A 55,124-nucleotide genomic window follows, 5' to 3' on the forward strand; every position below is an offset into this window, starting at 1 on the left:
GTGTGTGTGTGTGTGTGTGTGTGTGTGTGTGTGGGGCTGTTGGACTGTTTGGATGACGAAGTGTAGACAGTGATGCAGCGAACTCAGGGAGAAGGAGATGAAGCTGACATCATCCGCCTTGAGGCGCTCAGCTCCGCCCACCAGCTGGACCAGCTCAGAGAGTCTGAGCCGCATGCAGGTAACACCACACACACTCAACTTCACAGGTAACATGATGCCACACACGCATACTGTACACACACATCTTCTGAGCTATGGTGTTGACTAACAGCTGTGTGCTGTGTTCCCCCAGGGAGAGAGAGAAGCTGAAGACGGAGAACGACCGTCTGAAGCTGGAGTCAGGGCTGCAGCCGAGCCCAGACCTCCATCTCCTCCTCCCTCCTCACCACACCCCCCCCCCTGGCCCTGGACTTACAGCCCCAACCTCACCAAGTCCACCAGCCTGGGTAAGACAAGGTGTGTGTGTGTGTGTGTTTGTGTGTGTGTGTGTGTGTGTGTGTGTGTGTGTGGTGTGTGTGTGTGTGTTGGACTGTTTGGATGACGAAGTGTAGACAGTGTTGCAGCGAACTCAGGGAGAAGGAGATGAAGCTGACATCATCCGCCTTGAGGCGCTCAGCTCCGCCCACCAGCTGGACCAGCTCAGAGAGTCTGAGCCGCATGCAGGTAACACCACACACACTCTCAACTACACAGGTAACATGATGCCACACACGCATACTGTACACACACGCATCTTCTGAGCTATGGTGTTGACTAACAGCTGTGTGCTGTGTTCCCCCAGGGAGAGAGAGAAGCTGAAGACGGAGAACGACCGTCTGAAGCTGGAGTCAGGGCTGCAGCCGAGCCCAGACCTCCATCTCCTCCTCCCCTCCTCACCACACACCCCCCCCTGGCCCTGGACTTACAGCCCCAACCTCACCAAGTCCACCAGCCCGGGTAAGACAAGACGTGTGTGTGTGTGTGTGTGTGTGTGTGTGTGTGTGTGTGTGTGTGTGTGTGTGTGTGTGTGTGTGCGCGCACAATTAATCGAAATCCCGATTATGACCTCCGCGATTAACTTATTGCAAAAGGCCGCAATTAATGTGATTAATAATTTTGCTTTGAATTGAGTGTGCTAGGACTACACGGACGAATCACAGGCGCTTATGCTGTCTAACCAATCACGTGCTCCCGCTGAGTGCGCTGTGCGCAGAAATTTCAGTACCTGCAGCCGTGAGTAGTGAAAAAATTAGCGAAAACAAGGTCAGTGAGTTAGTAGCAAGAAAGGAATCAACGTCCGTGATTTGGGAGCATTTTGGTTATTATATATTCGTATTATATATTAAATATTAATCACAATTATTAATCGCAATTAGCATTTTAAGCAAATCGCAATTATCTTTTGTCATAATCGTGCAGCCCTAGTGTGTGTGTGTGTGTGCGCGCATGCACAAGGACAGCTAATGAGGAGAGGTGAGACAGACCTTGAGGTCTAACATCTGTCACTCAGCCTCCTTCTGTAACTCGAGAATGTCCTGCAGCTCAGAGTTTAGAGGAGAGAGGACTACTGCCTGAACTAACCGCCTGCTCTGTGAAGCCTCTACCTGTCAGGAGTGCTGCTTCGTTGTTGATGTAGGTGGGATTGTGGATGGAGTAGTGGGCTGTGTTCGATGTGTTGGGGGTGATTACCATTTCCTTGGTTTTTGCCTTGTTAGTAGCAGGTGGTTGTTCAGGTACCATTGTGTGAAGTGGGAGATGGAATCCTGATAGCCTTCAGCCGAGTAATTGAGACAGTGCAGTAGTCAGTATAGTGCGAAAATTGCAGGGGGCTTGGGAGGGAGTCAGAGGGGAGCCTTGTTGATAAGGCTGATGGCCGAGTGAAAAAAGCTGTTCCTGTGTCGAACAGTTTTTGTCTTTGATGACCGCAGCCTCAGAGTGGACCGGTGTGAAGAGGCCATAGCCCGGATGGGAGGGGTCGGCCATGATCTTCCTGGCCCGTTTCAGCACCCTGGAGACGTGCAGGGCCTGGAGGGAGGGCAGTCCTTGACTGTAGTGGCAGGAAACCAGGTGGTGATGGGGAAGGTGTGGATGGACTGTGATGCAGGTGTAGAATTTTACCATCATGGTCCATGGCAGGTTGAATTTCTTCAGCTGCTATAGGAACTAACACCGATGCTTGCTATCTTAATCAGGGTGCTAATGTTCAGTTCCCACTTGTGAGGTCCTGGAAAGTGACAGTGCCCAGGAAGCAGAACCAGAACCAAAAAAGGACAGAAAGGCTGAAGTATGCTTCAAATGAAACATACTATCCACACCATGGACAACAGAAGTCCAAGTGGGCTAGAGACACACACCTGGCTATGACCCAAGGGGGCGGAGCCTCGCCACCATGCCACGGACCCCACTACTCAGCCCCTGAGTGGGCTAGAGACACACGGTCTTCAATGGTGGATGCATGGAGATTGCCCAGAGGTCATTGCACTGCCCCTGACCTGCTCTGAGCTGAGGGGGCGGAGTCTCACCATCACGGCACTATCCACGCCACGGACCTCACAACACAGACTCTGAGGTGGCTGGAGACACACGGTCTTCACTGGTGAAGGCAGGTGGGTAGCCCGGTGAGGCCTATACTGTCCATGACGGGCTCTGACCCAAGGGGGCGGAGTCTCGCCACCACCACAGTTTGACAGTATTACTCTATTGCTCATCTTTCAAGCTAAAGGCTCAGTTCAAGGCTTAAACTACTCAGGTTGAAAAGTTTAAAAGTATTTAAGTTCTTAGCTTCTTTAGGTTAAGGCTAAGCTTCCAGGTTTTCCAGCCTACAAGCTTTTTTAGCAATATATTCCATCATTTATTCCATGTTTCAGCTTTGACAGTATTACAGTTTATCTTCCAGCTTTTGTAGCAATGTATTTAAGCTTTTAGCTTATTTAGGCAATAAAGTTCAGATTCCAACTCTCCCAGTTTCATATTTCAGCTAAGCTTCCAGGTTCTTCCGCTTCCAATCTTTTTAGCTATACATTCCACCATCATTACAGTGTAAGTTTATCTTCCAGCTTTTGTAGCAATGTTTTTAAGTTCTTAGCTGCTTTATGTAATGCACTTCAGCTTCCAATTTTGCCAGTTTCACAGTTCAGCTAAGCTTCAAGGTTTTTCAGCTTCCAGGCTTTTCAGCTTCCAGGATTTTCAACCATTCAGGTGTGATGCATTTGACATTTCAGATTTCTCACATTCATGCATTTTCAGCAATGCTTTTGCTATTCCGTTCAGCTGCTCAGCATTCACACGCATTTTCTGCAGGAAATGCAATTTTCTAGTATTAGAATTGACACCTCTCTTTTTTCCTTCCGTACATACTTTGGCTCTCCTTAACTCCCTCATACTTTGAGCTACAGAAACCATTCAAATATCAAAATGTTTGTCTTTTTATGAACACGATGGGACTTCTTTCAGATTTTTTATATCGTTCATACTTTTTAAAATATTCAGCTTTTTCAATATTTTTTTTACAATGGAAGTCTATGGGCAGACCTTGAAATTCTCTTCAGCTTTGAAACCTATCTCCTCCTTCATTTTTTGTGCTAGAAACCTCCTTCAAAGTTTAAAATGTTCAGGACCTTTAGCACATTTAACGCATTCAACAGATTTTTAAAATTCACTATAGTTTTTATGTAATATAAGTTTGTTTTGGACCTTTTTTAACATTGAAGCGGATGTGTGGAATGTTCAGTTTCTAGAGTGTGGTAGCCTGTTTTTTGAAAATATCTACACGTTTTGTAAACTGCTGTCGCTCCTACAGTTTTAACAGCTCTTACACATATTATACATTAAAATGTTCACACAACTGTGCTGATTCGTACAATGTAAGTCTCTAAGCCGTGTGACTTATTGTTTTGGCTCTATGACGATTTGTTCGGCAACTGCGCTCTCCATTGAAACGTATGGGCCCACCCTCTAACTTTTGAGCTGCTAATTTTGCATTTTTACACTTTTTCTAACTCGTCGCCATGCCTACAGTTTTTAAGCTACACGGACAATTATATATACAAATGTTCAGCCAGTTCTCAGGATTCCTCCGATGTCAATAGCTAAGCTGTAGCCTTTATACTTTTTGAGAGAGAGCTGTCTAAAGCCGGCATGCCTTTCCATTGAAGTGAATGAGAGGATGCTCTGTGTCAGTTGAGATTTGAATTTGGGGACACGCGCAGGCTCTCTGTACAGGCACCCTTTTATGACTACTGTGGTAGCATTCATATTCCTTCCTTCCATCCTTCCTTTCTTCCATCCATCCATCCTTCCTTCTTTCCTTCCTTCCTTCCTCATATTCAAATAAATATTTAGAATGACACTCTTTTTCAGGCTGCAAACTCATATTAATATCTTTTCTCCTCTTTCAGCTATTGAACTCAATAAAACTATGAGTTATGATGAGTGGTCTAATCTATTTTTGAGTGTAGTACTAGCAGTACTTATAACAAACACCTATTGCTTTTCACTGCTACTTCTTCTAACCTCGACTTCCATACAACACCTCTACAGCTACTGCTCCGCCCCGGAGTGGGCTATAGACACATGGTCTCCAATGAGGGGTGCATGGGGATGGCCTGGCAATCACTGACCTGCCCCCCACAACCTCTGATCTGAGGGGGTGGAGTCTCGCCACCACGCCACCATTCACTCCACCGTCCCCACATCTCAGACCCTGAGTTGGCTTAAGACGCAGTTTTCACGGTTGGGTGCATGTGTGTGGCCCGGGGAGCAGTAGACTGTCCTCGACCGGCTCTGACCCGATGGGGCGGAGTCTCGTCACCACGCCACTATCCACGCCACTGTCCACACATCTCAGCCCCTGAGTGAGCTACAGACACACGGTCTTCACTGTAGGGTGCATGGAGATTGCCCGGATGTCAGTGCACTGCCCCCGACCTGCTCTGTCCGGAGGGGGCGGAGTCTCGCCATCACGCCACAATCCACGCCACGGACCTCACAACACAGCCTCTGAGGTGGCTAGAGACACACGGTCTTCACTGCTGAACGCAGGTGGGAAGCCCGGCACGGCCTATACTGTCCAAGACCGGCTATGACCCAAGGGGGCGGAGTCTCGCCACCACGCCACTATCCACACCACCGTCCCCACAACTAAGACCCTGAGTGAGCTACAGACACACGGTCTTCACTGGTGGGTGCATGGAGATGGCCCCGGATGTCAGGACACTGCCCCCGACCTACTCTGACTGGAGGGGGCGGAGTCTCACCATCATGCCACTATCCACGCCACGGACCACACAACACAGCCTCTGAGGTGACTAGAGACACGATCTTCACTGGTGAAGGCAGGTGGGTAACCCGGTGCGGCCTACACTGTCCACAACCAGCTCTGACCCGAGGGGGCGGAGTCTCGTCACCACGCCACTGAACATGCTATGGACACCATAACTCAATCCTTGAGTGGGCCGGAGACACACGGTCTTCATTGGTGAAGGCAGGTGGGTAGCCCGGTGTGACCTACACTGTTCACTACTGGCTCTGACCCAAGGGGGCGGAGTCTTGCCACCACGCCTCAGACCCCACAACTAAGCCCCTGAGTGAGCTAGAGACACACGGTCTTCACCAGTGGATGCAAGGACACTGCCCAGAGGTCATTGCACTGCCCCCGACCAGCTCTGACCCAAGGGGGCGGAGTCTTTTCACCACGCCACTTTCCACGCCATGGACCACAGAACTCAGCCCATATGGTCTAGAGACACACGCTCTTCACCGTCTGGTACATAGAGATTGCCCAGTGGTCACTGTACTGTCCCGACAGGCTTCCAAGCTTTTAAGCCATATATTCCATCATTCATTCCATCTTTCAGCTTTGACAGTATTACTCTATTGCTCATCTTTCAAGCTAAAGATTCAGTTCAAGGTTTAAACTACTCAGGTTGAAAAGTTGAAAAGTATTTAAGTTCTTAGCTTCTTTAGGTAATGCAGTTCCAATTCTGCCAGTTTCACATTTCAGCTAAGCTTCCAGGTGTTCCAGCTTACAAGCTTTTTTAGCAATACATTCCATCATTTATTCCATGTTTCAGTTTTGACAGTATTACAGTTCATCTTCCAGCTTTTGTAGCAATGTATTTAAATGTTGAGCTTCTTTAGGCAATGCAGTTCAGATTCCAACTCTGCCAGTTTTATATTTCAGCTAAGTTTCCAGGTTTTTCAGCTTCCAATCCTTTTAGCTATACATTCCATCATTACAGTGTAACAGTTTATCTTCCAGCTTTTGTAGCAATGTATTTAAGTTCTTAGCTTCTTGATGTAATGCACTTCAGCTTCCAATTCTGCCAGTTTCACAGTTCAGCTAAGCTTCAGGGTTTTTCAGCTTCCAGGCTTTTCAGCTTCCATGATTTTCAACCATTCAGGTGTGATGCATTTGACATTTCAGATTTTTTCACATTCATGCATTTTCAGCAATGCTTTTGCTATTCCGTTCAGCTGCTCAGCATTCACACGCATTTTCTGCAGGAAATGCAATTTTCTAGTTAGTGTGAATGCTTTAGAGCATTCACACTATTGTTATCCAGTTCTTTATTATTATTATTCTTCCGTACGTATTTTGGCTGTCTGCAGCTCCTTCATACTTTGAGCTACAGAAACCATTCAACTATCAAAATGTTCAGCTTGTTAAGGACACGATGGGACCTCTTTCAGATTTTTAATACCTTTTATACTTTTTAAAATATTCAGCTTTTTCAACTTTTTTTTTGAATGGAAGTCAATGGGGGAGTTTTGAAACCTTCTTCAGCCTTCAACTCCTTCATACTTTGAGCTACAGAAACCATTCAACTATCAAAATGTTCAGCTCTTTAAGGTCTTTGTGGGATATCTTTCAGATTTTTAATATCTTTTATACTTTTTAAAATATTCAGCTTTTTCAATATTTTTTTTACAATGGAAGTCTATGGCTGGACCTTGAAATTCTCTTCAGCTTTGAAACCTATCTCCTCCTTCATTTTTTGTGCTAGAAACCTCCTTCAAAGTTTAAAATGTTCAGGACCTTTAGCACATTTAACGCATTCAACAGATTTTTAAAATTCCTTATAGTTTTTATGAAATTAAAGTTTGTTTTGGACCTTTTTTAACATTGAAGCGGATGTGTGGAATGTTCAGTTTCTAGAGTGTGGTAGCCTGTTTTTTGAAAATATCTACACGTTTTGTAAACTGCTGTCGCTCCTACAGTTTTAACAGCTCTTACACATATTATACATTAAAATGTTCACACAACTGTGCTGATTTGTACAATGTAAGTCTCTAAGCCGTGTGACTTATAGTTTTGGCTCTATGACGATTTGTTCGGCAACTGCGCTCTTCATTGAAACGTATGGGCCCACACTCTGACTTTTGAGCTGCTCATTTTGCATTTTTACACGTTTTCTAACTCGTCGCCATGCCTACAGTTTTTAAGCGACACGGACAATTATACATACAAATGTTCAGCAAGTTCTCAGGATTCCTACGATGTCAATAGCTAAGCTGTAGCCTTTATACTTTTTAAGAGAGAGCTGTCTGAAGCCGGCATGCCTTTCCATTGAAGTGAATGAGAGGATGCTCAGTGTCAGTTGAGATTTGAATTTGGGGACACGCGCAGGCTCTCTGTACAGGCACCCTTTTATGACTACTGTGGTAGCATTCATATTCCTTCCATCCTTCCTTCCTTCCTTCCATCCTTCCTTTCTTCCATCCATCCTTCCTTCCTTCCTTCCTTCCTTCCTTCCTTCCTTCCTTCCTTCCTTCCTTCCTTCCTTCCTTCCTTCCTTCCTTTCTTCCATCCATCCTTCCTTATTTCCTTCCTTCCTTCTTTCCTTCCTTCTTTCCTTCCTTCTTTCCTTCCTGCCTTCCTTCCTTCCTTCCTTCCTTCCTTCCTTATATTCAAAGAAATATTTAGAATGACACTCTTTTTCAGGCTGCAAACTCATATTAATATATTTTCTCCTCTTTCAGCTATTGAACTCAATAAAACTATGAGTTATGATGAGTGGTCTAATCTATTTTTGAGTGTAGTACTAGCAGTACTTATAACAAACACCTATTGCTTTTCACTGCTACTTCTTCTAACCTCGACTTCCATACAACACCTCTACAGCTACTGCTCCGCCCCGGAGTGGGCTATATACACATGGTCTCCAATGAGGGGTGCATGGGGATGGCCTGGCAATCACTGACCTGCCCCCCACAACCTCTGATCTGAGGGGGTGGAGTCTCGCCACCACGCCACTATTCACGCCACCGTCCCCACATCTCAGACCCTGAGTTGGCTTAAGACGCAGTTTTCACGGTTGGGTGCATGTGTGTGGCCCGGGGAGCAGTAGACTGTCCTCGACCGGCTCTGACCCGATGGGGCGGAGTCTCGTCACCACGCCACTATCCACGCCACTGTCCACACATCTCAGCCACTGAGTGAGCTACAGACACACGGTCTTCACTGTAGGGTGCATGGAGATTGCCCGGATGTCAGTGCACTGCCCCCGACCTGCTCTGTCCGGAGGGGGCGGAGTCTCGCCATCACGCCACAATCCACACCACCGTCCCCACATCTCAGACCCTGAGTTGGCTAAAGATGCAGTTCACACGGTTGGGTGCATGTGGGTGGCCCGGGGAGCAGTACACTGTCCTCGACCGGCTCTGACCCTAGGGGGCGGAGTTTCGCCACCACGCCTCTATCAACGCCACAGACACCACAACTAAGACCCTGAGTGAGCTACAGACACACAGTCTTCACTGGTGGGTGCATGGAGATGGCCCGGATGTCAGGGCACTGCCCCCGACCTACTCTGACTGGAGGGGGCGGAGTCTCACCATCATGCCACTATCCACGCCACGGACCACACAACACAGCCTCTGAGGTGGCTAGAGACACACGATCTTCACTGGTGAAGGCAGGTGGGTAACCCGGTGCGGCCTACACTGTCCACGACCAGCTCTGACCCGAGGGGGCGGAGTCTCGTCACCACGCCACTGAACATGCTATGGACACCATAACTCAATCCTTGAGTGGGCCGGAGACACACGGTCTTCATTGGTGAAGGCAGGTGGGTAGCCCGATGTGACCTACACTGTTCACTACTGGCTCTGACCCAAGGGGGCGGAGTCTTGCCACCACGCCTCAGACCCCACAGCTAAGCTCCTGAGTGAGCTAGAGACACACGGTCTTCACCAGTGGATGCAAGGACACTGCCCAGAGGTCATTGCACTGCCCCCGACCAGCTCTGACCCAAGGGGGCGGAGTCTTTTCACCACGCCACTATCCACGCCATGGACCACAGAACTCAGCCCATATGGTCTAGAGACACACGCTCTTCACCGTCTGGTACATAGAGATTGCCCAGTGGTCACTGTACTGTCCCGACAGGCTTCCAAGCTTTTAAGCCATACATTCCATCATTCATTCCATCTTTCAGCTTTGACAGTATTACTCTATTGCTCATCTTTCAAGCTAAAGATTCAGTTCAAGGTTTAAACTACTCAGGTTGAAAAGTTGAAAAGTATTTAAGTTCTTAGCTTCTTTAGGTAATGCAGTTCCAATTCTGCCAGTTTCACATTTCAGCTAAGCTTCCAGGTGTTCCAGCTTACAAGCTTTTTTAGCAATACATTCCATCATTTATTCCATGTTTCAGTTTTGACAGTATTACAGTTCATCTTCCAGCTTTTGCAGCAATGTATTCAAATGTTGAGCTTCTTTAGGCAATACAGTTCAGATTCCAACTCTGCCATTTTTATATTTCAGCTCAGTTTCCAGGTTTTTCAGCTTCCAATCCTTTTAGCTATACATTCCATCATTACAGTGTATCTTCCAGCTTTTGTAGCAATGTATTTAAGTTCTTAGCTTCTTGATGTAATGCACTTCAGCTTCCAATTCTGCCAGTTTCACAGTTCAGCTAAGCTTCAGGGTTTTTCAGCTTCCAGGCTTTTCAGCTTCCAGGATTTTCAACCAATCAGGTGTGATGCATTTGACATTTCAGATTTTTTCACATTCATGCATTTTCAGCAATGCTTTTGCTATTCCGTTCAGCTGCTCAGCATTCACACGCATTTTCTGCAGGAAATGCAATTTTCTAGTTAGTGTGAATGCTTTAGAGCATTCACACTATTGTTATCCAGTTCTTTATTATTATTCTTCCGTACGTATTTTGGCTGTCTGCAGCTCCTTCATACTTTGAGCTACAGAAACCATTCAACTTTCAAAATGTTCAGCTTGTTAAGGACACGATGGGACCTCTTTCAGATTTTTAATACCTTTTATACTTTTTAAAATATTCAGCTTTTTCAACTTTTTTTTTGAATGGAAGTCAATGGGGGAGTTTTGAAAACTTCTTCAGCCTTCAACTCCTTCATACTTTGAGCTACAGAAACCATTCAACTATCAAAATGTTCAGCTTGTTAAGGTCTTTATTGCATATATTTCAGATTTTTAATATCTTTTATACTTTTCAAAATATTCAGCTTTTCTCAAAAAAAAATTACAATGGAAGTCTATGGCAGACCCTGAAACCCCTTGTCAGCTTTGAAACCTATCTCCTCCTTCATTTTTTGTGCTAGCAACCTCCTTCAAAGTTTAAAATGTTCAGGACCTTTAGCACATTTAACGCATTCAACAGATTTTTAAAATTCCTTATAGTTTTTATGTAATTTAAGTTTGTTTTGGACCCTTTTTAACATTGAAGTGGATGTGTGGAATGTTCAGTTTCTAGAGTGTAGCAGCTCATATTTTGAAAACATCTACACGTTTTGTAAACTGCTATTGCTCCTACAGTTTTAACAGCTCATACACATATTCTACATTAAAACGTTCACACAACTGTGCTGATTCGTACAATCTAAGTCTCTAAGCCGTGTGACTTATAGTTTTCGCTCTATGACGTTTCGTTCGGCAACTGCGCTCTTCATTGGAACGTATTGGCCCACACTCTGACTTTTGAGCTGCTCATTTTGCATTTTTACACTTTTTCTAACTCGTCGCCATGCCTACAGTTTTTAACCTACACGGACAATTATACATAGAAATGTTCAGCAAGTTCTCAGGATTCCCACGGTGTCAATAGCTAAGCTGCAGCCTTTATACTTTTTGAGAGAGAGCTGTCTGAAGCCGGCATGCCTTTCCATTGAAGTGAATGAGAGGAAGCTCAGTGTCAGTTAAGATTTGAATTTGGGGACACGCGCAGGCTCTCTGTACAGGCACCCTTTTATGACTACTGTGGTAGCATTCATATTCATTCCTTCCATCCTTCCTTCCTTCCTTCCTTCCTTCCTTCCTTCCTTCCTTCCTTCCTTCCTTTCTTCCATCCATCCATCCTTCCTTCTTTCCTTCCTTCCTTCCTTCCTTCCATCCTTCCTTTCTTCCATCCATCCAACTTCCTTATTTCCTTCCTTCTTTCCTTCCTTCCTTCCTTATATCCAAAGAAATATTTAGAATGACACTCTTTTTCAGGCTGCAAACTTATAATATATTTTCTCCTCTTTCAGCTATTGAACTCAATAAAACTATGAGTTATGATGAGTGGTCTAATCTATTTTTGAGTGTAGTACTAGCAGTACTTATAACAAACACCTACTGCTTTTCACTGCTACTTCTTCTAACCTCGACTTCCATACAACACCTCTACAGCTACTGCTCCACCCCAGAGTGGGCTATAGACACATGGTCTCCAATGAGGGGTGCATGGGGATGGCCTGGCAATCACTGACCTGCCCCCCACAACCTCTGACCTGAGGGGGTGGAGTCTCGCCACCACGCCACTATCCACGCCACCGTCCCCACATCTCAGACCCTGAGTTGGCTTAAGATGCAGTTTTCACAGTTGGGTGCATGTATGTGGCCCGGGGAGCAGTAGACTGTCCAAGACCGGCTATGACCCAAGGGGGGGGAGTCTCGCCACCACACCACAGACCCCACCTCTAAGCCACTGAGTGAGCTACAGACACACAGTCTTCACTGTTGGGTGCATGATGATTGCCCGGATGTCAGTGCACTGCCCCCAACCTGCTCTGACCGGAGGGGGCGGAGTCTCGCTATCACGCCACTATCCACGCCACCGACCTCACAACACAGCCTCTGAGGTGGCTAGAGACACACGGTCTTAACTGGTGAAGGCAGGTGGGTAGCCCGGTGAGGCCTATACTGTCCATAACCGGCTCTGACCCAAGGGGGCGGAGTCTCGGCACCACGACTCTATCCACGCCACAGACACCACAACTAAGACCCTGAGTGAGCTACAGACACACGGTCATCACTGGTGGGTGCATGGAGATGGCCCGGATGTCAGTGCACTGCCCCCGACCTGCCCTGACAGGAGGGGGCGGAGTCTCACCATCACGCCACTATCCACGCCACGGACCTCACAACACAGCCTCTGAGGGGGCTAGAGACACACAGTCTTCACTGGTGAAGGCAGGTGGGTAGCCCGGCACGGCCTACAGTGTCCACGACTGGCTCTGACTCGAAGGGGCGGAGTCTCGCCACCACGCCACGGACACCACAACCCAGCCTGAGTGGGCTAGAGACACATGATCTTCACGGGTGGGTGCATGGAGATTGCCAAGAAGTCACTGCACTGTCCCGGCTGGGTTGTTACCCAAGGAGGCGGAGTCTCACCACCACGCCATTATCCACACCACTGTCGCCACATCTCAGCCCATGAGTGAGCTTCAGACACATGGTCTTCACTGGTGGGTGCATGGAAATTGCCCGGATGTCAGTGTACTGCCCCCGACCTGCTCTGACTGGAGGGGGCGGAGTCTCGCAATCACACCACGCCACGATCCTCACTGCACAACCTCTGAGGTGGCTAGAGACACATGGTCTCCACTGGTGAAGGCAGGTGGGTAGCCTGGCATGGCCTACACTGTCCATGACCAGCTCTGACCCAAGGGGGCAGAGTCTTGACACCAAGCCACTGATCACGCCACAGACACCACAACTCAGACCATGAGTGGGTTAGAGACACATGGTCTTCACGGGTGGGTGCTTGCCAAGAGGTCAGTGTACTGTCCCCGACAGGTTGTGACCCAAGGAGGCGGAGTCTCGCCACCACGCCACTATCTACACCACAGACCCCACAACTCAGCCCGAGTGAGCTAGAGACACACGGTCTTCACCAAGGAGATTGCCCGGAGGTCAATGCACTGGCCCTGACCAACGGTGACCAAGGGGGCGGAGCCTTTCCACCATGCCACTATTCACGCCATAGACCACAGAACTCAGCCCACGTGGACTAGAGACACATGGTCTTCACCGTTGGGTGCATAGAGATTGCCCAGAGGTCACTGTACTGTCCCTGACAGGCTTCCAACCTTTTAAGCTATCCGTTCCATCATTTATTCCATCTTTCAGCTTTGACAGTATTACTCTATTGTTCATCTTTCAAGCTAAAGGCTCATTTCAATGCTTAAACTACTCAGGTTGAACAGTTTAAAAGTATTTAAGTTTTTAGCTTCTTTAGGCAATGCAGTTCAGCTTCCAATTCTCCCAGTTTCATATTTCAGCTAAGCTTCCAGGTTTTTCAGCTTGCAATCTTTTTAGCAATACATTCCATCATTACAGTGTAACAGTTTATCTTCCAGCTTTTGTAGCAATGTATTTAAGTTCTTAGCTTCTTTATGTAATGCACTTCAGCTTCCAATTCTGCCAGTTTCACAGTTCAGCTAAGCTCCAAGGTTTTTCAGCTTCCAGGCTTTTCAGCTTCCAGGATTTTCAACCATTCAGGTGTGATGCATTTGACATTTCAGATTTTTCACATTCATGCATTTTCAGCAATGCTTTTGCTATTCCGTTCAGCTGCTCAGCATTCACACGCATTTTCTGCAGGAAATGCAATTTTCTAGTTAGTGTGAATGCTTTAGAGCATTCACACTATTGTTATCCAGTTCTTTATTATTATTCTTCCGTACGTATTTTGGCTCGCTGTAGCTCCTTCATACTTTGAGCTACAGAAACCATTCAACTATCAAAATGTTCAGCTTGTTAAGGACACGATGGGACCTCTTTCAGATTTTTAATACCTTTTATACTTTTTAAAATATTCAGCTTTTTCAACATTTATTTTGAATGGAAGTCAATGGGGGAGTTTTGAAACCTTCTTCAGCCTTCAACTCCTTCATACTTTGAGCTACAGAAACCATTCAACTATCAAAATGTTCAGCTCTTTAAGGTCTTTGTGGGATATCTTCAGATTTTTAATATCTTTTATACTTTTTAAAATATTCAGCTTTTTCAATATTTTTTTTACAATGGAAGTCTATGGCTGGACCTTGAAATTCTCTGAAACTTTGAAACCTATCTTCTCCTTCATTTTTTGTGCTAGAAACCTCCTTCAAAGTTTAAAATGTTCAGGACCTTTAGCACATTTAACGCATTCAACAGATTTTTAAAATTCCTTATAGTTTTTATGTAATTTAAGTTTGTTTTGGACCTTTTTTAACATTGAAGCGCATGTGTGGAATGTTCAGTTTCTAGAGTGTGGTAGCCTGTTTTTTGAAAATATCTACACGTTTTGTAAACTGCTGTCGCTCCTACAGTTTTAACAGCTCTTACACATATTATACATTAAAATGTTCACACAACTGTGCTGATTCGTACAATGTAAGTCTCTAAGCCGTGTGACTTATAGTTTTGGCTCTATGACGATTTGTTCGGCAACTGCGCTCTCCATTGAAACGTATGGGCCAACCCTCTAACTTTTGAGCTGCTAGTTTTGCATTTTTACACTTTTTCTAACTCGTCGCCATGCCTACAGTTTTTAAGCTACACGGACAATTATACATAGAAATGTTCACCAAGTTCTCAGGATTCCCACGGTGTCAATAGCTAAGCTGCAGCCTTTATACTTTTTGAGAGAGAGCTGTCTGAAGCCGGCATGCTTTTGCATTGAAGTCAATGAATAGCTGTGTCAGTTGGGATTTGGGGACACGGTGGACAGGCAAACTGATGCTGCACATTCCGGCATGTAGGTGGCGGTATGCGTCTTATGTTGTTTTGCGATCCGCCAAAAAACTGAGAGGAGAAGAAATAAGTCATCAAGTCGTGGGCTGGCCGAGTCGCTTGTGGCTATTGTTGCTGGAGTTTCTGGCGACATCTCTCACACATGACAGCAGCACGCCGCTTTTGTTTACATCCAGTTCGAAGTTGAAACCATGGATATAACGCTCTACATTCTGCCTTGCGATAGGGTATGCTAACGTTACCTATCCCCTGTTGAAGAAGGACTGTGTGTGTGTGAGGGAACACAGCAACGTCAGCTAGTGATCTATCTAGATCTCTAGCTACAGCCAAAAGTTCAATCGAATATCTAGTAGCTGGCTAGCTTGAGCCAGGGTCAGTCCTCAGAAGCTAGCAAAGGCAGCTTAGCGATTATGCCCGTTCTCGATAGTTAGCTAGCTAGTTATTAGCTGCTGAAACTGCCTTGCGAACTTAAATGCTAGCTGGCTAAGTTAGCCAACGGTAGCTAGCTAGCAACTAAGTGAACGTTGCACAAGAGGCAGGCTAACTGAATAATGAACGTATCATGCAAGCTAACTAGCTAGCTGTTTAATGTCGGAGGGACAATACTGAATGTGTCACTTTGATCAGATGCCTGCTGATGGAGGATAAATAAATGGCCCATTATAGCTACTCCTATGTCCCACTGACTGTGGAGCCTCTGTGTTTGACTTAATCTGCAACTGTTGTGCTTTACAGATGCAGAACAAGAGAGGGACACACTTCAGCTACAAGAAGACAGGAACGGTCAAAGCCAAGGAGGAGTCGAAAGAGGAAGATGAAGAGGATGATGACGATGAGGAGTGTGAGTTGTTCAGAAAGTGACCCATTATCTTTAATAAGAAATGTTTACTTGCACATATCTCCCACTCCTCAGCTCGCCAAGCCGGCATGCCTTTACATTGAAGTGAATTTAGAGCAGCTTAAGTTGGAATTTAGGGACACAAGCATGCTCTCGTAAAGGTCAACAGCTCCACAGCTACTGCTCAGCCCGGGGTGGGCTATAGACACACGGTCTCCAATGAGGGGTGCATGGGGATGGCCTGGCAATCACTGACCTGCCCCCCACAACCTCTGACCTGAGGGGGCGGAGTCTCGCCACCACGCCACTATCCACGCCACCGTCCCAACATCTCAGACCCTGAGTTGTCTAAAGACAGTTTTCACAGTTGGGTGCATGTGGGATCTCGAACGGATCGGGTTGAATGATACTCGAAACGCATATTAATGCCAGGTGTAAATGTAATCAGGCTAAATCATTATCTAGATACAATCTCGATACAAGACGCATTTTAATGCAAGGTGTAAACGGGGTCTAAGTCTACACATGTAGCCTAGATGTGATATGGTCTGCTCTCGTCTATATGTTGGTATTTTAGCACCTTGGTTAGAAAGCTTCCTTTAAGCTGTAATTGAAGGTACGGCCGACCTCCAGAATGAACTCTAAGATTTTCACTGACAGCAACGATATCAGGGGTGTTGGCTGTGATGTTTTGAAAACACTGCCTCGTCACTACACAGACTGAACATACTCGTCTTCATTCTACAGTAGAATGCTTATAAAGCATAGTGGACGATGTGAACTTAGATGAACACATACACACTGGAGACCAGGTAGCTTGCAAGGACCAAGTGAGGATTACTACACACTCGTACTGAATAAGACTGTATTTACCACACCATATTGGGCATGCTTGCATCTACCAGTGAACAAGTCAAAGCACCCACTGGGTCTTAGGCCAGCGTAAAATTAAATAAAGATAACGTTTATAATGATGACCTTTCATGTCCCATGTTTGTGGTTTAGTAGCTGCTCTCCTTCCAGTACGCTTTAGGGGAGAAGCTGTTGGATTATACAGATCACACAATGACAGCGTCCGCCACCGTCATGAATGCCACTCTGGCGCATGTAACCATCAGAACACTGTCAAAATGCAGGTCAGTACTGTTTGTCTTGCTCTTTTTTCACATGCTTCACTCTCCCTTGAGGGTTCAGTTGTCTCAACACAGCTATTTTCAGCTCTATTATTTCTGTCTTGTTCCCTTCTCCAATCACTTACACACTTAGGAGTGAGGTGAGAGCGCACACTCTTCTCTACAACCTTCCAATACCTCTTTCAGTTGTTAGCTTTAACACAGATCTCTTATGCCACTTCTTTTGCTCTCCCTCTCTCGCCTTCTCATCAGAGATTGACCTGAAACGGAGTTGCATAGACGTTGACTTGGAGTCTATGGACATTGACCATGGAGAGGTAAGGACTATAAATGTGCAGATATGCCATCCTCCTCCCTTACATTAAATAGCATTGTTAAATGAATGCTGCTTGTTGTGTATCAACAAGGCTGTATACTGATGTTGAATGTCTTCCTTGATGTCATCTTCCGTACGTTTTTAGCAGTCAACTCCTTCATACTTTGAGCTACTTAAAACCATTTAAGTATCAGCATGTTCACCTTTAAGCCCATCTCAGACCCATTGTATAATATATGTACTAGTAGTGCACGGCCACAGTAAGTGAATTGCATGTTCTATGCTTTACAAATGCCCACACATGTTATGTGACGGATGTCATGTACACGTTCTTTCAGATTTTTAATATCTTTTATACTATAAAAAATATATATTCCATTTCAGGCTCGCTGGTCCTGGACTGTAAGGAGTGCCGTCCCCTGGTCCTGGAGGCCGGGAGGTTCCAGGTCATGGGGATGTTGGTGGACTCATCTAGGACCAGAACACAAGAGGTCACTTGCAACAATATCGCTTCTTGATTCAGTTCTGTGTGTTGGGGGAATGGCTTTAAGATCAGAGAAAAACAGTATTTAGCTCTTGTGAAGCCTTTTAACTCAAACTAGTGTATCAAAGCAAATCTTTAAGGTGTGTGTGTTCTGGTAGTAGTAGTTGCGTAAATCTACTGTATCTCTGTGCAAGGCACTGTGCAGGGCTGAGATGATTGTGTTGCCCTGCTATAATGAGGATAAACATCATGAAACTCAACCCGAACACCGGGTGCCAACATACCACCTACCATCAGCCAATAGACTTTGCCATCTATGGCCTTTAGAATGAAGTACATGTATCAATATGAGGTAATTAAAGACCTACACCTGTTCTTTCAAACAGGTCTTAAAGTTATGGGCATAGCCATGCAATTCTATACAACAGAGTGAAGATATAGTACAAAATACTATACTATTCTATCCAACTAGTCTTGTGTATGGCATCTGTGCATTCGTGAAGAGTATGTTATCAGTCACCAGATGTCTGTCTTCTGAGGAAACAATGTGGTCAATGACTTTGATTAACCCTCAATGCTGGTGGCAGTAATGTTTTTTGTCTGACACAAAGCCCAGTTGATGTCCTCTGCACTGGGCCTGATGTAATCAGACAAACAAACCTCAGACTCATATTCAATATTGATCCAGTGAAGGATGTAATTATAAAGCAGTAGTAAACAGGACAGATGTGAGACATAACAGGCACTGTATGTGTTCAATCAGTGGCAGTAAGTAGATCCACGACTGTAGGTAACATGATTGAGAAATTGTGATGTTTGTTTAATTACCTTACTGCATTGCACTTTTTAAACATAGGCTATCAAAATGAACAGTTTGGTATTCAGCAGTAGTTACCTTGAGGTTCAGCATGTCAAAGACCTCCCCTAACACTCCTGGTTCTTGTTTGAAGGGTTCTGATGACAGGGAGAGGAATCACCATTTATCAATCATCAATAGCGCGCGTATCTATATGGCCGCCGAGATTGTGAGGCGGTCGATGGGACACCGTAAGAATAGTGGACAAGTGTTACTGTGCTTACATGTTTGCTATTTATTCAACTTTAGTTGAGCAAACCCCTGTCTAAGCTATAGATGGAGACCATTCGTATGTGTATCGTCTGTGGGACTGATGTGCTATGCCCGGGAAATATGAAATGTCTCGAGCATTTAATGTCTCGAGCGAGCTCTAGCTCTGAGCTAGTTAGTCAGTCAATGTTTCTCAACTCGCTGTTAAAGCGAATCATATGGTACTTGTGAAATACATAACATTTAATTTACTTAGGTTTTGTAATCAAATTACAATTATAATATGATAAATTATAGCTAGCTAACAAAGATGAGTACTGACGAGTACTGTACCAATCATTCGTATGTCTATAGGACTGATGTGCTTTGCCCGGGAAATATGAAATCTCTCGAGCCTTTTATGTCTCCTTAAACGTTAGCTATATTCATCAAAAATACGACTATTTTTTGCTAGAAATAACCTTAACATGGATTTTAACCATGTACTTAATGCTGTAACTCTAATGTGGATAATGTAACACTAATCTAGCTAACGTTGTCTCACTCAACATCAGTTTGTTGGCGAGCTTTAGCTATGTTGGCGTCTGTGAGCTAGCTAGTCAGTCAATGTTAAGAAAATTAATTGTTAAAGTGATTCATATGGCACTTGTGAAATACATAACTTTATAATTTACTCAAGTTTTGTTGGTCAAATTCCAATTATTATAAATTATAGCTAGCTAACAAAGAGTGGTAACTCTCTGCTATAACCCAAGTTACTTACTTTCTCCAGGAGGTTCTTCAGACTGACTCAATCCCTTAAAACATTATTTTATTAATGTCTGTCCAAGGTGATTGGATGGTTTCCCTGTGTTCACATTTTCATTGGTAGGTGATTGGACGATTCAATTCAGTCTGTTGCTAGTCAGCTCACACAATAACTCAGCTCATCAAATGACTCATCAAATGACTCTTTTGATTCGGATTTGGCTCATGACTCTCTTTCTGAATCCTTGTGTAATGCAAGTCCATTACATCTCACTTGGTAGGTTCATATAGGCTCACATTGAAGAGGGGGAATGTGTGTAGAGGGGAGAGGGCCAGAGAGGAAATCTTGTCTGTCTGTGTCAGTCTGTCATCGATATACAGGCTACAGCAGGGGGCTGACTGGGTGTGGAAGATGCTTTGCTGAATTAAGGGAAAGTCGCAAAACCCAGCGTGTAATAACTCTTGACTTGAGTGTCACCTTTAACCTTTTGTGTGCCCACTGTAGCACCGGCAAGCTCACCAGGACCCTATGGTCGTCGGCCATCAACCACACGTTTAAACGGGTTTTGGCGGCAGGGCCGACCTCCCCACGAGACCTACTCATGCTGTAGAAATGCTGCCTTAGACCTGGGTCAGTCATTCACCTGGAGTGCTGGCTTCGCCACTACCAACCCAACCAGGTATGCCATGTCTCTATTAGAACTACAGTTAGTTACTCAGCCCTGCCACAAATTGCTAAATGTTTCCGTGTGTCATGTCTGTGCTGGGACCCCCATGCTGGCACCTTTAGTACCTTGCATCATATTCAGTATTATAAGTAGTCCAGTGTTGTGATTTGTGTGGTATGTCCAATCGCACATTGTGGATGGCTCCCAGCTTCACGCTGACCCTGCCATGGTGATGGAGGGAATTCTGGGGTTCCTGGGGGTCACTCCCAGCTTCAACTACACCCATGCTCTCACGTGAGTTCACACACCGCCAACCTCTCACAGCATAAACATTACACACACACACACTCTCTCTCACCAGTATGTTGCTCTGACTTGTCACATTGGTGTGTAATGTCTGACTGTCAAATTATTTTTATTTCCAGAATGCCAATAGGGGTGATCTCCCTGTGGAGTTACGCCATCGCCCTGGGTGACATGGTTCACTTGGTGTATCTTAAGGGGGGCAGTGGACCATATACTTGCACTGCAGTGCTGAGCACCATGTTCACCAAACGTGGGGTAAATTCTTATGGTAAATGAGTGGTAGGCTGGGCTATCTCACTGGACGGACGGGTGGTGGTTAGTTCACGTCCCAAGTTATAGTTGTGGCGCTTCTAACGCTGATCCACAGACATGCATGCACAAACGCTTGACTGTCTTCCTGTAGGAGCACACGGCCATAGAGGGTCAGGCTCTGAATGTGGTTAGTGATGGATGAGGAAGGGCCAAGTCTAACCATCCTTACGCAGGACGACAACGTGTTTTCAGTGGCCAGAGGCGGTGACTACAATGTGTTTTCGGTGGCCAGAGACGGTGACGCCATCAATATCGACTCAGAAGGCAAGAACACCAGCATGTCGCCACCTGACGCCCACCTCAGCTTCAGTTAACATGATCTTACCAGCATTATAGTGTATAGTCTAACCCATTTCAAAGCCACAGTGTATTGATCGTTTTGCTCAGCATTAAGGTCACTCTTGTAGGCACTGGTTCACAAATGACAAGTGTTTGTGATCATACTTGACTTGTAGTACTCACACTAATTATTGTCATCCGACAGGCCACCAGAATCCGTATTCAAATGATTAATATTATTCAAAGAAAAACGGAATCAATATTTTACTCTTAACAGAGCTGGTTAATATTTGTTAACTATTGTAGTTGGCGCTACTCCCTCTTCATTTGTATTCCTTGCTTTTCAGAGTGGAAAAGCATACCTGTTGCGGAACTACGCGGTGAAGCTAGGCGAACAGCCCGTCAATGATAGAGACACCCTGGTGTTCATTCCAGTGTTTGAGGTGGAGGTGAGTGATGGTCAAGGTCAGCTTTATTTATAAAGCACGTTTAAAATCAACAGAAGTTGCACCAAAGTGCTGTACAATATATAAAATAAACAAAAAACAAAGGCAAGATGATGAGGCTAAAATCACGTGCGGTAACAATGCTGTCTCAAACGGCAGTCAAGATATCATTCTTGGTACTGATGGCATCTTTTAGTTCAGTAGTAGTTGAATAGCTTGTATGAAGATGAATACCCGGCTAATACACCTTTGCACACTCTACCCAGTGTGTGTTAATGTCTGCTGGTCCTAATCACAATCAATGTGACTCAGTAAAGTGATTTTACCACACCGTAGCTTCTCTCCCAGCACCACTGATTCCTGTGTTGGAGTTTATTAACTAGTAGCTGTGATGCTCTGCTCTTCTGCATGCTTACACTCCAACTCACTTGACGGACTGCCCCTCATCGTGATGTTGAGTCCTAAAGACTGGTGTTTTGTGTATTCATGTTTGATAAGTGTATCCACCCAGAGTATGTTCTAACTTGTCTGCACAGGCTGTCGGACTGTTTGGATGGTGAAGCAGACACGGTGATGCAGCGAGCTTGGGGAGACTGAGATGAAGCAGACAACATCCGCCTTGAGGCGCTCAGCTCTGCCCACCAGCTGGACCAGCTCAGAGTCCATGAACCGCACAGAGGTAACACCACACACACACAGGCACACACAGGTAACACGATCACACGCACACATACACACGTCTTCTGAGCTATGGTGTTGACTAACAGCTGTGTTCCCCCTGGGACAGATGGAGAGGCTGAAGGCAGAACGACCGTCTGAAGCTGGAGAGTCAGGGCTGCAGCCAGTCCCAGTCCCGGGCCGCTATCTCTTCCTCACCTCTGCACCACACACACCTCTGGCCCTGGGCTGAGTTTCCCAGAGGCACTAAGCGGTAAGAAGAACGCCGTAGCTTACGATGAACGTAGCGCTTGGATGCCTCTGGGGAAACTCAGCCCTGGACTGTCCCAGCACAGCGTTAACCTCACCTGTATCTATCTATCTATCTATCTATCTATCTATCTATCTATCTATCTATCTATCTATCTATCTATCTATCTATCTATCTATCTATCTATCTATCTATCTATCTATCTATCTATCTATCTATCTATCTATCTATCTATCTACAGAGATCAGCTGAACGTACCTTTGGGGGGAACATACCTTGAGGACATCTACATCAACCATTTAAGATACAAGACCAAGGCCAACAGGATCTTGAAAGACCCCAGCCACCCAGGCAATGGACTATCTAGAACATCTAGTGTATATAGAATATCTAGTAGGTATGTAACATAACCACATGCCCCCCCCCCCCCCCCCCCAGGATTATTTATTATAGCAATAGCATGTACACAACTCACCCATCAAGCAACAGCGCTGACACGTGCGTTATGAGCTATGTGACAAAACCAAATTAGAATCAATGATTTGGTTACGAGTGTCTGAGAGTGCTTGTTGGGCTGTGCCATGCCGTTTGTTGATTCAGAGCGTAGCAAATACCTATGTGATGATAATGCCTCCGATTGCTTTTAGCTGAACAACATGTTATATCAGATCAATAATACTGGTGTGATTACTTGCTCAGGTGCTTACCCTTTCCTCTACACCTGAGTCGGCTCAGTTATAACATACAGTGTGCATATTCTTCCCATATCTGTTTCTCCTACAGCAGAACCAGAGACCATCTGAATTGTAGTTAGGAACAATGTGATGCCATTTTGAAGTCAGTGCAGCCCTTGAGCAGCTGGACTCTTCAGAAGCAGCACCTGTCTGTGTACGATATTGTATCGACCAAAAAGGCCTGTGAACAACTCTTAAAATAACAGGTAGGCAATCTAATCCCTTGGCTCCACTGCATCCGTCAGTGTCAACCATCAGATGCTAAGGAAATGAATCCATTGTAATTAATGACAGCAGCTCCACTAAGACAAGATAATGTGTTTTTGTGTCTGAGAAGGTGATTGGCTGCTACCTGTCTTCCCTCGACACCCTGCATGACTCTGCCTGACCTTGTCTGTTCCTTCACACAGGAGTTCAGACCTTGCCAGCTGTGCTTCACCAGACACGCCTTCTAACCCCTTGGCTCCACTGCGTCCGTCAGCGTCAACAGTCAGCGTCCATCAAAAATCAAGAAATGAACCTAGTAGATTCTCTTAATGTCGGACGCAGGCATCAAACGCAACGGCTGCAGTGGAGCCACTGTTATTAATTACAATAGATTATTTTCCTTAGCGTCTGATAGTTGATGCTAAAGGACCCAGTGGAGCCAAACCGTCCGAGTAAGTCATGAGCATCTCATCTGCATGTATAGCAGTCTCCAGAACGCTCTGAAAGAATGCATACTGACACCCTCTATATCACTTAGTAGTAATAATTTTATATACTCGCACTACATCCTTAAGCGTTTGCGTTTAGAGCACATGCTCAAGTCACCGTCTCCCTAGTGTTCTCTCTTCACCTCGCTCTCTTCTCTCGTAGTGACTGACTAGCTCTCACTTGCAATTTTTCATAGATCTTCTCCTCCACTCTCCCTCGCTTCCCATGCCTCTTACTCTGCGGTTTCATTTTGGGAGCGTATTCCTCCTTACACATCCTGTATGTATTTGTCTTCCACAGATGCAGAGCTCCTTCTTATTCAGCAAGAATAAGTATCCCAATTCTGCCTCCTCCAACTCCAACATTGAGGAGAATACTGACTCCTCCCTGCCCTCCTCCCTCAAACTCTCCCACAACAGATCCACTCCCTCCAGCCACATGCTAAGGAGCACACACTCCAACTCACTGTATGGACTGCCCCTCATCATGATGTTTTTGAGTTCTGATGACCTGTATTGGTTCATTCATGTTTGATAGTGTATCTGCCTGATGAGTTGGAACTGTGCGTGTCTGTCTGCACAGGCTGTCGGACTGACGAAGCGGAGACAGTGATACAGCGAGCTCAGGAGAAGAAGATGAAGCTGACAACATCCGCCTTGAGGCGCTCAGCTCTGCCAACCAGCTGGACCAGCTCAGAGTCCATGAACCGCATGCAGGTAACGCCACGCACACACTCACACGCACTCTTAACTACATTACAGTCATTTAGCTGACACTTTTATCCAAAGTGACTTACTATAATCACATTTAACATAGGAAAGGTCAGTGTACTACTAATTGCCAGAACTCACAAGTGCATCTCATTTTTTAATACAAGAGACTTGGAGCATAATCTAGTGCTGAAAGCAAAGTGAAGAATAGCAAACTAAAAATGCAGTAGGTGCTTAAGAGGGAGGATCCTGGCTGTTGTGCCAGTGAGAGGGAGAGAGAGAGTGTGTGTGTGTGTGTGTGGACGAGGACAGCAAATGGGGAGAGGTGAGACAGACCTTGAGGTCGAACATGTGACTCTCAGCCTCCTTCTGTAACTCGAGTCTGTCCTATAGCTCAGAGTTTAGAAGAGGAGAGAGGACTACTGCCTGAACTAACGGTTTGCTCTGTCAGGCCTCTGCCTATGAGAGTCACTTCATTGCCGACGAGCTGCCAGCTGCCAGACAGATCCTTCCACTAACTAAGGCTATGAAGAAGTGTACATTCCTGCCCTCAAACCCAAGTCTTCGCTGAAGATGAGGTGTGTCTAAAAAGCCAGAGATGTTTGTGGAATGTCCCTGCCCTCTCATGCCTCTTATGACTGTTTCATTAGGTGCTTTTCTCTCTCTCCCAGCACCACTCATCCCTGTGTTGGAGTTTATATAAATGTTAGCTATGATAACACCTCTCCTCCCCCGTCTGAATTATTGTACCTCTGTTCTTCTCTCTCCCACTTCTCAGGTGAGTGTGAGCGCCTCCATCGAGAGTGCTGACGAGACATTCCATAAGCTCCTGTACCTGAAGCAGGTGTGTCAACCAGGGAGGAACACATCCAGATCACCATCACAGCCTGCTACTGTGTGAGTATCCCACACACCACCACACAACTGTGTTTCTAATGCATCTTGAATGCCTGGATTAGCCTCTTTATTTATCACTCTGGCATCTATGGGAGAGAGAGAACTCCTCTCTCTGTTTCACTTTCTCCTTCTCTCTCTCTCATGCTCTGTCCCTGGGCTTGACCAGCTGACATCACATGATTCACCACCTGAACAATCGCCTAAGGTGAGTCACCCGGACGTCAAGGCATTTTATCTAATCAGGTACTGAAGGTGTAAGCAATCTGATTATAGGTGCCACTTGCAAACTCCTTAAGGCCCACTATTACTCCACCCTCTAAATCTGCAATAATCTGTCTGATGGACCTTACTGTGGCCTCCAATCCTAAACATAATTATTGTAGTGGGGACTGCAACATCCTACCCTCCCTAGCACAGTAAGTGGCATCACCCACTAGCTCACCTGTTGAAAAAAATAAACAAACTCTCTGAGTCTTTGTCTTTCTGGTAGCAGAGATGGAGTAGAGATGGAGTGAGCAGCAGAGAACCAGTCCCCTGTATTTACCGTACGATGGGAGCCCAGACATTGGTACCACCTCCTCTGGCTGTGCTGAAGAATAACCGGATGGCCCTGGACTTAAAATACAGTACACACACACTCCTCCTTTCTTACACCATGCCCTGTAGCCCCATTTATCACTATACACCTGTACACGGTCTTTGTCAGTATATCCCTGTAAATGAATTACCAAGCACTGGAATCATGTCTCACAGTCACAGCTGCCTGTAAACAGTCTACTATGAATCACAGATTGTACTTCTCGTGTAATTGTGAGTTCTGTCTCAGCTAACAGCCTCTTCACAGGGTCTTCTGTGTTTCAGGACCACTACAGCACCAGTCTGGGCAGGTCTGCGGGCACACCGGCTGTACAGTGCTGGAAAGAGACAACCTTCTATAGCATCACCTTTTAAACATACTTAATGGATGAAATAAAATGTTTTATTTGCGCTACGTCAGTGGTTTTATTTCATGTCATGTCAAACTGTCTATCTGTGCATAATGTTGTTATATAACATAGCCCAGGAGTTTCATTCAAGTTGACTGCAGATTCCTGCTCTACAACATCAGGATGCCCCCCTTTCTCCCTGAAGAAACGCTGCAGGTGATCATCCAGGCTCCTGTCGTCTCCCGCCTGAACTACTACTACTCCCTCCTTGCTGGGGCCCCGGTGTCGGCCATCAGACCCCTGGAGCTTGTCCAGAAAGCTGATGCTTGTCCCACACAACTTCACTTCATTCCCTACACTGGCTCCCTGTAGCAGCTCACATCCAGTTTAAGCCTCTTGTGTGTTTGTACTCCGAATAACTTGAGTGACAATGTGAATACGTTTGTGGAGCTTCAGAGCTCATACACTGTAGTTGGGAATGATTGAAAAGTCACACATTGATTTGACCTATTTTAAGACCTATTATAGGTCTATTAAATTGTTTTCTTGTCATTATTGAATTGTATTATCCTTGATGCTTTGGCAATATTGTTCACCTGACATTCATGTCAATAAAGCATATTAAATTAATTAGAACTGTTCATGAATAAAAACAAATACCAATGTATTCATATATGTACTTATGTATATATCCAAATGCATTCATTATATGTAAAGCAAATATGAAATTAGTTTTCATGCATCAATAATCAGACTTGTGTTTTTTTTGCCCTCGCGCAAGCTCAAGGTACACGCTAGGTAGACGGGTTCATTCGTCACATTCCGGTGTCATGGTGAGTTGGTGTTGGCTAACGCTAGCTAGCGAGTTACACTCGAAATGTTCAACTAATAACGTCAAATAGGCGTATTTTTTTATTGAAATTAATTAGAAAAGTCGAATATTTTATATTGTCTGATTATTGACAAGTGACAAATTGGCTTGCTAGCTATTTTAAACAAGGGACGTTGGGTAACGTTAGCTAGCTAACGCTAACTGCCGCTAACTGCTCAACGTCCGTTGGTTTTCAAAACGAGACGGATACTGCTTTCTATAAGATAAATTAGCTATTATGCCGTTTGATTATCAAATTAGAACATTTACCCTGTGAGATTGAAGCATACATTCGCTATTTAGGGCATTATGAGCTAATTGCAGTCTATTCTATAAACAACATGTCAAGAGACCGTCACTGATTGCTTAGTATTGAGCTAACGTTAGCGGCAGCTGTTTGGCGTGCAGGTTAGTTCTAACTAGCCTAACGTTAATAAGACGGTCGCAGCTTGTTTATGGAATAGTCTACAGACTGCAGATATAACCTAATATCATAAATGGCGAATGTACCATTCAATTCCGAAGGTTTAATGTAGGTAAGTTTCAAAGGATGGTCTTAAAGTGTACAGGCCTATCAGAATAATGCTCACGTACGTAGGACGTGAATGCAATTGGTCCCATTTAAAGGTGATGTGTGTCTCAATGCTCTTGTTTTATATTTCATAGATTTGACTTCCTGAAAGGTGTTTCGAAGCGAAGAGGTGAGAACATAAACCTTTTGCTTTCTGTTGCCATAATCCTAACTATTTAATGTTGGGAGATTATATTTCACTCTAATACTCTGTGGCTGTCTCAGCCCTGCTGGTCCAGGGCTTTTAGATGCTGCATGTTTGCAATTTTGTTTTCATACAGCCAAGTTTAGCCATTAAAATACATTAGAGCTGAACTTTGAAGTTGATTTGATCTTCCCATAGTACCACAATGAACATAAAGGCTAGCGCCCCCTCATGGACAGCATAAAACACTATTACCACTATTAGCATTTCAGTGTATTGTACTAGTCACGCTAACCTGTGCACTTTGTTGTTGCCTCTTTTCTCTTTATCCCCATGTTTGACAGTGACTCTGGTAAGTTAACCATTGTGGAAGATATATTTTGATTATACAGTTGTGGGTAAGGCCTGTAGAGTGATGAGGTGATATCGTCATTTTGGAAATGCAATTTTCTATATGACTTGAGTCATATGAGTGTTTTAACTTTTAACTGCAGTGTGGGAGTCTCTATTAACCACAATGACATCAGACCTCACCACTCTATGTAATGTCTTGTAATTGGTGTCGGTAGCTTGGTCCGTCATGGTACAACCATATAAGGTCATGTACATATAGGATAGGTTATGGTTTAGCTAATTAATAGCTTAAGGAGTATTGAGAGAACTGTTTGTTTTATTCACCATGTTCATATATGGGATTTGGAACAAAATCTCTACTAGCGGTTCTCATTACTTGTTTTGCATTGTAAAGATCAAGAGATGGAGGGGACTTAAATATTGAGACACTCACACTCACTACAGAAACACTCTAACATTCACTATTGAAACACAATCACCACTGAAACAATCACCCATACTGAGACACTCAGACATACTACTGAAACACATACTCTGGCAGTCAGACATAGTACTAAAACCAATCACAATCGTGTAGGGCGGAGCTAAGCCCTGTATGCAACAACGTTTGCCAGCACACTGGAGACAATAGACAATATTGTTGAAATGGGAATATTCTTCCATAAGCGGTGGGCAAACATGCAGGAATGTCCCTGTTAGATAAGATCAAGAGATGAAGGGGACTTAAATATTGAGACACTCACATCTACTAGTGAAACACTCTTACATTCACTATTGAAACACTTTCACAGTCACCACTCAAACACTTACATTCACTATCGAAACTCTCACAGTCACCACTGAAACACTCACACATACATACAGTACATACTGAGACACATTCACACCAACAATATATTAATGACTCTCTCTCTCTCTCCCTCTCTCTCTCTCTCTCTCTCTCTCTCTCTCTCTCTCTCTCTCTCATACAGGTGTACTGTTGCCGTTGCTTCCGTCGCTGCTGTTGCTACTGCTGCTACTGTTGCTACTGCAACCACAAAAACAGCTTTTCTCAAAGCTTTCTACTTGACAAGCATTCTATCTTGCTGAATCTCTCTGTCCCACTCTATCTTTTTTTACAAGACATCTCCTTTTGACAAGCATTCTATCTTGCTGAATCTCTCTGTCCCACTCTATCTTTTTACAAGCATTTACAAGCCTTTACAAGCCTTTACAAGCCTTTACAAGCCTTTACAAGCATTTACAAGCCTTTACAAGCCTTTACAAGCCTTTACAAGCATTTACAACCCTGTTTTTGGAACCCTGTTTGAGAACCCAAGTTTGAGAACCCAATTTTGAGAACCCAATTTTGAGAACCCAGTTTTGAAGAACCTCTCTTACCAGCCTTCTGTTTACAAGCATTTCCATTTACAAGCATTTCCATTTACAAGCATTTCCATTTACAAGCCTCTCTCTCCCCTATTCTGTTCTTTTCTATTCTATTCTATACAGAAGTGAATTGAGAATAATATAATTAATTTTTAATCTGAATAGCCACAGATTTACATTCTAGATTGTATACAGTACACTGAATTAGTTAATTACATTACTTTTCAACTTGTTTGTACTGAATTGTATGCTTTATAACTAAATACAAAGTCAAAACAATACAATCTGTTGCTTTCATATATTTCATAAGTACACTAATTGTATCTGATCTACATATACAGTGCATATAATTTATCTTTTTGATCAGAATAGGCATACATACACATATTGTAAAGACACATTAAGGCTGTGTTAATTTTCTGAATCCCAGTTCTAATTACTATTCCTAAGTGCTTTTAATTACTAAAAGCAGACAGCTTTAATCTATCTTCTGAACCTGCTACACAGTAATCTTTATCACTAATATTGTGTTTAACATTTTGGTTGTGTACAACATAAGTAAAACATTAAGATTTGTGGTTTTGGAGCACAACAACAATGCCAAAGAAGTGTAAGAGGTCCCAAGCTGCAAGACTGCGCTGCCAACAGTCAACTGAGCTTCACTGTGCAACAACTGAACAGGAAGAATGTGCTGGTCCTCAGAGCCCTGGAGAGGTCAAGGTGTCTGCAGCGTCTCGTGCTCAGAGTGTAACACAGGGAGGTCAACGTGATGCTTCGTGTGTACCACAGGTATCTTATGCAGACATTGTAAAGAGAGGACTGCACAGTGATGATCCGTGTGTACCAGGGCCATCTCATGCTTACCAGGTAAACCACAGAGGTCAAAGTGATATGTCATGTCAACCACAGGTATCCCACGCAGACAGTGTAACAAGGGGACGTGATGATCCATGTGTAGCAGGACCTTCTCATGCAGACTCTATAAACCTGGGAGATCAGCCTTCTGTAAAACATGTCCGTGCATCCCGCAGCCAGGATTCTCCTAGATACGGCCCATTTAGAAATACCCAGTGTACATGTAATTCACTAACTTTCCTTGCATTCCTTCATGAGAATGAAAACATCACCAGAGCAGACCTCGACCTCGTTTTGGATAAGGGTGATGTAATGTATCAACACGCCAGGAAAAGGTTTCCTCAACACATCTTTTTGACTACTGACGAGCTACCCCATGAAGCCCCAGCACGCAGGTTTACACACCATGTGAACATGGAACACCTTTCCAGATATGGCTCATTAGGAGACCCTCTACCTGGAGCTGTAGATAGCTTTCTGGACCTAGAGGCAGGATTGAGCTGCTTGTTATCAGATGTGCAGTATGCGTTGCTGTTGATGACAGGGTTATGTATTGCCGTATTCAGAACCAGAACAGGCAGATATGGCTTCTTTGACCCACACTCCAGAACAGCCGATGGTTTGCCCCTCCTCCCGGGTTCACGCACTAGTGGTAGGCCTACTGCTGTCATGCTGACATTCACACATCTTAGTGATATGATTGACAGGCTCATAAAGTATCACAATATTTTGGGCACACAGTCCTCCTGTAACTATGAGTTGAAGCCTGTGGAGTTTTACAATGTGAACAGAGTCAACCTGAACAATGCCATCCCAGACACAGAGAGTCGGCCTACAACTCACACTGCTGCTTTATCAACTGCTCTTCAAAATGAGTCAAGCCTGAGTGCTCCAAAGGTAAACACTGTTGACTCTGATGTATGTGAAGTATTATCCACTGATACGGAACCTGAACCAGAACCATCAGGCTTGAATTCTGTCACGTCACATGACACTCCTCAAAGTGAGTCAAACTCAACTGCAGCAAGGACAAACACTGATGCCACAGAGGGAATGTCCACTAACACCACCTCTATACCTGTGAGACACGAATCAAACTTATCTGCTCCACTGATAAATACTCTTGCCAGTGATAATGTCTTACATGACATCTCAAGTAAACTGTCAAAACTTACTAAACAGCAAATGAAAAAATTTAAAAGGAGACAATTGCTCTCTGAAAAGGCATCCCAAAGAAAGGAGAATCAAAAAATGAAAGAAAAGGAAAAGTATGCTTCAAATGAAACGTATAAAGCAAAGAAAAAATCTCTCTCAAGAAGGAAATATTCGAATGAAGAATTTAGACAAGGAAAGCGAGAGTATGTTACCAACCGCTATCGTAACAATTCTGAATTACGACAAAAGAAAATAAATAATATAGCAACACGTTATAAAGAAAACGTTGACTTTAGGCAGAGTAAAAAAATATATATTAATAACAAATACAGACAAAACATTGATTTTAAGCAGAGAAAAATGCAATATATTACTAACAGGTACAGACACAATGTTGAATTCAAACAGAGACAAATGCATTATATTACTAACAGGTACAGACACAATGTTGAATTCAAACAGAGACAAATGCATTATATTACAAACAGGTACAGACACAATGTTGTATTCAAACAGAGACAAATGCATTATATTACAAACAGGTACAGACACAATGTTGAATTCAAACAGAGACAAATAAAGTACGTTACTAACAGGTACAGAGACAATGTGGATTTCCAGCAGAGACGAAACAAGAGGCAGCGATCTTATATCACTCAGCGTTATGTACATGACCAAGCATTCAGGGTGAGACACAGACAACTAATGAAACAGAGAATGCGAGACAGGTATAAGAACAATCTTGCATTTAGGAGTAACATGAAATGTGCAGCGAAAATAAAACATAAATACAGATGGATACATAGACAAACACGTGAGAGTGACAACCCTCTGATCAAAGAGGCCATATCTCTTTTCAGATCAAAAATAAAGGCCGGCCCCACTTATGTGTGCACTGTCTGTCATAAGGCATCATTTCCAAACCAGGTACGACCCTGCACAAGGTCATATTACATCAAAAATCCAGCCGTGGTTGCAGCATGCCTGACAGGAAAGTATGTCCATGTGTGTCATGTTGACTGCAGGAATGAACAACAGTGCAAGGTGCCTGATGAGAGAAGGAGAGAGTGGATTTGTTACACCTGCCATAATCATCTAAAGAATGGAACCATGCCAACCCTCGCTGTGGCAAACAAGTTAGAGCTCGCCGACATCCCTCCTGAACTGTCTGATCTCAACATACTGGAGAGACATCTCATAGCCAAATGCATTACATTTGCAAAAATTATTCCTCTTCCCAAAGGCCGACAGAGATCAATCCGCGGTAACGTTGTTTGTGTCCCATCGGAGGTACAGGAGACAGTCAATGCTCTGCCCAGACTGAGAAGTGAGTCTCAAGTCATGAGAGTAAAACTGAAGAGACGGTTGTGTTACAGAGGTCATCAGCTGTTCCAGACTGTTACCTGGTCCAAACTAGTGCAGGCGCTGCATAAACTCAAACACATTCACCCACAGTATGAGGATGTAACTATCAGAGATGAGGCTGAGTTATGTGATCCAACACTTCCCGATGATGATGATGATGAGGATGATGATGACGATGATTATGATGAAGCTGATTTGATGGAAATTGACAGGTGTGAGAGCAATGCACTGCGTGAGGCAGAAAAGGATCCTGAAAATGAGCAACAAAACAATGACGTGCTGCCTAGTGATGTCGGTCAACCTCAGGAGCAGAGAGATGATCCAGAACAGGAGGGTGACATGCCTAATGGAGGTCTTGCTCTAGAATCATGCCTTCAGCCACGTGATGTTTCAGAGGAGATATTATGTTTTAGTGAAGGAATCTACTCTGTTGCCCCTGCAGAAAGGAATACTCCAGTCAGCTTTTTCAGAACACCTAAGCTAGAAGCCATGTCTTTCCCTGTTCAGTTTCCCACTGGTCAAAACACACTGGATGAAAAGAGACCCATTAGATTAACACCCAGTAGTTATTTCAAAACAAGGCTTTTCGGTGTCGACAATCGGTTTGCCAGAGATACAAACTATTTGTTCTTTGCACAGTTTGTGACTGAAATACATTTGGCCACTTCCAGCATGACAATACAGTTACGTAAAGGAAAACCTTTCACCAGAGATGGACGCAGAATAACCTCAGGAATGTTGCAAGACCGACGCGAGGTTGAGAGACTGGTGAGAAATAAAGATGCAGTCAGATTCATGCAGCCATTGAGAGGGACGCCAGCCTACTGGGAAAAAACAACAAAAGATCTTTTTGCCATGATCAGACAATTGGGAAGTCCTACATTCTTTTGTACATTTTCAGCAGCAGAAATGCGTTGGCCTGAGGTGATTGAGGCAATAAAAACTCAGCAGGGTGAGGAGGTTAATTTTGAGGATCTTGACTGGTCCACAAAGTGTGACATACTGAGAAGCAATCCTGTGACAACAATGCGCATGTTTGATAAACGTGTTGAGGCCTTATACAGAGATTTAATCTTGTCTCCTGCGCAGCCCCTTGGCAAAGTTGTTGACTTCTTTTACCGCGTGGAATTTCAACACAGAGGAAGCCCACACATACACTGTCTCATATGGGTAGAAGGTGCACCTGTGTTTGAGCAAGATGATGATCAGACTGTATGTAATTTTGTGTCCAAATATATCACAGCCCAGCTACCCGATCCACATACACAACCTGAACTGTATAAGAAAGTAACAGAAGTGCAAATACACAGCAAAAACCACACAAGGACATGTTTCAAAAGTCTAGGCTCTGGATGCCGTTTTGGATTTCCCAAACCACCCTCCAAAGAGACAATGATAACAAGACCTGGAGATGATCCAGTCGAACTGGAAACAGCTAAGGACAAGCTTAGACCACTGAACCTGCTTTTGAATCAACCTGCCGCCGCCTCCCTGAGTTTAGAGCAGCTACTGACTCAATGTAACTTAACACTCTGTGATTATGAGGGATACCTGCAGATGATGAACAAATCCAGCGTACTGGTACTGAAACGTGATCCAAAAGACTGCTGGGTAAATGGATACAACCCCTATCTACTCGATGCTTGGGACGCTAACATTGATGTGCAGTTTGTACTCAATTATTTCAGTTTAATACATTATATTTGCACATATATATGCAAAAGTGAGAACGCTGTAAGTGAGTATCTTAAAACACTGATTCTGAACTCAGGAAACCGGGAGTATGCCAATGAATGTGATGAAATGAGGGAGATTATGCAGGCTTATTCCAAAAAGAGAGAGGTCAGTGCTCAGGAGTGTGTGACTCGTGCATGTGGAATCAGCATGAAGAAGTGCTCGCGCGGTGTCATATTCATACCAACAGATGACAACCCACTGAGAATGAGTCGCCCCATGGCATACCTAGAGAGCACAACATCAGAAAGTGACAATGTGTGGGCGACGTCTTTGACAGACAAATACAAAGCCAGACCTGAAACACCAGAGTTTGAGGAGATGTGCTTGGCTGATTTTGCCTCTACTTGCAGAATTGTCTATGGCCGACAGACAAAAGGTAAAAATGTTTTGCCCCTGCTGAATGACATGGGATTTGTTCAAAGGAGAAACACAGACAAGCCCGCTATCATCAGATATTATCGCACATCACAGGAGAAATATCCCGAGAAGTATTATGGCACATTACTGAAACTGTACATTCCTCACCGATCAGACCAGGAACTGAAAAGACCGTCTTTACCCACGTATGAGTCATTCTACAATGGTGGCTGGGTTCAACTACCAGGTTCTAACTATGGAGAGTATGTCCCACACGTTGTCAAACGAAACAGAGACAAATATGAGAAAAACAGTGAAGAAATTGAGAATGCAATGGAGGAGTTTGAACAGAACAGAGGCGTGATTGATGAATGGTGTAATCTGGCGCCAGAATCCGAGGCAGTGAGGTTGGAGTGTATTGAAGAACTGGAGGCAAGAGAGCCAGATCATGAACATGTACAAGATAATGTCCCAGAGTACAGTAATCAGGCTGCTGCAGCAACAGAAGTCAGAGCCATCAGAGAGCCCCCTGCAATAGACCCCACACTGTTACGCCACATGTATCAGAATCTCAATCAGAAACAAGCATGTGTATTCTATGCAGTTAGAGACTGATGCATAAAGCGCATCTGTTGCCTAAATCCAGAGCCGTTTTTTTATTACATAAATGGTGGTGCTGGAACAGGAAAGTCACATCTCATCAAGTGCATCTATTCAGAGGCATCTAAGATACTGTGCAAGCTGCCGAGACGTGCTGAGGAGGCTGACATATCAAATCCCACTGTCCTGTTGACTGCTTTCACCGGAACTGCAGCCTTTAATATATCAGGTACAACACTGCACTCTCTCCTCAAGCTGCCGCGAAGCCTAAAACCTCCATTTCAAGGACTTGGTAACAAATTGGATGAAGTCAGATGTGAACTTTTAAATGCTGAAATCCTTGTCATTGATGAAGTGTCCATGGTGTCCAAGCCCCTTTTTGCCTATGTGGATGTGAGACTCAAGCAGATCAAAGGCAGCCAGAGTCCCTTTGGAGGTATGTCAGTCATAGCTGTTGGAGACTTTTATCAGCTACCACCTGTGAGACAGTCCAAGACCCTCTGTGTATATGACCCACGTGAGCTTGACCTCTGGCAGGAACACTTTCAGATGATAACTCTCACTGAGATTATGCGTCAGAAGGATGATGTCGCCTTTGCAGAAATGCTGAACCGCATCCGCGTGAAAGATAAGTCACATGCGTTGTCTGAAGCAGACAGAGCTTTACTGTCACAGACCATCACCGAACCAGCACTTTGTCCAACTGACGTCCTGCACATTTTTGCAACTAATAAACAAGTTGATTCACACAACTCTGCAACATTGGCTGTGCTCCATTCTCATATCACCATCATTGATGCAGATGACTATAAAAAGGACCCACACACCGGCAGAATGGCACGACAAGTCAAACCATTTAAAGGATGCAAAAATGATTTACCAGATACACTCAACGTTGCTGAGGGTGCTCGTGTCATGCTCACCAGAAACATAGACGTGTCTCAGGGATTGGTGAATGGATCGTTCGCTACACTAGTCAGGGTAGTAACCTCCGAACAAAATGGTTTTTCACACGTCACTATGCTTGGGCTCAAAATGGATGATGAAACGGCTGGAAGGAATTACTGTAACAGAGTACCAGGAGGACCCAACAATCTAGTGTACATTGAGAGAGCAGAGGATAATCTGAAACAGAAAGGAGTGGTACGGAGACAGTTCCCTATAAAGCTTGCCTTTGCTTGTACAATACATAAGGTTCAAGGTATGACAAGGACATCAGCTGTAGTCTCGCTTAAACACATTTTTGAACCCGGCATGGCCTATGTAGCTGTCAGCAGAGTGACCTCTCTCAGTGGACTGCACATCCTGGATATGGATGAGAGAAAAATATATGCCAATCGAGAAATCACTGCAGCCCTAGAGACCATGAGACAAGTCAGTTTGGACGACATGATGCCTCTTCTTTACATCAAACAAACATTAAACAGACACGACACTCTGACCATCGTTCACCATAACACAGAAGGATTGCCATCTCATCATGTCAGTGACATCAAGAGCCACCATGAACTGTGTCTTGCAGATGTTTTGTGTCTCACAGAAACCCACCTACAAGGCTCCTTCGTTGCACAGAGTCTCCATTTAGAGGGCTACAACATGTTCAAACGCAATAGACACCTGTCCTACACCAATTTTCCACAAATAAACAACATAGGTGGTGGTGGAGTTGCTGTTTATGTGAAAAACCACATTAGAGTGTGTGAAAAGCGGTACATAGATAACGTAATTGACCTTGAGTTTTTGGCTTTGAAGGTTGAGGCCCCAGTGAGCGCATTGATTGCAGCCGTATACAGACCTCCAGACTACAGTGTGAGATCATTCCTGTCTAACCTGGGAAGCCTTTTGGACTCATTGGAGATCATGGATTGTCATCCCATCCTTGTCTGTGGCGATTTCAACGAGAATCTCTTCTCCAACGCACGTAAACCAATACTTGAGCTGTTTCAGTCCAGAGGATATGCACAACTCATCACTGCTGCAACTACAGAGAAGAACACACTGCTAGACCTCATTTTCATTTCCCAACCACAGCGTTGTCTCCATTCTGGTGTAATGAAAACCTATTATAGCTACCACGACCCTGTATACTGTGTAATGTCCTCGAACAGTTCATAAAGAAGTCAGCTGAGTTTTAGAGATAAAGAGAAAATGCAAATGACTTGCGAGTAAACTTAAACATTTTCAGTATGAGCTTGTTTAGCTGGTCTACTCAGTATGTGATATTTTACAATTCAATAAAAATGAAGGCTAACTTATATAAAGCAAGACATATTTGACAACAATTGCTTCAAGCAAAACTTTGTGGAATTTTGTCTAAAAAAGCATAGTTTAAAGTATTAAAATATTCAGATTCAAATATAGATTAGCAGTTTAACAAGACATAGAATGAAAGAGCATAGTTTAACAGATATTGTTTAAAAGAGTACTTTGACATAGCACATTATATCACAATTTATCAGAAATGTAGTACAATATTCTTAATGCATCCAAAGTAGATAGATCCTCCATTGCAGCAGGCCTCACCACTTGGCCTGCTGCCCCAGCCTCGCAGAGTGAGGGAAATAGAGGCTGGGAGGGAGGGAGGGACGGATGGAGGATCTAACTAATATAAAGCAAGACATATTTGACAACAATTGTTTCAAGCAAAACTTTGTGGAATTCTCTCTAACAAGGCATATTTTAAAATATTAGATTAAAGTATTAAAATATTCAGATTTAAGTATAGATTACCAGTTTAACAAAGCATAGAATGTAAGAGCATAGTTTAACAGACATTATGTAAAAGAGTACTTTGGCATAGCACATTTTAATAGATCACAATTTATCAGAAATGTAGTACAATATTCTCAATGCAACCAAAGTAGGTGGATCCTCCGTTGCAGCAGGCCTCACCACCTGGCCTGCTGCCCCAGCCTCGCAGAGAGTGAGAGACATAGAGGCTGGGAGGGAGGGAGGGATGGACGGAGGATCCCACCTCACAGCAGAGGTTGACTCGGTCACCCACCTCAGCACAGAGGGGCTGCTAAGCCTGTTCCCAAGCTACCATTCGAGGTGGAACTGTCCCCAGCCCAGTACAAACCCACATCTGTACCAGCAGCCCCCAGACGATCAAGAAGTCGTTTCAAGGTACAGTATGGAATTCAAATAGAAAATTGTGTTTTATATCATTGCCACCAAATGTGTGTATGTTCTTGGTTGTTGTCCTTGGGATGCACTCTAGAATAATGTGTCTTGTTGCAGGTGGAGGTCAGTGATGAGAGAGGACCAGAGGCCCAGGTGGACCACCAAGAGAAATTGTGTTGGTGTCAAAGAGCCTACCTCCATCAGGGCAGCCTGCATCCCCCAAGCCTTCCCCAGAGCCCCCTGCAGAGAAGGCCAGGAGGCCCGCCAGGGGCACGATGAGAACCCTGCTGGCTCGGTCCTACTCCTCTTCCAAGGACATGGGGGCTGTGGTGTCCCCTGCTTCCCCAGCCCCAGCCAGGAGGGGGCGGGCCCAGGAGCCACACAAGACTGTAAAAGGATTCACAACACCACTGCCCTCCTGCCTACCAGACAGTTTAAGCTCTTCTACTGCTCTCCTGCTGCAGAGAGGTTGCCACACCAGGACTGGCCCTCCTAAATCTTCAGACTGTTATGACTTTATTCCTGACAGAACAACATTGACAAAACACAACACTGGAATTGCAAGCAAAATGGACAGGTTACCACACCCCCGCTGCACGTCCTCATATGAACTTGACAAAACACTTAACACCACTGGAAGCTAAATGCACTTGCAATGCTTTGTAGTTTGTAGTTTGGTTAGTGGAGTAATCCTTTGAGGGTATAATCAGTCCCTGACTGGTCCGGTCACAATGTAATTTCTGGAAGTATTTTTTTATTTTTCATTTCAAATCTTTATACTTGTAAAGCACTGAGGTTTCCCTCATTTACAGTGTTGACGAGACACAAATATTAGCTGAACCAATGCAAAGATTACTAGCCTCAATCATTGCCTGGCTATTGACACAGGTTTGAAGCAAACAAAACAAACCAGAAACTGCTAATGATGGCATTCATGCCATTGCTGATGGACACAGCCAACTATGGTGATTATGACATTCATACCAAGTCAGTTTCCTACAATAGGCGAGTATGGAATGCTGGTTAGCCAATGACAGGTAAAATCCCACTCAAACTTTTGGGACAACCTAAGGCAGGCACAGTCACAATTACTCAGCCAAAAAGTGAAACTGGTATCCTACACTAGGCGGGTATGGAAGGCTGGATAGCCAAAGACGGGTAAGATCCCACCTGCAAACTTTTGGGACAACCTAAGGCAGGCACAGTCACAATTACTCAGCCAAAAAGTGAAACTGGTATCCTACACTAGGCGGGTATGGAAGGCTGGATAGCCAAAGACGGGTAAGATCCCACCTGCAAACTTTTGGGACAACCTAAGGCAGGCACAGTCACAATTACTCAGCCAAAAAGTGAAACTGGTATCCTACACTAGGCGGGTATGGAAGGCTGGATAGCCAAAGACGGGTAAGATCCCACCTGCAAACTTTTGGGACAACCTAAGGCAGGCACAGTCACGATTACTCAGCCAAAAAGTGAAACTGGTATCCTACACTAGGCGGGTATGGAAGGCTGGATAGCCAAAGACGGGTAAGATCCCACCTGCAAACTTTTGGGACAACCTAAGGCAGGCACAGTCACGATTACTCAGCCTCAGGATAGCCTAAAACATGATCACGATTACTCTAGACTGGTGAGACTATCCTGACCTCACAAGCCCACATTCCGTTTCTCTCCACAGATTAGTCTGGCTTTCTCCCTATCTAGAACAATTTCCAGAAATTGCTTTGTGACCGGACCAATCAGGGGCATACAGTGTCTTAATAATTTTTAAATTGTGTTATATTTAATATTATTTTTTAATTTATAAACCAAACATTCATGATCATTTTAAATTATTTATATACAGTTTTTTGTTATAATGATTATTCATTTAATTTCACTAAATTACACATTTAAATATGAAAACATTTCTAAGTTAATATTTTATTTTAAACAACCACTTTATCTTATCAATTTATATATCATATCTTGTTTTGTTATTTATGTTGTTTTCTTTTTTTGCATTTTCCTTTATTATTATTATTATTATTTATTATTATTATTATTTATTAGTTTTTGCAATGCACTATTTACTGGTCTCTCTTGATCTCTTTTAACTGACTAGAAGAATGAGCACATCTCTCCATTTTTAGCTGAACTGCACTGGCCACCTGTTTCTTTTAGAATTGATTTTAAGGTTCTTTTAAGCTTTTGCTTGTGGCTACCTTCTTATTATAGTGTTTCAGGCCAGATTTGACTGGTCTGTTTTAACTGCTCTTATTAACATAACAAACCATAAATCACCACCACATTGTTTCACACGTTAAAAAGGCATTAAACAAAATGTGGTGATGAGTTATGGATTTTGCGTTAATATTAGAGCAGTTAAAACAGGCTTAATCTTTTCACACCATGAAATATTCAGAATGACAATCTTTAGGCTGTAAACTCATTAATACCTTTTATTTATTTATTTTTACTTTTTGTACAGCTTTTCAATTTATGAAACTATAAGTCACCATAGTGGTCTAATACATTTTATAATCTACTGTATAATCTTTTTTTCTTCTTTTTTATTGTATTTTATTTTAGATCATTAGATATTATATGTGACATTTTCTTCTGATGTAGCTAATTCTTAGAAAAACTACTTTCTATGTTCAGGTCATCATGAACAAAATGTAAGACACAACTGGTAGGCTGCTCAATGATGACTTATGCTTATGTATAAATATACTTTTCATGCTTTATACTCATTTAGATATTATTCAAACCGTTTAAAAATTATTTTGTGTATATATATATATATAAATATTTTTTCTCATTAATAGTACTATTATGCCTGTTTTCACACCGCAAGGACACATTTTCTTCAGAGGGGTCAATAAACAGAATTTAAACAACTTGCAAGCTAAAGGCTCAGTTCAAAGCTTAAACTACTCTATACGTATATAAGTTCTTCTTTAGGTAATGCAGTTAAGCTTCCAATTCTGACAGTTTGAAATTTCAGCTAAGCTTCCCGATTTTTCAGCTTCCTGACACAGTGGAGATACAGATGCATTGGAGGTTTCACAAAACCAAGTTTCAACTTTCCAACAAGTTTCACTTTGTTTTTTTTATTTTCATCTAAGCTTCCAGGTTTTCCAGCCTACAAGCTTTTTATCAATAAAATCCATCATTTATTCCATGTTTCAGCTTTGACAGTATTACAGTTGATCTTCCAGCTTTTGTAGCACTGTATTAAAGTTTTAGCTTATTAAGGCAATGCAGTTCAGATTCCAACTCTGCCAGTTTTATATTTCAGCTAAGTTTCCAGGTTTTTCAGCTTCCAATCCTTTTAGCTATACATTCCATCATTACAGTGTAACAGTTTATCTTTCAGCATTTGTAGCAATGTATTTAAGTTCTTAGCTTCTTGATGTAATGCACTTCAGCTTCCAATTCTGCCAGTTTCACAGTTCAGCTAAGCTTCAGGGTTTTTCAGCTTCCAGGCTTTTCAGCTTCCAGGATTTTCAACCATTCAGGTGTGATGCATTTGACATTTCAGATTTTTTCACATTCATGCATTTTCAGCAATGCTTTTGCTATTCCGTTCAGCTGCTCAGCATTCACACGCATTTTCTGCAGGAAATGCAATTTTCTAGTTATTCTTCTTCTTCTTCTTCTCCCCAAACAAATGCCTTTTCGGCGGCCTAAACATCGATGAAAACGGATGAAACTTTGCAGATACGTCAGTCCCGGTGAAAAATTTGATAATTCATGGGTGACGGAAATAGGCGTGGCAAAACGGCTCAAGAGCGCCCCCTGGAAAGTTTAAAATGGCGAGCCCCACCTTTCAGTTTGATGTAGGCGAACGAAATTCGGTGGGCATATGTATTTCATCGAGCCACACTAAAATGTCTCTTGGAGCTATACCCAACATGCAACAGGAAGTCCGCCATTTTGCTCTTAATGTGCCATTTTGTCCTTGTTTTGACCATTTCCATGCCTCGTACTTCGACGAACTCCTCCTACAGATTTCATCCGATCAACTTCATATCGGGTCAGCTTCATCTTAAGACCTTTGTGATCAAAAGTTATCAAAAAAATTGAGTTTTCACCAAACACCCTTGCCGTGGCGTCCCGCCAAAGTTTGACATTTCGCCATAAAACACGAAGTTCTCATAACTCCTCCATACATTATCCAATTTGTCCGATATATCTCACGCTTCATGACGGTTCTGTCCTGAACACATCTATGTTTCAGTATTGCGTCATACTTATAGCGCCACCTATTGGTGAAACAGGAAGTCCTCATAACTCCTACATACATTATCCAATTTGTCCGATATAGCTCACGCTTCATGACGGTTCTGTCCTGAACACATCTATGTGTCAGTATTGCGTCATACTTATAGCGCCACCTATTGGTGAAACAGGAAGTCCTCATAACTCCTCCATACATTATCCAATTTGTCCGATATATCTCACGCTTCATGACGGTTCTGTCCTGAACACATCTATGTGTCAGTATTGCGTCATACTTATAGCGCCACCTATTGGTGAAACAGGAAGTCCTCATAACTCCTCCATACATTATCCGATTTGTCCGATATATCTCACGCTTCATGACGGTTCTGTCCTGAACACATCTATGTGTCAGTATTGCGTCATACTTATAGCGCCACCTATTGGTGAAACAGGAAGTCCCCATAACTCCTCCATACATTATCCGATTTGTCCGATATATCTCACGCTTCATGACGGTTCTGTCCTGAACACATCTATGTGTCAGTATTGCGTCATACTTATAGCGCCACCTATTGGTGAAACAGGAAGTCCTCATAACTCCTCCATACATTATCCGATTTGTCCGATATATCTCACGCTTCATGACGGTTCTGTCCTGAACACATCTATGTGTCAGTATTGCGTCATACTTATAGCGCCACCTATTGGTGAAACAGGAAGTCCCCATAACTCCTCCATACATTATCCGATTTGTCCGATATATCTCACGCTTCATGACGGTTCTGTCCTGAACACATCTATGTGTCAGTATTGCGTCATACTTATAGCGCCACCTATTGGTGAAACAGGAAGTCCTCATAACTCCTCCATACATTATCCAATTTGTCCGATATATCTCACGCTTCATGACGGTTCTGTCCTGAACACATCTATGTGTCAGTATTGCGTCATACTTATAGCGCCACCTATTGGTGAAACAGGAAGTCCTCATAACTCCTCCATACATTATCCGATTTGTCCGATATATCTCACGCTTCATGACGGTTCTGTCCTGAACACATCTATGTGTCAGTATTGCGTCATACTTATAGCGCCACCTATTGGTGAAACAGGAAGTCCCCATAACTCCTCCATACATTATCCGATTTGTCCGATATATCTCACGCTTCATGACGGTTCTGTCCTGAACACATCTATGTGTCAGTATTGCATCATACTTATAGCGCCACCTATTGGTGAAACAGGAAGTCCTCATAACTCCTCCATACATTATCCAATTTGTCCGATATATCTCACGCTTCATGACGGTTCTGTCCTGAACACATCTATGTGTCAGTATTGCGTCATACTTATAGCGCCACCTATTGGTGAAACAGGAAGTCCCCATAACTCCTCCATACATTATCCGATTTGTCCGATATATCTCACGCTTCATGACGGTTCTGTCCTGAACACATCTATGTGTCAGTATTGCGTCATACTTATAGCGCCACCTATTGGTGAAACAGGAAGTCCTCATAACTCCTACATACATTATCCAATTTGTCCGATATATCTCACGCTTCATGACGGTTCTGTCCTGAACACATCTATGTGTCAGTATTGCGTCATACTTATAGCGCCACCTATTGGTGAAACAGGAAGTCCTCATAACTCCTGCATACATTATCCAATTTGTCCGATATATCTCGAGCTTCATGACGGTTCTGTCCTGAACACATCTATGTGTCAGTATTGCGTCATACTTATAGCGCCACCTATTGGTGAAACAGGAAGTCCTCATAACTCCTACATACATTATCCAATTTGTCCGATATATCTCACGCTTCATGACGGTTCTGTCCTGAACACATCTATATGTCAGTATTGCGTCATACTTATAGCGCCACCTATTGGTGAAACAGGAAGTCCTCATAACTCCTGCATACATCATCCGATTTGCACCAAATTGCTGACGCTTCATGAAGGTGGCCTTCTGAACCCATCTATGTGTCGGTATTGAGTCACACTTACAGCGCCACCTACTGGTGAAACAGGAAGTCCTCATAACTCCTACATACGTTATCCGATTTACTCAACATTTCTCACGCTTCATCAAGGTACCGTCCTGAACACATCTATGCTTCGGTATTGAGTCACGCCTAGAGCGCCACCTACTGGTGACAGGAAGTTTCTCTCAGTACTGCACACCGAAATAGCACACCCTTTAACGGCGCCACACCCCGACCCGCGTGGGGTGCGAGGGCCCGCTCACTGCTGCTCGCAGCACTAGTTAGGGCCCGAGCACACTGGCGGTGCGAGGCCCTATTGTATTTCGAAGGATTATTCTCCTCCTTCTCCTTCTTCCAAAACAAATGCCTTTTTGGCGGCCTAAACATCGATGAAAACGGATGAAACTTTGCAGATACGTCAGTCCCGGTGAAAAATTTGATAATTCATGGGTGACGGAAATGGGCGTGGCAAAACGGCTCAAGAGCGCCCCCTGGAAAGTTTCAAATGGCGAGCCCCACCTTTCAGTTTGATGTAGGCGAACGAAATTCGGAGGGCATATGTATTTCATCGAGCCACACTAAAATGTCTCTTAGAGCTGTACCCAACATGCAACAGGAAGGCCGCCATTTTTCTTTTAATGTGCCATTTTGTCCTTGTTTTGACCATTTCCATGCCTCGTATTTCAACGAACTCCTCCTACAGATTTCATCCGATCAACTTCATACTCAGTCAGCTTCATCTTAAGCCCTTTGTGATCAAAAGTTATCAAGAAAATTGAGTTTTCACCAAACACCCTTGCCGTGGCGCCCCGCCAAAGTTTGACATTTCGCCATAAAACACGATGTCCTCATAACTTTTCCATACATTATCCGATTTGTCCGATATATCTCACGCTTCATGACGGTTCTGTCCTGAACACATCTATGTGTCAGTATTGCGTCATACTTATAGCGCCACCTATTGGTGAAACAGGAAGTCCTCATAACTCCTCCATACATTATCCGATTTGTCCGATATAGCTCACGCTTCATGACGGTTCTGTCCTGAACACATCTATGTGTCAGTATTGCATCATACTTATAGCGCCACCTATTGGTGAAACAGGAAGTCCTCATAACTCCTCCATACATTATCCGATTTGTCCGATTTATCTCACGCTTCATGACGGTTCTGTCCTGAACACATCTATGTGTCAGTATTGCGTCATACTTATAGCGCCACCTATTGGTGAAACAGGAAGTCCTCATAACTCCTGCATACATCATCCGATTTGCACCAAATTGCTGACGCTTCATGAAGGTCACCTTCTGAACACATCTATGCGTCGGTATTGAGTAACACTTACAGCGCCACCTACTGGTGAAACAGGAAGTACTCATAACTCCTACATACATTATCCGATTTACTCCAAATTGCTCATGCTTGATGAAGGTCGCATCTTGAACACATCTGTAGGTCAGTATTGCGTCATACTTACAGCGCCACCTACTGCTTACAGGAAGTCCTCATAACTCCTACATACTTTGTCCGATTTACACAACATTTCTCACACTTCATCAAGGTACTGTCCTGAACACATCTATGCGTCGGTATTGAGTGACGCTTAGAGCGCCACCTGCTGGTGACAGGAAGTTTCTGTCAGTACTGGACACCGAAATAGCACACCCTTTAACGGCGCCACACCCCGACCCGCGTGGGGTGCGAGGGCCCGCTCACTGCTGCTCGCAGCACTAGTTAGGGCCCGAGCACTGGCGGTGCGAGGCCCTATTGTATTTCGAAGGATTATTATTCTCCCACGTTCTTCTTCTCCCCAAACAAATGCCTTTTAGGCGGCCTAAACATCGATGAAAACGGATGAAACTTTGCATATACGTCAGTCCCGGTGAAAAATTTGATAATTCATGGGTGACGGAAATGGGCGTGGCAAAACGGCTCAAGAGCGCCCCCTGGAATGTTTAAAATGGCGAGCCCCACCTTTCAGTTTGATGTAGGTGAACGAAATTCGGTGGGCATATGTATTTCATCGAGCCACACTTAAATGTCTCTTGGAGCTATACCCAACATGCAACAGGAAGTCCGCCATTTTGCTCTTAATGTGCCATTTTGTCCTTGTTTTGACCATTTCCATGCCTCGTACTTCGACGAACTCCTCCTACAGATTTCATCCGATCAACTTCATATCGGGTCAGCTTCATCTCAAGACCTTTGTGATCAAAAGTTATCAAAAAAATTGAGTTTTCACCAAACAACCTTGCCGTGGCGCCCCGCCAAAGTTTGACATTTCGCCATAAAACACGAAGTCCTCATAACTCCTCCATACATTATTCAATTTGTCCGATATATGTCACGCTTCATGACGGTTCTGTCCTGAACACATCTATGTGTCAGTATTGCGTCATACTTATAGCGCCACCTATTGGTGAAACAGTACGTCCTCATAACTCCTCCATACATTATCCGATTTGTCCGATATGTCTCACGCTTCATGACGGTTCTGTCCTGAACACATCTATGTGTCAGTATTGCGTCATACTTATAGCGCCACCTATTGGTGAAACAGGAAGTCCTCATAACTCCTCCATACATTATCCAATTTGTCCGATATAGCTCACGCTTCATGACGGTTCTGTCCTGAACACATCTATGTGTCAGTATTGCGTCATACTTATAGCGCCACCTATTGGTGAAACAGGAAGTCCTCATAACTCCTCCATTTATTATCCAATTTGTCCGATATAGCTCACGCTTCATGACGGTTCTGTCCTGAACACATCTATGTGTCAGTATTGCGTCATACGTATAGCGCCACCTATTGGTGAAACAGGAAGTCCTCATAACTCCTGCATACATCATCCGATTTGCACCAAATTGCTGACGCTTCATGAAGGTGGCCTTCTGAACCCATCTATGTGTCGGTATTGAGTCACACTTACAGCGCCACCTACTGGTGAAACAGGAAGTCCTCATAACTCCTACATACGTTATCCGATTTACTCAACATTTCTCACGCTTCATCAAGGTACCGTCCTGAACACATCTATGCTTCGGTATTGAGTCACGCCTAGAGCGCCACCTACTGGTGACAGGAAGTTTCTCTCAGTACTGCACACCGAAATAGCACAGCCATTAACGGCGCAGCACCCCGACACGCGTGGGGTGCGAGGGCCCGCTCACTGCTGCTCGCAGCACTAGTTATTATTATTCTCCTTCTTCTTCTCCCCAAACAAATGCCTTTTTGGCGGCCTAAACATCGATGAAAACGGATGAAACTTTGCAGATACATCAGACCCGCTGAAAAACGGATATTTCATTGGTGACGGAAATGGGCGTGGCAAAACGGCTCAAGAGCGCCCCCTGGAAAGTTTAAAATGGCGAGCCCCACCTTTCAGTTTGATGTAGGCGAACGAAATTCGGTGGGCATATGTATTTCATCGAGCCACACTTAAATGTCTCTTGGAGCTATACCCAACATGCAACAGGAAGTCCGCCATTTTGCTCTTAATGTGCCATTTTGTCCTTGTTTTGACCATTTCCATGCCTCGTACTTCGACGAACTCCTCCTACAGATTTCATCCGATCAACTTCATATCGGGTCAACTTCATCTTAAGACCTTTGTGATCAAAAGTTATCAAAAAAATTGAGTTTTCACCAAACACCCTTGCCGTGGCGCCCCGCCAAAGTTTGACATTTCGCCATAAAACACGAAGTCCTCATAACTCCTCCATACATTATCCGATTTGTCCGATATATCTCACGCTTCATGACGGTTCTGTCCTGAACACATCTATGTGTCAGTATTGCGTCATACTTATAGCGCCACCTATTGGTGAAACAGGAAGTCCTCATAACTCCTCCATACATTATCCGATTTGTCCGATATATCTCACGCTTCATGACGGTTCTGTCCTGAACACATCTATGTGTCAGTATTGCGTCATACTTATAGCGCCACCTATTGGTGAAACAGGAAGTCCTCATAACTCCTCCATACATTATCCGATTTGTCCGATTTATCTCACGATTCATGACGGTTCTGTCCTAAACACATCTATGTGTCAGTATTGCTTCATACTTATAGCGCCACCTATTGGTGAAACAGGAAGTCCTCATAACTCCTGCATACATCATCCGATTTGCACCAAATTGCTGACGCTTCATGAAGGTCGCATCTTGAACACATCTGTAGGTCAGTATTGCGTCATACCTACAGCGCCACCTACTGCTTACAGGAAGTCCTCATAAGTCCTACATACTTTGTTCGATTTACACAACATTTCTCACGCTTCATCAAGGTACTGTCCTGAACACATCTATGCGTCGGTATTGAGTCACGCTTAGAGCGCCACCTACTGGTGACAGGAAGTTTCTGTCAGTACTGGACACCGAAATAGCACACCCTTTAACGGCGCCACACCCCGACCCGCGTGGGGTGCGAGGGCCCGCTCACTGCTGCTCGCAGCACTAGTTATTATTATTCTCCTTCTCCTTCTTCCAAAACAAATGCATTTTTGGCGGCCTAAACATCGATGAAAACGGATGAAACTTTGCAGATACGTCAGTCCCGGTGAAAAATTTGATAATTCATGGGTGACGGAAATGGGCGTGGCAAAACGGCTCAAGAGCGCCCCCTGGAAAATTTAAAATGGCGAGCCCCACCTTTCAGTTTGATGTAGGGGAACGAAATTCGGAGGGCACATGTATTTCATCGAGACACACTAAAATGTCTCTTGGAGCTATACCCAACATGCAACAGGAAGTCCGCCATTTTGCTCTTAATGTGCCATTTTGTCCTTGTTTTGACCATTTCCATGCCTCGTACTTCGACGAACTCCTCCTACAGATTTCATCCGATCAACTTCATATCGGGTCAGCTTCATCTTAAGACCTTTGTGATCAAAAGTTATCAAAAAAATTGAGTTTTCACCAAACACCCTTGCCGTGGCGCCCCGCCAAAGTTTGACATTTCGCCATAAAACACGAAGTCCTCATAACTCCTACATACATTATCCAATTTGTCCGATATATCTCACGCTTCATGACGGTTCTGTCCTGAACACATCTATGTGTCAGTATTGCGTCATACTTATAGCGCCACCTATTGGTGAAACAGGAAGTCCTCATAACTCCTCCATACATTATCCAATTCGTCCGATATATCTCACGCTTCATGACGGTTCTGTCCTGAACACATCTATGTGTCAGTATTGCGTCATACTTATAGCGCCACCTATTGGTGAAACAGGAAGTCCTCATAACTCCTCCATACATTATCCAATTCGTCCGATATATCTCACGCTTCATGAAGGTTCTGTCCTGAACACATCTATGTGTCAGTATTGCGTCATACTTATAGCGCCACCTATTGGTAAAACAGGAAGTCCTCATAACTCCTCCATACATTATCCGATTTGTCCGATATATCTCACGCTTCATGAGGGTTCTGTCCTGAACACATCTATGTGTCAGTATTGCGTCATACTTATAGCGCCACCTATTGGTGAAACAGGAAGTCCTCATAACTCCTCCATACATTATCCGATTTGTCCCATATATCTCACGCTTCATGACGGTTCTGTCCTGAACACATCTATGTGTCATTATTGCGTCATACTTATAGCGCCACCTATTGGTGAAACAGGAAGTCCTCATAACTCCTGCATACATCATCCGATTTGCACCAAATTGCTGACGCTTCATGAAGGTCACCTTCTGAACACATCTATGCGTCGGTATTGAGTCACACTTACAGCGCCACCTACTGGTGAAACAGCAAGTATTCATAACTCCTACATACGTTATCCGATTTACTCCAAATTGCTCACGCTTGATGAAGGTCGCGTCCTGAACACATCTGTATGTCAGTATTGAGTCATACTTATAGCGCCGCCTACAGGTCAACAAGGAAGTCATCATAACTCCTACATACATTGTCCGATTAACTCAACATTTCTCACGCTTCATCAAGGTACCGTCCTGAACACATCTATGCATCGGTATTGAGTCACGCTTAGAGCGCCACCTACTGGTGACAGGAAGTTTCTCTCAGTACTGGACACCGAAATAGCACAGCCTTTAACGGCGCCACACCCCGACACGCGTGGGGTGCGAGGGCCCGCTCAATGCTGCTCGCAGCCCTAGTTATTATTATTATTGATAACATAACATCTTTCAGCAAAATAAGAAGTGTGAAGATATCCATTAATGTCAAAGAATACACGGATATCTATCAAAATGTTGCCATTTCATACAATGTGAATCCCTTCAACAGATAACATCAGCTTGTATGCAATAAGACAGACATCTTTAATGTAATAATACTGTAACAGTGTAACTGAGTAGTGAATATAATGACATGATGTGTGTATTACCTGAGCAGACCACCTCCAGGGCAGTAGCAGTATTAACCCCTCCATCCACTCCTCCACACTCCCTCAGTGCAGACTCAGATCCAGCACAGCGAGATGTAAACTCCCATACAGGACGGTCTTCACCACTACGAGTCCATCTTGTTGAAAGAGCAGAGCCACAGCCCAGCTGTCTACACACTACAGCTGCAGCACGCATGGTCCAGTCAAACCCACTGACCAGACCTCTCCACTCTCCCTGGTGGTTCATCTCCACTCTACCAGCACAGCGGCTGCCTCCTCCCACCAACCTCACATCATCAGGCCCTGGAGAAAGACAGGAGACAGTCAGGCCCTGTTCTTCATGCCAGAAACCTAGTAGTGCTTGTATAGATTCTCACACACACACACACACACACACACACACACACTCACACACACACACACACACACACACAGGCCTATATGCCTACCACTAGAGACACTAGGACCAATGTCAGCTGTGGACCGTGTCAGCTGTGGATGTCGTAGTATTTAGTTAACACACACACACACACACACACACACACACACACACACACACACACACACACGTACACACAGACACACACGTACACACAGACACACATCAGTCCACATCTGCCTTAGGCCTGGACCTGATGCTCTTAGCCTTTCTTGCTCTGAAAATGTAATATAATGTAATGTATTGCTCTATAAATGTTCTTAGCCGTTAGACAAATATATTCCATGTTTTTGTGGGTGTTCAAACTGACTCCAAATGTGGCCATCAGTGGGGATATGGGATGGAAAGGTGATATGGTGGCTTATGGAACAGACTGATTAAACATTCCAGAGTAGAGGAGAACTATAGTGTTTAACTGGGATCTTCCTCTCAACTATCTATAGGCCAGATCAGTATTGTCTTTTTAATGAATGTGACTTACAGTATGTGTTCAGAAATAGACTACCAAGTGATGTATTTAAACTCAAAAGCAAACATGTTCTGATTCACAAGGAGAAATGGGCAGCCGGTATTTAGCTTAAGCCTGAGCTTCACACAGTATGCACTACATGATACACTATATGAACTACAGCTCTGAACATATGAGTCTGAATCTCAAGTCTTGTACACGTCAGTCTGTGTACAACTAAGATCTGACTGGCACCCTCCCTCTATGTGTTAAACTTGTGTTGTTGTTTGCTTGTACAGTACATGCATGTCTTATAGGCCCATATGTGCTGGCACCAGAAAGGTGTGTGATATAGGAAATAAAACAAAAACAATAAATCAAAATGTAGCCTAGCCTACTCGTGGATTTACCAATGTACCTGTATTGCAAATTCAATACTGTATGTTGTATAATGTAAATGGTGGAGACATGTCATTTGCATCTGTCAGTATCACACAATCTGTTTCTCAGCCAAGGACATCATCACATTTACTTCTCAATGTTGACCCAACCCAACTAACTCCTTTATTCTAATCTAAGAATGGATTTCTGGACAGAACTATTGCATTCAAAAACATTGAGTTCGCCCTCGGAACTGACAGATCGCCTACACATCATATCAGGGAAATTAGTCTACTTCTGAGTGTAATAAAGCATACATGTTCATATCATAGACGTCGGATCATTTTCCAACATTCATGAACACCCACAAAGAAGATGATATTGTTGTATATCGTTTTACAGCTGCAGGAAGCATGAAATCAATGTCTGGTAGTATCTGCGTGTGCCCCCGCGCGAGGGGGGCAGAGGTGTAAAAAATAGCATAACACCGCGACTCCAAACTAGCCTACTCCAGAAATCCGAGCGTCGGATTGATAAAATAATTACTACGTTAAGTAGATGGAAAGCACCAATATCTAAAAATGATCATAAAGATATGGTGTAAAACTGAATTAAAACAACAGACTTTCGGCAGAGCAAAGCTACTCACAGCCCTGAATTCACACACACACTCACCCGACACACACACACTCACCAGACACTCACACATACACACACACACGCACACACACACACACTCACCCGACACACACACTCACATATACACACACACACACACACACACACACACACACTCACCAGACACACACACATACACACCAACACACTCACCCGACACACACACTCACACATACACACGCACACACACACACACGCACACACACACACTCACCAGACACACACACTCGCTCACCCGACACACACACTCACATACACGCATGCACACACGCACACACACACACTCACCTGACACACACACGCACATGCACAATCAGCCGACACACACACTCACACACACTCACCTGACGCACACACTCACACACACACACACACACACACGCACGCACACGTACGCACACACACACACACTCACCCGACACACACACTCACACATACACACACACACACACACACACACACACACACATGCACACACAGCACACTCACCCGACACACACACTCACACACACACAGACGTACACACACACACACACACACACACACACACACACACACACACACACAACAGGCAGGTATATCACAATTCAGTCACAGCAAACATGCTAGAGATCGCAAGCAAATTATCTTTCTGTTATTAAGGGTTGAAAAGATTCAGCTTCCACAGACGTGCATATAGGTCTGGCCCCAAAAATAGCATATTAGTGAATGTTTAGAATCATGAATACTGGGCACAGTAAGCTTTAAAAACATTTTAGTGACAATTGCAAGACCGCCCCCCCCCCGGATTTTGCACACTGTGTACTGTAGCCTACTACATCTTCTTCACATTTGTTATCTTTCTCCTTCTTCTTCTTCTTATTTTTACTTATACAATCAAACCAGCAGCAGTGTTTTAACTGTGTATTAGTTTCTATGGATGCAGATTCCCATTCTACCAACCTGGAGGAGGATCAATGACTGGAGCCTGGAGACCTGAGGAGACGACAGAGAGAGAGAAGAAATGAGCATCAACAAGACTCAGGACATGACTGCCCTGCACACCCAGTATCCTACCCAGACTGCCCTGCACACCCAGTATCCTACCCAGACTGCCCTGCACACCCAGTATCCTACCCAGACTGCCCTGCACACCCAGTATCCTACCCAGACTGCCCTGCACACCCAGTATCCTACCCAGACTGCCCTGCACACCCAGTATCCTACCCAGACTGCCCTGCACACCCAGTATCCTACCCAGACTGCCCTGCACACCCAGTATCCTACCCAGACTGCCCTGCACACCCAGTGTCCTACCCAGACTGCACTGCGCACCCAGTATCCTACCCAGACTGCCCTGCACAGAGCGAGAAACAGATGGTCCGATCGAAGGAGGATAAGTATGTTGTAGCGCTGCTTGATTAAAAATCACCAGGATTGAGATTGAAGGAGAACAGAGATACGTGACCCCACTCCTGAGAAGTGAGAACATGCCAACTCTGCACGTCCCGAAGGAAGTGGTTAGCAATTACCTCAGGAACACAGAGAGACGGTTGGCCAAGAACCCACAGCAGGCTGCGGTCTACCGAGCCCAAATCAATAAGTTGGTGGTGGCCAGTCACGTTAAGAAGATAGACCACCTGGAGGCTGAATGGTTGGAGGAGTCCTGGTACCTGCCACACCACAAGG

At 44.1% G+C, this 55,124-nt stretch overlaps 1 protein-coding gene and 1 long non-coding RNA gene across 2 annotated transcripts; both read left to right on the forward strand.

The window, feature by feature from the left end:
• Nucleotides 1-537: 537 nt before the first annotated feature.
• Nucleotides 538-25,496, forward strand: LOC311327428 (uncharacterized protein; the record flags this gene model as incomplete). The annotated part of the gene is made up of 18 exons (XM_084460465.1): nt 538-663; nt 782-936; nt 1,908-2,061; nt 2,172-2,402; nt 15,689-15,794; nt 16,797-16,936; nt 17,179-17,241; nt 17,625-17,731; nt 20,043-20,217; nt 20,414-21,087; nt 21,450-21,551; nt 22,085-22,227; nt 22,336-22,479; nt 22,718-22,873; nt 23,260-23,416; nt 24,207-24,373; nt 24,489-24,622; nt 25,395-25,496. 9 exons carry the CDS (start codon nt 538-540, stop codon nt 20,146-20,148), a joined length of 1,188 nt encoding a protein of 395 aa, XP_084316591.1. The 3' UTR covers nt 20,149-20,217; nt 20,414-21,087; nt 21,450-21,551; nt 22,085-22,227; nt 22,336-22,479; nt 22,718-22,873; nt 23,260-23,416; nt 24,207-24,373; nt 24,489-24,622; nt 25,395-25,496.
• Nucleotides 25,497-26,010: 514 nt separating this feature from the next.
• Nucleotides 26,011-26,504, forward strand: LOC311327403. Its single transcript, XR_014631122.1, has 2 exons — nt 26,011-26,139; nt 26,375-26,504. It is a non-coding gene; the product is annotated as an uncharacterized lncRNA (long non-coding RNA).
• Nucleotides 26,505-55,124: the final 28,620 nt, after the last annotated feature.

The sequence above is a fragment of the Borostomias antarcticus genome (assembly GCF_949987555.1).
Source record: "Borostomias antarcticus genome assembly, chromosome: 32".
In the NCBI taxonomy this organism is placed as follows: Eukaryota; Metazoa; Chordata; class Actinopteri; order Stomiiformes; family Stomiidae; genus Borostomias; species Borostomias antarcticus.